Source organism: Papaver somniferum, chromosome 2, assembly GCF_003573695.1.
Source record: "Papaver somniferum cultivar HN1 chromosome 2, ASM357369v1, whole genome shotgun sequence".
Taxonomy (NCBI): Eukaryota; Viridiplantae; Streptophyta; class Magnoliopsida; order Ranunculales; family Papaveraceae; genus Papaver; species Papaver somniferum.
The window spans coordinates 17,707,844-17,779,932 of NC_039359.1; the positions used below are offsets into that span (position 1 = coordinate 17,707,844).

The 72,089-nt window shown below is 36.6% G+C and overlaps 5 protein-coding genes, 1 long non-coding RNA gene and 1 pseudogene across 12 annotated transcripts in view; 6 read left to right on the forward strand and 1 right to left on the reverse strand.

Annotated features, from left to right (window-relative positions):
- Positions 1 to 4,323: 4,323 nt before the first annotated feature.
- On the forward strand, positions 4,324 to 4,815 carry LOC113350697. Its single transcript, XM_026594828.1, has one exon. The coding sequence runs from the start codon at positions 4,324 to 4,326 to the stop codon at positions 4,813 to 4,815; it is 492 nt and encodes a 163-aa protein (XP_026450613.1).
- A 27-nt stretch (positions 4,816 to 4,842) lies between these two features.
- Positions 4,843 to 6,886, forward strand: LOC113350698 (ATP-dependent DNA helicase pif1-like). Its single transcript, XM_026594829.1, has 3 exons — positions 4,843 to 5,105; positions 5,444 to 6,344; positions 6,404 to 6,886. The coding sequence occupies exons 1-3, from the start codon at positions 4,843 to 4,845 to the stop codon at positions 6,884 to 6,886; spliced, it is 1,647 nt and encodes a 548-aa protein (XP_026450614.1).
- Positions 6,887 to 15,823: 8,937 nt separating this feature from the next.
- Positions 15,824 to 15,923, forward strand: LOC113354659 (annotated as a pseudogene).
- Positions 15,924 to 34,187: 18,264 nt separating this feature from the next.
- LOC113347046 (G patch domain-containing protein 8-like) lies at positions 34,188 to 36,801 on the forward strand. Of its 3 annotated transcripts, none has more exons than XM_026590627.1 (8): positions 34,188 to 34,300; positions 34,620 to 34,700; positions 34,865 to 35,051; positions 35,144 to 35,298; positions 35,550 to 35,693; positions 35,813 to 35,916; positions 36,012 to 36,183; positions 36,517 to 36,801. In XM_026590627.1, the coding sequence occupies exons 2-8, from the start codon at positions 34,629 to 34,631 to the stop codon at positions 36,595 to 36,597; spliced, it is 915 nt and encodes a 304-aa protein (XP_026446412.1). In that variant the 5' UTR covers positions 34,188 to 34,300; positions 34,620 to 34,628; the 3' UTR covers positions 36,598 to 36,801. The 3 variants fall into 3 exon arrangements, with proteins under 3 accessions (XP_026446412.1, XP_026446413.1, XP_026446414.1); XM_026590628.1 differs by having other exon boundaries at positions 34,238 to 34,300; positions 34,607 to 34,700; XM_026590629.1 differs by having other exon boundaries at positions 34,248 to 34,300; positions 34,628 to 34,700.
- Positions 36,802 to 36,943: 142 nt separating this feature from the next.
- Positions 36,944 to 39,483, reverse strand: LOC113347045 (probable transcription factor At3g04930). 2 transcript variants are annotated; one of them, XM_026590625.1, is made up of 2 exons: positions 37,995 to 39,483; positions 36,944 to 37,314 (listed from the first exon to the last, which is right to left on the reverse strand). In XM_026590625.1, exon 1 carries the CDS (start codon positions 39,259 to 39,261, stop codon positions 38,026 to 38,028), a length of 1,236 nt encoding a protein of 411 aa, XP_026446410.1. In that variant the 5' UTR covers positions 39,262 to 39,483; the 3' UTR covers positions 36,944 to 37,314; positions 37,995 to 38,025. The 2 variants fall into 2 exon arrangements, with proteins under 2 accessions (XP_026446410.1, XP_026446411.1); XM_026590626.1 differs by lacking the exon at positions 36,944 to 37,314 and adding an exon at positions 37,349 to 37,648.
- A 4,164-nt stretch (positions 39,484 to 43,647) lies between these two features.
- Positions 43,648 to 48,850, forward strand: LOC113353006. Of its 4 annotated transcripts, XR_003361031.1 has the most exons (13): positions 43,648 to 43,782; positions 43,888 to 44,035; positions 44,680 to 44,768; positions 45,145 to 45,290; positions 45,594 to 45,746; positions 46,023 to 46,124; positions 46,964 to 47,314; positions 47,406 to 47,576; positions 47,674 to 47,730; positions 47,926 to 47,984; positions 48,086 to 48,167; positions 48,496 to 48,550; positions 48,654 to 48,850. It is a non-coding gene; the product is annotated as an uncharacterized LOC113353006 (long non-coding RNA). The 4 variants fall into 4 exon arrangements; XR_003361030.1 differs by having other exon boundaries at positions 46,964 to 47,576; XR_003361033.1 differs by lacking the exon at positions 46,964 to 47,314.
- A 21,313-nt stretch (positions 48,851 to 70,163) lies between these two features.
- Positions 70,164 to 72,089, forward strand: part of LOC113350699 — a 2,256-nt gene continuing 330 nt past the window's right edge. Inside the window, exons 1-3 of the mRNA XM_026594830.1 lie at positions 70,164 to 70,479; positions 70,649 to 71,268; positions 71,667 to 72,089. The exon at positions 71,667 to 72,089 is cut by the window's right edge and continues 330 nt beyond it. Coding sequence (XP_026450615.1) covers positions 70,164 to 70,479; positions 70,649 to 71,268; positions 71,667 to 72,089 — 1,359 coding nt within the window. The remainder of the gene's footprint in view (positions 70,480 to 70,648; positions 71,269 to 71,666) is intronic.

The window sequence follows — 72,089 nt, forward strand, 5'->3', positions numbered from 1 at the left end:
TATTATATTGTTACATAAAAGAATAATGGTGTCGTGTTTTCTTATATTTCAATCTCGGATACTGGAAGGCATTGGCACAGACAGTGAAATAAGCAAGAAATGTCCACTTGAAGTGGATGAATTACTGGAGCATCATGCTAAAGACAGGGAGAAAAGAGTAAGAATTTGAAGCAAAAATGTACAAATGGTAAGAAGAAGTCCACTAACTGAAAAGGAAAGAGAGCAGATCCTTGAAAATGGACACTCACCTTATCAAATGAATAGAACAAAAGTGGGTTATGCAACTAATAATGAATGCAGAGAGGGAACAAGCAGTGGTAATTCTTCTCCCTACTACTATGTTTTTCTGATTGGTGGTGTTAGATATTTGGTTTACAATTTTTTTTAAATAATCATGAAATAGGTGAAAGTGCCTCTTTGTAGAGTGGTGTCTAATTTTGTAAATGCTCTTTGTGTTGTATAATATTTTTGTTGGTCCCAACTTTTGTAGCAATTGTGGGCACTCACGCTGCTGACTTTAACCTTCGTATAAGTCCTCAACTCAGGCACCACTTTCAAATACAACCTGAAATGTGTAAGTGGTTTATCACCATGTACTATTTTTTTTAATACTACCATACTACTCTGTTAATGGAAAATGTACTGAAAATCAACTCTTTCCAGCTATAGAGGGGTGGTTTGGCACCTCCTGTAACACTTCAGAGAACCCCTGCACTATTCGAACCAGATCAAGAACGAGCACATACACAAAATGCGATACGTAATAATTAATTTTTTAAATGCCATTTGTGCTTTCTAAATTTTTGTTTTCCATCTGTTGCAGCAACGGCGGGCACTCACGTTGGTGACTTAAACCTTCATAGAAGTACACAACTCGCGCAGCACTTTCAAAAACAACCTGAAATGTGTAAGTGGTTTATCACCATGTACCGATTTTTTTTAATACTACCATACTACTCTTTAAATGGAAAATGTGCCGAAAATCAACTTTTTCCATCCATGGAGGGTGGTCTGCCACCTCCTATAACACTTCAGAGAACCGCTGCACTATTCGAACAGAATCAAGAATGAGCACATACACAAATTGCGATACGTAAGATCTGTTTTCATAATCACGGGATGTTGAATTCCTCAATAGTTTTAATTTTGTTGCCTTCTATTGTTTTAGTTTTGACATTTACTTGGTTTTGGATTCGACATCATGAATCTATAGCGATGGAGAGTAATCAGGTCCCAGTTTTGAAGCCTACAACTCAAGTTTATAGGAAGACTAATCCAACTGTTAGAATCTATATTTTCAACTCTAAGGTCCACTTTTTCTCAGACTACGACAATCAAGATTCGAAAACAGAATGGTCGCATAGATTTCTTGGTAAGTCAACTTTAACTATACTAACTCAAATTTAAACTATACTGTAAAAGTAAATATTAAGTGTTAAATGCTCTCTTTGTTTTACTAAATAATGCATTTAAAATTTAGGTTGGACCTATTTGTGTCGTTCATGGAACTGGGAAAGAAATGGCAACACAAGTTACAACTAACACGGAGACCACCAATGAATCAAATACAGATTTTTGTGGAGGAGATTTCTCAGAAAGGGTATGTCTCATATATTGCATATACAGCTAGCATCTGCAAACACACCCTTACTGAGTTTGATTTTAACATGTAGTGTTGAAACTACACCTTGCATATATTGATGAAGTTTAGTGACTATAAATGAAAAACAGGGGATTCTTGAACCGGGCCGTAAATCAACTGAAATGGGAAAAACAAGAGTAGATAATGCTAACATAATCACCACACACCGAAGTCCCAGATTTATTGAGTAAGTTCAGCACCAAGATGAGGACATCGTCATGGCATCCCGAAAAAGAAAGGGGAAGTCGATTGCTCCGTACCAGGTATGTGTACAAATATGTTACATCATTTAGAGATTTTTAGAAAAAAATATCCTAGACATAAGTTGTCTTCATCAAAACAGAGGCATTCATGTGATCTAAGCATTATTTATTTCCTTCACCACCATTAGTTATGTGGATGCAACTTACTTTTTTAATGAGAAGTTTGTAGTAGTGTATTATAAGTTTATGTACAAATTCTTCTTTTGAGATACCAAATTAGGTTTTTTTTTCTTTCAGTTTTAGGATTAAGTAAAAATGGATGTAAATTTAGACTTATGTTCAAAAAAAAATTGTAAATAGAAGCGGCGCCGACCCAACAACTATTTTCCTGGAAGAGAAAAGGCAGGAGTCGTAGTTATTAGTGTCGCTGTAGAGATAACGAATCATGACTCAGCAGATGATAGCAGCTCCGATGATGGGGAAACTGCTGCAGAAACTGCCCTACATCAAGTAAGTGTACCACATCGCGGAGAAAGTAGTCATGATGCCCAATTACCATTGCGCAGAAGTCCAAGGTTCAGTCAACATCCTCAACATAGAGAACCACCACATATACAGGATAGAATCGGTATAGTCGTATCTTTCTTACATCGCTATCTACGTATATTTCGCCTTAGAATATATCCATCGACGCTCATAGTTTTTTTTTTGATGACCTAATGGTTATTTTCACCTACTCAATTTATGCAGCAACAGATGACAATCTTGTATTGAATCTATGTAGAAGCCCTCGAGTTATGGTGCATGCTAAATCTCAAGAATCTCAACATATACAAAATGCAGCATGTAAGATTTTTTTACTTCTCTGAAGTGGAATAGTTAAATTATTTGAAAGGTATTTGGTTTCTTTGGACGCTAAATACATATAGATGTTGATCTCTCTCGGTTTATTTACAACAAATCCACAAGGAAGTCGGATTGGAAGACAGGTAGGTCATCCACGTCGAAGTGTTATGGGAAGATCTTCTTTCCATAATTGTGCACGAGGACTTACTTATCAAGTTGGATTTGTAAAGTACCATTTTCCACCATCAGAAACATGTCCAAAATGTTATGCAGAGCTTTTCTATCGTGAATCAGAGTATTTTTGTTGTGGTAAGGGGAAAATATCTTTACCATTTGTTGAGCCACCCATATAACTTTTGGAGTTGTTTGATGACCAGGGACCAAGATGGAAAGAGTTGAGGATTAAAATCACATCTTATAACCATTGTTTTTCGCTTACTTCGATGGGGGTCTACTTTGATAGGGATCTTGTCGATGGTACTGGAGGAGTTTATACTTTCCGCATACAAGGCCAGCTTTACCATAGGATAGGTATCCTTTTACCTCCAGATAGAGCACCTCGACCGCGATATATACAAATATATTTCTATGACACAGATCAGGAGATTAAGTGGAGGATGAAAGAAGGTAACGATGTGTTGGATAGAGATGTGTTGAAGCTGTTAAGGGAAATCTTGAATAGGCACAATAGCTTTGTCCATGTTTTTCGTCAAGGTTCAGAACGAGAAGATCTTTTGGATTTCCAGTTGATTATTATAGAGCAACCTAAAGATCAGTTGCAGTACACTCTTCCAAGTGCTTCCCAGGTTGCGGCTATTGTGCCAATAGGTGATGAAAGTTACACATATACTGAACGTGAAATAGAAGTGCAGAAAACGAGTGGGAATCTCTTACAGGTCTTTGAGACAGGTGGTAATTACGATCCTATGCAGTATCCACTTTTACTCCCTTATAGAAGCTACGGGTGGGACATAAATAGCAAAGATGCAAATGGAAGAAAGATGTCATGCCGTGGATACTATTCGTACATTCTGCAGGTATTAATAAATTCTTTAATTAAGAAATCTTTTGAGTTCATGTTTTTCCTGAATTATTACAAATCGTTCAGTATACCATGCATCGTATCTATATATCCAAAGACCTGAACTCACATTTTTAACAATTTTTTGGGTGTTTTTATATCTTTTTAATTGTTGGACAGATCCGAAACAATCATGATTCAATTTTTCTTCGAGGTGGGCGATTGTTGCAACAGTACATTGTGGATAATTGGGTTAAAATTGACTCCGCCAGACTCAGATGGGTTACAGGTCATCATAAGGAAATAAGGGCGGAAATCTACGAAGGACTACAAGATGCACAAAGAGCTGGCAAAACCAGCGTAGGTAAGTTACAAATAGAATACATATGTGCATTATTTTTTTTCCTAACTCAAAGTTCTAGAATCCACTTTAGTTTTAAAAGAATGCAAAACACTTGGTATGGTTCTATTTTTATATCCTAAGTACATCAATCATGCATGAATTCTTGATACGTTTTTTTGTCTCAATAGACGAACTAGGCAAGAAGATAGTACTACCTTCTTCATACATTGGTGGGCCACGTAATATGTACCAGCGATAACAAGATGCGATGGCATTAGCACAGAAATATGGGAAGCATGATATATTTCCTACAATGACTTGCAATCCACTCTGGCTCGAGATTGTAGCTAATTTACGTTCCAGTCAATCTGCATCAGATAGACCTGATTTAACAACTAGAGTATTCCGTGCTAAATTCGAAGAGTTGAAAGAAGATATATTTAAAAATAATGTACTAGGAAGAGTAGCTGCTCATGTTCACGTTATTGAGTTTCATAAAATAGGTCTACCTCATGTCCATATGTTGATCATATTGGAAAAAGAAGAAAAGTTACAACGTCCTGATGATTATGATCGTATAGTTAGAGCAGAAATCCCTGATAAGAAGAAAGATCCTGAATTGTATAAGTGTGTGAAAAAATGGATGATTCATGGTCCGCGTGGAAGCAAGTGTATGAGGGAAGGGAAGTGCAAGAGAGGGTTTCCGAAACAATTTTCTGAATGTACCGTGCAAGGAAAAGATGCTTACCCAGTCTACTAGAGGAGAGATGATGGAAATACTATACAAATGAGTAAGAACTTCATAGCGGACAATAGATTTGTGGTGCCTTACAATCCTTGGCTTCTTCAGAAATACGATTGCCACATCAATGTAGAAGTTTGTTCCACTATCCAAAGTGTTAAGCATCTTTACAAGTACGTATACAAGGGCCCAGATTGTATTTCCTTTCGAGTGCAACTAGTGCAGCCAGAATCCGAGAATAACGAGGTAACACGTTACATCAATGCAAGATGGGTGTGTGCTCAAGAGGCAATGTGGAGGATATACAGGTTTGCAATGAATAAGATGTGTCCATCAGTTCAACGACTGCACTTGCATCTTCCCAAACAAAATATTGTCATGTTATATGAGCATCAGACAGCCGATGAGGTCTTATCAAATGAAAATAATTCCTAAACGATGTTGACGGAGTATTTTGTTACAAATACATGTGATTTTATGGCTAGGCGATGGTTGTGTCGGGAGTTTCCTAAACACTACAATGGGACAAAGCAATCAAGAAATGGCATAGAAGAAGAAAAAAACAGAGGGTGATTGGTAGGGTATATTTTGTGCCCCCTATTGCGGATGAAAGGTTTTTTCTGAGGCTCATACTTATGCATGTTAGGGGTGCTACTTCATACGAAAATTTGTTGACAGTTGACTGCAGAAGATATCAGACATTTAAAAGTGCAGCCGAGGCACGAGGATTATTGGAGAATGATAACAGTTTGAGGGCATGTATGGCCGAAGCAGCAACAAACAAGATGCCATCTGCTTTGAGAACTCTTTTTGGTAGCATATTGGTTTTCCGCAACTCGGTGGACACTAGAAAGTTATGGTACGTGTTCTTCAATGACATGGTTGAAGATTATGCAAGTTCAAGTGATACAAGCCCCGCATACTTATCAAACCGTCTTTTCAGGGAGCTGGGTCAAATGCTTCATCAACATGGAAAGCGTCTAAAAGATTATGATCTTCCGGCAATTGTCGGCATATTAGACGATAATTTACATGTGTCTGATTTGATGGAAGAGGAGGTATCCATTCTGGTTTTCGAAAAAGATATGATGAATGTGGACAAGTTGAATGAAGACCAGTCCAAGGCTTATGATGCAATTATGGGTGTCGTCCGAAGAAAAGAAAGCAGAGTCTTCTTTGTTGATGGTCCAGGAGGTACCGGGAAGACTTTTCTCTACCGTGCTATTTTGTCGACCGTTAGAAGAAGTGGTGGTATTGCCATAGCAACAGCTACGTATGGAGTTGCAGCTACTATGTTACCTGGTGGAAGAACTGCACACTCGAGATTCAAGCTCCCATTTACCCCAGCATCAACTTCTACATGTGACATCGCTAAAAATGACAAGTTGGCTGATCTTCTCCGTCAAGCTACTGTGATTATGTGGGATGAAGCTACCATGGTACATAAGTATTATGTCGAGGCATTCAATACGACTATGAGAGATATAACGGGTAACAAGAAACCGTTTGGTGGTAAGATTGTTATTATGGGAGGTGATTTCCGCCAGGTTCTTCCAGTCGTACCAAAATATTCAAGGGGGCAAATGGTTGATTCGTGTCTTACCAGGTCGCCTCTGTGGAGATATGTAGAGGTTCTTCGCCTGAAGAAGAATATGCGTGCAGTGGGCATACATCTTATTCTGAATTCTTGATACGAGTTGGTGACGAAAATGAACCTTCTGCGGCATATGACATGATAAAGATGCCAGATGATATGGTGATACCCTGGACTGGTGAAGATTCAGTGTCCCAGCCGATAGATGCTACCTTTCCCGACTTGGCAGATAATTCTGAGGATCAAGATTACTTGCTTAACCGGGCACTTATCACACCACTGAATGAACATGTCGATAAGTTAAATGATCAAGTGGTTAGCATGTTTCCCGGACAAGAGCATACGTATTATTCATTTGATTCCGTGGAAGATGATTTCCAAAACCTCTATCTTCAAGAACAGTTGAACGGAATGGCCCCTGGTAGTTTACCTCCTCATGAGTTGAAACTGAAGCTAGGAGCACCCATTATGTTACTGAGGAATGTTAGTGCCTAGAACGGCTTATGCAATGGTACTAGGCTTATCATAAAGAAGTTCTTTACAAATTGTATCGATGCAGTTATCCTCAGTGGGAATTCAACGGGTAAAAGAGTATTTCTCCATAGGATGCCAATGAGCCCGCCAGAGAATCTTGAGATGTCGTTCAAGATGATTCGCAAGCAATTCCAAGTACGTATGTGCTTTGCATTCACAATCGACAAAGCACAAGGACAAACAATTGAAAACACGGGTATTTATCTTCCCGAGCATGTCTTCAGTCATGGGAAATTGTATGTTGGGCTTTCAAGGGGTGTTTCCAGCAAAAACACTAAAAGTGTTGTTAGATGGTGGATTTTCGAAAAAAGCTAAAATCGTAAAACCATAATTGTACATACTCCTGATCCAGCAGTTAGATGAGTATTGAGGTTCATGTCTCTCATTGAAGCATGAAAGTTCATGCAGCAAGAACCTCTGACTGAGAATACTGTCTCTCAGAGCATATGCAGAAGTGCAATCTCTCAACTGAGACAACGACATATCTCATGAATACTGAGCAATTTCAGTAATCACTTTCATGTAGAATCGAACGATTGGACGGCTCCTAGACATCTTGCCTACTAGTATAGAGCGATAACGTCTTCAGGATGTAACAATGTTTTCCCTGACTATATAAAAGACATGTGTATATAATCATTATGATTGGACGGCTCCCAACAACTTTCCTGCTAGTATAGAGCAATAACGTCTTCAAGATGCAACAAGGTTTTCCCTAACTGTATAAAAGAGATATGACGTTTTAACAAGCTCATATTTCTAAATTCTCATATAATTAATGCTCCTAGACAGCATGCCTGCTAGTATAGAGCCATCAATTAATTATTTATAATCGTTAACTGAATATTCAGAAATATTCAACGATTCTTCGTAATATTTCGTCACTTCAATTCGTGGTTCTTCCTAGAAGAATTCCACGGGTTAGTGATAAATGTTCAAAGTACGGGCATCTGAGCCGCTATCGAGTAAGCCCCGACCAAAATGGTGCAAGTGTACTCAGCAATAATGCACAAACGAGCACCTGAATGCACGAACGAGCATTCCAAAACACGAAGGAACGATGAACCTATACAAAATAGGAAGAAAATAATAAATAATAAAATATTAATTGAGGCGCCAGGGGACTGGGCCCACCGGTCGTCCGTCGTGCCGTGGCCAGTCCCGCGCCCAATTTTATATTTTGTCATATTTTTATTATTTTCCTTGATCTCATGAAAATCTCTTCATTTGAGCAAATATCCTTCGTTTCATGAAAACTCCTTAAATTCATGAAATTTCCCTCGAGTCATGAAAAATAATATAAAATTAGGGAAACTCGTGGGACCGGATCCTAGCCGTCCGGTGATGTGATTTATAGATAATGGTAAAAAGAGTGTCGTTTCTCAGACTTGTGAAGGATTTTTTTAGACTTAAATTCAAAACTAAAAGAAAACACAATAAAAATTATAGCAAACTTAAATAAAGATGATATCAATATTAAAAGAACAGTGAGGCTAAGATTCCATTATATTCCAAATTCAAAGTGATTTAATCCAATATTTATATTCATGCAATTTTTTTCGTTCAATTTGATTCTAAACTATTGCAACAAGTAGATTCTCAAAATAACAAGTGTAAATCCGAAGCATAGAACATCAAAAACCTAGGTCCAAGCATTATGTATCAAAAGAAATAACAATTGCTTAACAAGAATCATTCAAACAATTTTCACTCAAGGCAAAACAATCATAAAAATAATTGCGATAAATAAATAAATAAGAATATACCACTTTTTGTTGGAAAAATAGCTTCCTCTATCGCCTCAGCAATGGGGTTTAGCTCCTCATATTAATCATGATCTAAAATATTTTTTTATGGCTCAAAAGATGATTAAAAAGATGAAAAGTGATAATACAGACGATTCGCAACAGTTTGTTGGTGTTGCAGAATCACTGTTACAGGGAGAAATAGTAGCTAAAGACCTAATGCAACTGCTGTGATGAACGACACATGGGTTCTGCTGTGAAACAACGATAGTTTTCTGCGACAGTTGCTTGTGCGTCAATGTTCTTCGTGTTCTTCCTCTTCAGCAGCAGCAGCAGCAGAAACAAAGTTTGATAAAACTCTGATTTCTTCTTCTCTGGCTCTCCTCAGGTCCCCAAACTCTCGACACCCCTTCTATATGACCTAAACAATCTATTTATATCAAAAATACCAATTAAATCTCTCCCAAATCTACCAAAATCTCTTCCCCTCTCTTCACGGCAAAGTTGCGGCAATTTCTTGTTTTAGAATTTCTACGCGTTTCTGAGCTTTCCTTTTTATTCTAAACTCTTCCTTAGATAGATAAAAATCTTTGGGAAGGTTTATAGCATTTTAATCTCTCTAAAATTCCCTAAAACAGGTCACACACGTGACTTTCCATATATTTTTGTTGTGATAAAAATCCGTCGATTGAGCTCAGTCTAATCGATTTCAACACCCATATCAGATTCCTAGACCCATAAGTAGTCTATCCTATGAAAATCAGAGGTTTAATCAACCTCAAACTCTTCCAAATCAAGAACCCTAAAATTTGTTCGGCTGCCAAGATATTTCCCGCCAAAACTTGGTTTTTGAAATGTTGAAGATGGTTGCCCCTTATCCAAGGCAGGAGTGCCATTAGACGTGGAGTGGAAATAGAATGCTTGGGGTGCAAATAGCGGTGGAGTGCCCCTTATCATCTGGTTGCCCCTTATCCACAACGGGGGTCCGTATAGTAATTTTCTCCCACGAGCGCAAATACCACTTTTCGAGCCAATTTTCCCGCTCAAGCTTATTTCTCCAAAAACACCTACAAAGACATAAAATAACCAAATAAGTACAAAATCGAGCACTAACAATATATACAATTGAGATCAAAATAGACACATAAATGCGTCTATCAAATACCCCCAAACTTATTATTTGCTCGTCCTCGAGTAAATCAAATCTAGAAAATAAAATCCTAACTCACTGTCGCAGGCATCGTCAATTTCATTTAGCGTGTGCAATAAGCCTTTAAACCCCTAGGTGGCCCTAGTGGCGGAGTGTTGTCTCCGGAGGGCTTACCAGAGGTATACCCACAAAACCTTTATACTCCAGACCCTAGCTATCTACACAGAATCTTGGAAGGCACTAAAGAATCTCCTTGGTTGGCATACTTATTTACTACAGGAGGAATTACCCTGATACGAAATTCCAATTGTTGTACACGAGTTCACACTCAAGCATACTAAAATTCATATGAAGTGACAGAGCTCTACTCAGATATTCGCACTATGGACATCAATATTCGGAGTCAAAACTAATCACATGGATAGATCAAGAAAATGGATATAGAAAAACATAGATGGTTTTGATGTTTACTAGGTGAACGGTGTTTCTCATATTTGTCTGAAGGCCTCCGCCAAAATGAACATATCCTAATGGACTGAGATACTAGTCTGACTAATATCAACACACTGGCATATACAAGGGAACCAGTGATTGATAATCCTAACTCTAGGTCAACACACTGGCATATACAAGGGTTCCAGTGGTCGACTTTATTGAATTTATTCTAGTTGGTCTGATGGTCAATTTCTTTTTTTTTTTTTTTGTATCTCAATCACTCTAATTCACCCTAGCATTGGTAACAACTTGAATCGTGAGCCCCACCTAATCACTTAGAGAAACATAGTTTAAAAAAAAACAAAAAAAAAACAGAAGTGAAAAGGACTCAACGAGATATGGTGAAACTATCATGTTATTTCTAACACCTGAGCTCTGTGCTTTTATGAATAGACTCTTTAGATGTTGCCATCTAGTCAGATTGGTTCCTCAACTCCTACAACCAAAATGCTTCCATCCACTTAGATTGGTTAGTGCCATCCTTAATAGGGATAAATTTCTAGGCTCTGGAGTTTATTTATTGCAACGAAAAGGTAACAAAAAGTTCTACCCCACCCCCAAACTTAAATCTAACATTGTCCTCAATGTTTCTAATAAAGAACAGTACCAAAAATATAAGTAACATGAGGAAATAGTAAAGAGAGAAGTCGGAAAGATAGTACCTGGGTGAAGTGTAACCAAAAACCTACAAAAATATTATACAACATACAAAATCGCCTCGATGGTCAATCAAGGTAAACAGGGTCCTCCAGAGGGACCTCCTCAACATCACCTGTAGGAAAAGGCTCTAAAAAGGGCTTCAATCGCTGACCGTTAACCTTCGAAGAACTACTACCATCTGGTGTCTCAATCTCAACAGCGCCATGAGGAAAAACAGTACGGACCACAAAAGGACCGGTCCACCGAGAGCGCAACTTCCCGGGGAATAGATGCAAACGAGTGTCATACAGAAGAACTTTTTGACCTGGAGAAAATGACTTTCGTAAAATATTCCTATCATGCACAAGTTTCATTTTGTTCTTATACTCCTTAGCACTATCGTATGCATCTCTACGAATCTCGTCCAACTCATTGAGCTGGAGCTTTCTTTGAGCTCCTGCCTTGTCAAGTGAAAAGTTTAAGTTCTTAATAGCCCAATAGGCTCGATGCTCTAACTCAACAGGCAGGTGACATGCCTTGCCAAACACTAAACGATAAGGTGACATTCCAATGGGTGTCTTAAACGCAGTACGGTAAGCCCATAAGGCATCAGTAAGCCTCGACGACCAGTCTTTCCTATTTGGATTAACTGTTTTCTCTAGAATACGTTTAATTTCCCTATTGGAAACCTCTACCTGACCACTAGTCTGAGGGTGATATGGGGTTGCTACTTTATGGGTAATACCGTATTGTTTCATTAAAAGAGCAAACGGTCTATTACAAAAGTGTGAACCTCCATCACTAATTATAGCTCGCGGCGTACCAAAACGTGTAAGTATATTCTCTTTCAAAAACTGGACTACGACCCTGTGGTCATTCGTTTTACACGGAACCGCCTCAACCCACTTAGACACATAGTCTACAGCGACAAGTATGTAAAGATAACCAAACGAAATAGGAAATGGACCCATAAAATCAATGCCCCACACATCAAAGACCTCAATCACTAAAATAGGGTTCAAAGGCATCATATTTCTACGGGAAATGGTTCCTAACTTCTGGCAACGCTCACAAGAAACACAATGACTATGGGAATCTTTAAACAACGAAGGCCAGTAAAATCCACACTGCAAAATCTTAGCAGCAGTCTTCTTAGCACTAAAATGACCCCCACATGCATGTTCATGACAAAAGGAGATAATACTAGACTGGTCACTCTCAGATACACATCTCCTAATAATCTGGTCCGGACAATACTTAAACAGATAAGGATCGTCCCAAAAGAAATGCTTAACCTCGGCTAAAAACCTAGAACGATCTTGCTTACCCCAATGTTGAGGGGTTCGACCAGTAACAAGATAATTCACTATATTTGCATACCAAGGTGATTGGGAAACAGAGAACAATTGTTCATCAGGAAAGTCCCTTATAGGAAGGGAATCACTAGGGGAACTAACAACTAGCCTAGACAAGGTCTGCTACTACATTTTCTGCACCCTTTTTGTCTCTAATGTCTGGGGAAAATTCCTGTAACAATAGGATCCATCTAATCAATCTAGGTTTGGTATCCTTCTTATAAAAGGTATTTCAAAGCAGCATGATCAGTATAGATTACGATCTTAGAACCTAATAAATAGGATCTAAACTTATCCAAGGCAAACACGATGGCTAGCAATTCCTTCTCGGTAGTGTATAGTTCATTTGGGCATCATTCAGAGTTTTGCTAGCATAGTAAATCACATGGAGTAATTTGTTTTCTCGCACCTAGCAAACGCCTATAGCATAATCTGAAGCATCACACATAATTTCAAAGGGTAGGTTCCAGTTAGGTGCCTGGACTATCGGGGCAGTAGTGAGTAAAGTTTTAAGCTTCTCAAAAGCCTCTAAACAAGCATCATCAAAGACAAACTTAACATCTTTGCAAGCAAATTGCAAAGAGGTCTAGAAATCAAGCTAAAATCCTTAATGAATCGACGGTAAAAACCTGCATGCCCTAGGAATGACCTAATATTTTACGGTTTTTGGGACCTGTAAAGTCTTAATAAGGTCAACTTTGGCTTTGTCTACCTCTATACCCTTTGAAGAGACGATGTGCCCTAACACAATTCCTGATTTAACCATGAAATGGCATTTTTCCCAATTAAGCACTAAATTTTTTTCCTTACACCTAGTCAACACTAATGTCAAATGATGCAAGCACTCATCGAAAGATGAACCAAACACTGAAAAATCATCCATAAAGACCTCTAAAACCGTTCTACCATATCAGAAAATATGCTCATCATACAACGCTGAAAAGTTGCAGGGGCATTACATAGCCCGAAAGGCATGCGTCTATACGCAAAGGTACCAAAGGGACAGGTAAAAGTGGTTTTCTCTTGGTCTTCTGGGGCAATAACGATCTGATTATAACCGGAGTAGCCATCTAAGAAGCAATAGTGACTATGTCCAGCTAATCGCTCTATTTGGTCGATAAAAGGAAGGGGAAAGTGATCCTTCCTTGTGACCTTGTTCAATTTCCTATAGTCAATACACACACGCCATCCCGTGGTCACTCGGGTTGGGATTAATTCATTATTATCATTCTGGACTACAGTGATACCTGATTTCTTGGGGACAACCTGAACAGGGCTGACCCACTTACTGTCTGAAATTGGGTAAATAATACCCGCATCTAACAACTTAAGCACCTCTTTTCGAACTACCTCTTTCATGTTAGGGTTCAGTCGACGTTGCATCTCCCTAGAAGGTTTGGAGTCTTCCTCTAAATGAATCTGATGCATACACACAGTAGGACTTATACCCTTAATGTCTGCTATAGTCCACCCTAAAGCTTCCTTATTGTCTTGAAGTACATTTACTAGCCTACTTTCCTGATCACTATCCAAATCGGAAGCTACAATCACAGGTAAAGTCTCAGATGGGCCTAAAAACACATACTTTAGAGTATCGGGTAGTGGTTTAAGGTCCAACTTTGGGGGCTCTTCTAAAGAAGGAATTAGGGTAGTCTCAGAAACTGGTAACGGTTCGAACCTAGCTTTCCATCTATCAGTGTCTAACACAGGGGTAGAATCTAATAGAGCATTCACCTGTTCAATAGTGCTATCGTCGTCAAAATCTAAACCAAAATGGGATAGACAACTTTCTAATGGGTCTTCAGACAAAATGTTTGGTAATGACTCCTGAACTAAGGCTTCTATCATGTTCACCTCTTCAACACATGTGTCATCTAGCTCATGAGGTTGCTTACTGACATTAAAAATGTTCATCTCCATAGTCATATTACCAAAAGATAAACTCATCACACCATTTCGACAGTTAATGATCGCATTAGACGTAGCTAAAAATGGGCGACCTAAAATCACAGGTATCTGGTTCTCTGGGTCAGGGACAGGTTGGGTATCTAGGACCACGAAATCCACTGGATAAATAAACTTGTCGACCTCAATAAGAACATCCTCGATAACACCTCGAGGGATTTTAACAGACCTATCAGCTAACTGCAGTGTCATCTGAGTAGGTTTCATTTCACCAAGTCCTAGCTGTAAGTATACATGGAATGGCAGTAAGTTCACACTGGCTCCTAAGTCAAGTAAATTTTTCTACCCGGAAGTTACCTATTGTGCAAGCAATGGTAGGAGAACCTGGGTCTTTGTACTTTGGAGTTGTGGTGTTCTGAATGATTGAACTTACGTGACTAGCTAAAAAGGCTTTCTTATGGACGCTAAGTTTTCGCTTTCGCGTACACATATCCTTAAGGAACTTGGCATAAGCAGGAATTTGCCTAATTGCATCTAATAAGGGAAGGTTTATGGTAACTTGCTTAAAAACCTCCACTATGTCATTAAAGTTCGATTCCTTCTTTGTTGGTACTAATAGCTGAGGAAATGGGGCTCTAGGCATAAAATCAGACCTTTCAGGAACCGAATTCACATCATCAGAAACTTTATCAGTCTCTCAGCTACTGGTCCTGAGAGGTGAGATCCTGAGGGGTGAACTACAGTATGTTCACTATCGGGCATGGTTACCTTATTGTCTACAACTCTACCACTTCTAAGGGTTCTAACATTCAATTGATTCGATGGTTTTGCACCTAATTCATGAACTCCTCTAGGGTTGGGTTGTGTTTGACTAGGAAACTTACCTTTTTCTCTCAAAGAATCACTTATCAGACCAACCTGGGTTTTTAACTCGGAAATAGCCTGACTATTTTCTTGTCCTATCCTGTTACTAGCTTGTAGACTCTGTTCTACGGATAACTGAAATTTTGCAGTTTGCTGAGTTAACAAGGCGAGAGATTCCTCTAAACTTAGGATTTTCTTATCTGACTGATTCTGAAACTGAGCTAGTCCTGAAGGATTCTTAGTATAGCCAAAACCTGGGGGAGCATTAGAATTACTAAACTGACCTTGACTTTGGCCCTTAGACCACGAAAGGTTCGGATGGTTTCTCCAACCAGGATTATAGGTTTCTGAATATGGGTCAATCTTTTGACGGTTATCAAATCTAGTGTTATTATAAAGAGCATTGGCTTGCTCTTCAATATTCTGGCCTTCCCAAAAAGGCTCCACTCTACCACTAGTCTGGCCCACTTCTAAGGCTTCTAACCTTTTTGCTATAGCAGCAATTTTGGCATCTGATTCATAGCCTCCTTCTACCCTATTAACGTTTCCTCTACTTAAAAGAATTGTTTTCTGGGGTGCCCTACTATTTTCCCATTGCTGGGTTTTTTCGGCGATTTCATTAAAAAATTCCATCGCCGCATCAACAGTTTGGTTTTCAAATCCACCAGTGCATAGAGACTCAACCATGGTCGTTGTGGAATAATCTAAACCCTCATAAAGGATATGAACTAGCCTAACCTTTTATAAACCATGATGAGGACACTGGGATAATAAATCATTGAACCTTTCCAAATACCTATATAAAGATTCTCCCTCTTGTTGTGAAAATGTGCATATTTGCGTCCTAATAGACGATGTTTACTGCCTAGGGAAAAACTTATTGAAAAAGGCAGATGTAAGTTGTTCATATGTCTCAATTGACTCGGAGTCCAAACTATATAGCCACGACTTGGCCTTATCTTTCAGGGAAAATGGGAATAACCTAAGTTTCAAAGTATCATCATCTAAGCCTCTAATTCTTAGAGTACTACAAATTTCCTCAAAATCCCTAACATGGTAATAAGGGTTTTCATTTTCTTTCCCTAAAAAGATTGGGAGCATCTGTAAGGTCCCAGGTTTCAGTTCATAGGGTGCCTCCGTTTCAGCTAACTTAATACACGAAGGACGAGTAGTCCTAGTTGGATTCAACAAAGCTTTCAAAGTTGTCATTTCTGGCGCTATCGGAGCAACATGGATTCTCTCCTCAGTCAAAGGACGTTCAAAAACATACTCTTCAAAATTCGGACTCTCTAGATTAAGGTAATCGAGACGCTTCGAACTACTAGGTTTCTCTTTAACAAATCTACCTAGTGCGTCTCTTTTACGTTCAGGCATACAATAGAATTTTCTAAATTTGAAGGGTAAGCAAACACAGATCAAGGCCGACTCAACCAAATCAAACCTATTGATTTCTAGCAAACAAAAAGCATGATGGCTCCACTTAGATTGTTTCTAGACCAGCTTCTAATCCTTCGAACGGGAATTCGTTACAATTTAAGCAAACCCTTCTGGAAGCAATCCGAGTTAACGTAAGTTGAATAGAGGCGAGGGAAACTCGGTGGAGCTTTGATACCTAAGGCCTCACCGGTATTACAAGGCGGCGCAGTCACGCATTCAACTTACAGAAACCGTCAAGAACTTCGAAGTATGCTTAAAATAGTAACCAATATTTTTCGAATGACTTTCCTGTTAAGCTCGTTACCCTATCGGTCTCGTTCTAGTCAAAATTTTAGGCTTAGGTTCGCGTAGGTTACGTGTTCCTAAAGCGGGCAAGAAGAGAACGGTGATGAAATCCGAACCCTTATCTTGTATGGACAGGCCTTGCCCTTTACTAGAAAAATAAATGTCCGTATTCAGTCCTTAAGATATATGCATACGAAGGAGTCCAGTAACTCGCTGACAGGGGATTCACGAGTGTTTAGAATCTTACCTCCCGTTCCAGACGGGGGATGAATCGGTTGTAGTCGACTCGGTCCACTGACTCCGATGTCTAGTGTACGAACCCAAGGTGCAGAGACAATATCATAATTGTCCTCCTTCTCTGCAAACAATTTATATTTAAAGTACCCTTTCATAGGGTAATAGAAAAAATAATGTCCCCAAAGTCCAAAAGTCCAAAAAGTAAAGAAAAATTACAAAAATAATAAACCCTAATACAGTTGTTTTTTTTTCTAAAAGAAAATAAACAAACCCTAAACTAAAATTGTCTAAAATAAAATTGTCTTCTTTTATGTTCTTTTTTCTTTAATCTTTAGCTCCAAGTCTTTATGAAATCACCAAACTCTTTGGCTCAAATTTCTTTATGATCCAGAACCTGTAGATACAAGATAAATACCCAAAAACATTAAAAAAATAAAAAAAATTAAAAAAAAAAATCTAAAACCCTAAAAACAAGTCCCCGGCAGCGGCGCCAAAAATTGATGTGATTTATAGATAGTGTAAAAAGAGTGTCGTTTCTCAGACTTGTGAAGGATTTTTTTAGACTTAAATTAAAAACTAAAATAGAAAACACAATAAAAATTATAGCAAACTCAAACAAAGATGATATCAATATTAAAAGAACACTGAGGCTAAGATTCCACTATTTTCCAAATTCAAAGTGATTTAATCCAATATTTATATTCATGCAATTTTTTTGTTCAATTTGATTCTAAACTATTGCAACAAGTAGATTCTCAAAATAACAAGTGTAAATCCGAAGCATAGAACATCAAAAACCTAGGTCCAAGCATGCTCTATCAAAAGAAATAACAATTGCTTAACAAGAATCATTCAAACAATTTTCGCTCAAGGCAAAACAATCATAAAAATAATTACGATAAATAAATAAATAAGAATATACCACTTTTTGTTGGAAAAATAGCTTCCTCTATCGCCTCAGCAATGGGGTTTAGCTCCTCATACTAATCATGATCTCAAAAAATTTGTTTATGGCTCAAAAGATGATTAAAAAGATGAAAAGTGATAATACAGACGATTCGCAACAGTTTGTTGGTGTTGCAGAATCACTGTTACAGGGAGAAATAGTATCTAAAGACCTAATGCAACTGCTGTGATGAACGACACATGTGTTCTGCTGTGAAACATCGATAGTTTTCTGCGACAGTTGCTTGTGCGTCAATGTTCTTCGTGTTCTTCCTCTTCAGCAACAGCAGCAGCAGAAACAGAGTTTGATAAAACTATGATTTCTTCTTCTCTGGCTCTCCTCAGGTCCCCAAACTCTCGACACCCCTTCTATATGACCTAAATAATCTATTTATATCAAAAATACCAATTAAATCTCTCCCAAATCTTCCAAAATCTCTTCCCCTCTCTTCACGGCAAAGTTGCGGCAATTTCTTGTTTTAGAATTTCTACGCGTTTCTGAGCTTTCCTTTTTATTCTAAACTCTTCGTTAGATAGATAAAAATCTTTGGGAAGGTTTATAGCATTTTAATCTCTCTAAAATTCCCTAAAACAGGTCACACACGTGACTTTCCATATATTTTTGTTGTGATAAAAATCCGTCGATTGAGCTCAGTCTAATCGATTTCAACACCCATATCAGATTCCTAGACCCATAAGGAGTCTATCCTATGAAAATCAGAGGTTTAATCAACCTCAAACTCCTCCAAATCAAGAACCCTAAAATCTGTTCGGCTGCCAAGATATTTCCCGCCAAAACTTGGTTTTTGAAATGTTGAAGATGGTTGCCCCTTATCCAGGGCAGGGGTGCCATTAGCCGTGGAGTGGAAATAGAATGTCTGGGGTGCAAACAGCGGTGGAGTTCCCCTTATCCACAACGGGGGTCCGTATAGTAATTTTCTCCCACGAGCGCAAATACCACTTTTCGAGCCAATTTTTCCGCACAAGCTTATTTCTCCAAAAACACTTACAAAGACATAAAATAACCAAATAAGTACAGAATCAAGCACTAACAATATATACAACTGAGATCAAAATAGACACATAAATGCATCTATCAGCCGGTCATGCCCTAGCCGGTCCCACACGCCCCTTATTTTATTATTATTATTATTTATGTTTCCCTCATATCATGGAAACTTCTTGATTTCAACAAATTCCTTGGTTTCAACAAACTCCTTGGTTTTATGATATTTCCCTAAAATCATGAAAAATATTATAAAATTAGGGAAAGTGCCTTGGGACCGGGCTCCTTGGCCGGCCGTCCATGCCTTGGCCATAGCCGGTCCCACACTTCATGAATCCCTATTTATATTATTATTATTATTTCCATAATCTTATGGAAATTCCCTAACCTCATGAAATTCCTCAGTTTCATGGTATTTCCTTCACATCAGGGAAAATACATAAAATTGGGAAAGGTGTTGCGGGACCGAGCTTGCTAGCTGGGCGGACATGCCCTAGACGTGGCTGGTGCCACACCTTGCGATCTCCTATTTTATTAATTATATTTCATCATCTCATGAAGATTCTCCGGTTTCAGCAAGACCTTGAATCCTTCATATTTTCTCAAAATGTTGCTCAAACGCGCATCAGAAAATATCGAAACTCTCAGGACTGAGATATGGACATTATGGTGACACGAGCATGTCTCCTTGAACGACCAAGGCAGGCCTAGGGCTTGCAAATATCCGGTCCCACATGTTTTGATAATTTTGACATAATTTGCTCAATTGCTCATATTAGGTCCAAACTCTTCTCAAACAACTGGGAGTTTGCTCAAACGACCATCAGCTGGTCCCACGACCACCAAGAGCCGGTCCCATGACTCCTTGGTCGGTCCCTCATCTCTCCATAAACAGGTTTTACTACCTAACGCTCACACGAGCATTATTTCAATAAATGATTAAACCAACATTTAATCATCCTTTCACCAAGTGGTCTTCAGGAGACTTTGGTATTTTGCTCATTTGAGCATCTGGGCGTTACATGGTCGACTCGTCATCCCATGTAGTCGGTCCCTCCTTCACTTTGTGGTTGATTTTCAATAAATCACCGATTGATCAAAAATTAGGGTTTCGAATCCAGAGCTCTGCAAAACATAATTCTGAGCAGATTCAAATACTAATAATTTTATGATGATCCCGTGATCAACACTTTTATTATTATGCTCGGTCTAGCTAGTGTCTTAAATTAATATTTTATCTTATCTGGTCCTGACACCAACAATTCATCATACGAGCAACACTTGCTCATACGAGCAATATTTGCTCAGAATAAGGAATATTGATTCAACTATCAATATTCAACAACTCAACAACATTTTCTCACCTTAAGTTATCAATATTTATTAAAAAATATACTTTTTTGTCAGCAGGCATGTTCAATTCACGAGTCTCAAAACATTTGCAAATCACGTTCAATCAGCAATACAAGGACTCATCGTCCCATAAAGTCAACAACTGATTCCACAATCACGAGATTTCAATCGTGTCACATGGGGGATATTAACTAGGGTTTTGGTATGGCGGTCTACGGCACGTGTGTTCATACATACGACGAGAATGTGAGCAAGTCGTGCAATCAGTTGGAGGAGTTAGCAAAGTAGTGGATGGGAAATCAACCAAGTCTCTGCACGATGAGCAACTGGTTTTGACACGACTTCCCACTTCCCCACTCTTTGACTTCAGCAACTGTGACACTCCATGGGATCAAGGGGTTTACAATTCCAACAATATAAAAGGTCTCTGAATCATGATTGAAACAGACAATAATTTCTCGGCAAGTTCATATAGAAAATCTTTCGTCTACACGAACTCATCGTCTGAGCAACTACTCTCAACTGAGTAAATTCAATCATTTAGAACTTTCTTACGCAGAATACACAACACACCTACTGTAAGGACCCTCAAGCTCGTCAACGCTATTAGACTAGTCAAGAGAGGTCTTAGATGCTAATAACTCGATTAGTTTAACACGGACGTTAATTGAAAGAAAATAAATTTATATATTAATAGGATAATTTACATTAATAGAAAAATCTAGATCGTATTAAATTACCAACGCAATAGAATACAAATTCAATTTTAATAAATAAGATCTATTATATCAATTTTTACGTAAATGTAGAGTTATATTTAGAAGATTAAGACTTAGTGTACCAACTGGAATAGCGATTTAAGAATAATGAGAATAATAACGCAATTGATAGTTGTATTTGAGTAATTAAGTAGCAAATTTATTGTAAATAATATTTGGGAAATTTATCTACGGCATTACAGTAAAGTAAAAATATCAGATATTATAAATTGATGTGAATCAAATTTGGATTACTTTTATTGATAAAATAAATAAATAATAATAATAATAATACAGTAAAATAAATTTTGATGATTAGATTGCTTAAAAGGATGTAAATTATTTATATGTTTTACGAAATAATTCATCAGATTTACACCAGTTACGATAAAAGTTTAGAGACTAATTTAATAAATTAATAATTAGTTAATCCAGCACTGGGGAATAGTGGAGGATGTGTTTTCTCTGTTCGTAGGAAGGCATTGTTGGGCTTGGCCAACCTTGACAGGGCAACTGCATGCAGAGATGACCGATCATAGAATTATGCTGTAAATTAATTTAGGAAAAAAAAATCCATAGATGTAAGTTCACTAGAAAGATTCGTAGGATTCTTCCTTGAAGTTAGAGACTTTTTTTTATATAAAAAAAAATTAGTGTAAGAAACTTAGAGTTCCCTATTTGATAGAAATTAAATCAGCGTAGTTGAACCTAGAACTACAAATTTTAATCTTAGTTGTAGAAAGCCATATAGGTTTGTGCTTTGTTTTATGTTGTTTTCACTTAGACAAGAGATGGGATTATTCTATAAGGTGAGAAGTTTTTGAAGACCAGAAGAATGGTTTGATTTTCGAGGATGAAAATGAATAAGGTGGGGAGAATGTAAGGACCCTCAAGTTCGTCAACGCTATTAGACTAGTCAAGAGAGGTCTTAGGTGCTAATAACTCGATTAGTTTAACACGGACGTTAATTGATAGAAATTAATCTAACAACGATATAGATACGAAACTAGTACCATCAGTTAGATCTCGAAAAGTTATGTGAGATGGACTACTCGAACGTGTCATTCGGATATCGGATGAAGAAGATATCATTGGATTAGTACGAAGGGTAAAATTGTCATTTCATGAATAAATGCTTTTATTGCAAGACAGACACGTTGTGTATGCCATTATTGAAACAAGTGGTGTCCTAGTAAACCCTTTGGTCTTATCATCTACACCAGATGGAGGAAATCATTCATTTTCCTCTCTTTTTCTTCTTTCTTTATTTCTTCCTCCTCCATTTTCTTCTTCTTTCTTCTTCACTGTCCGTAGCCTCTGGGGAATTGAGGGGTGAAATGGTTGTTCTGTGATCGTTAGAAGGTGGAGAAGATCGTGTATTAGTCAGTGATGATGGTGATGGTGTTCGTAATTGATTCAGAATCGAAGGAGGAAGTGAATTAGAAGTTAGGGTTTCTGGGTTTTGATTTTGATTGAAGATTAATGAGAAATTGAAGATGGTTTTGAGTTGTTGATGTATGAATAACTGAGGGGTTGTGGTTTAAATCACGAGGAGAAGAAGAGATGATGATTTGTTGATGAAGATCGAGAAAGTTAGGGTTTCTCAGAGAATTGAATTAGAGTTCGATTGAGCGATGATTAAGAAGAATTAGACGAAATCTTTAGTTGGGTGTATTTGAATTATTTGAATTGAAGTCTAGATTTGTATTATTCATGGAATTATAACATGAAATTGATGTTGTGAAAGAATGACTTGAGATGGGTATTGATCGTTAGAGTGAATTAGAGCCAAGGATGAAGAGTAATTCGGGATTGAGGAAAATTAGTTTGAGGTATTGTCCGAGTTAATTTAGTAAAACTATTATATTTCATTGATTAGTCTTATGTGTTTGTGAATGAACTGGAATTGAGATATTGCTTTGATTGAGAACTGGTAATACAAGTGGTGATAGTGTTAATATTAGTGGTTTGGTAATAGAGATTATGGTGTTGAGTTGGTGGTGGTGGATATGATTGTTGCAGGACAAGAATACTTCTCTGATTATAATTAGAATTGCAAGTGGTGGTGGTCTGGTAAGGTATAGATCTGGAGATGGCATCAAATAACTGTACAAGAACATAATAGTTTGAGTTGAGTGTTCGGTAGTATGTTAACTGAGTTTCAGTTGAAGTTGATTTTACTGATTGAGACTCAGTTTGGTTTTACAAGGTTGGTGTTGAAATGGGAAGTGAATTGGGTTTGGTGGTGCTGAAATGAATATTGCAAATTGAACCAGCGCATGTGTTGCAAATGAAGAAGATGTTTACACTAGAGTTGAACTGTTGGAACTAGCGTTAGTAGTAGTAAATGAATGAACTGTAAGTGGTAGAATGAATGTCTTTAGCGTGGTGGTTTCAGTGAAGGCTTGCTTAGAGCTGCAATTGCAGGTAATCTGTATTTGAATTTGAAGTGAGTTTGATCTCAAATGAAGTATAGATGGAGTCTTAATATTATGGAGTGAGAGATGTAATTTGCTGGTAGCAAAATAACTGAAGTTGTGGGTGGGGTTGAGCTATGTTGTGTGAGTTGCAGTGAAAGGGTTTATATGAGTGGATTGATATGAGATTGAGATTAGTTTGATAGTGATGATAGAATTGTAGCTAGTGTTCCTGTGAATGCTTGCAACTTCTACATTGCAGTTAGTCTATATTAACAACGATTGAATATAAGGATGAACCGGTGGATCGTGGATCTCGAGGTAGGCGTGGCTTGTCATCAAAAGAGGTGGGAATACATTTGACTCTTTGGTAACCATTATTGTTTTCCTTTACAAAAGTTTATGTTTAACAAACTCATGTATTTCTGTTTGTGCGTTCTATGCACTGCTTAACTTGTTTTATGATAATTCTGTTTATTCTGTTAATCTTTCCATGGTTTGGAAAGGACCTGTAATGTGTTGTGGTCAATATGAATTTTTATGGGAAATAAGAATTTCCACGTGTGGTATATAGGATACGCTCCTTCACATTTATACCTAGAGCTTTTATGATATATTGGTCGGCATTTTGCGAGTTCGGAATTCTCGACATCAATACTTATGATTTGGTGTGGGTTTGCGAGTTCGGAATTGCACAATCATAGTATACATTGTTTGAAGAAGGAGTTTGTCCATATACATGTTTGTTTGTTTCAGTGACTTGGTCACTGTTTAATGTTTCGGAAGAACATGTATTGTTTTCTAACTCTTGCTTATGATTACTTTAAAGTTAAATGTTATTCCTACTAGGCACCCATTTTAGGGATGATGTGCTCACCCATTCCCACTTATTGTTTCAGAGACAGATCAGAGTTGCGCAGCGAAATCTCCGAGAAGTTGACTTCGTTAGTTGGTTATATTCTGATATGTTTATTATATTGTATATTCTATTTGTAAACCAAATGACTATTGTATATGTATCATTTGAGAGCAGTTTTTATATATATATTTCTGAGCGGGATTAATTTTGGGTTAATTTTTTGTAGCATATTTCTTAATTGAAAGTTTAAGTATTTGATTTAGATTTGTAGTGCCTCTTTATTTAGTTAATCTCTTGGATTAGTCAGCTGCTAGCTTTGGGGGCGCTAAACCTACAATCTCAATCACCATTGAACTCACATATTTCTCAGATTCCCTCCTACAGATAAACCCATCCTCTCTTGTGACCGAATTGATTCTGGAACGACCATTGTCTTGGTTTAGGCCGGAGTCCTACAGATTGATCTCTAGAACTTAAAGCACTCCCTTCTTTTAGTGCATCTGTGTGAGGTTGAGCATTTGTTCGGTTCAAGGAGTCTCCTCCGCACGGTCATCTCCTCAATTCCGTGAAAACCAGCAAATCGTTTTTCCTCATCTACAAGTGTTAATCAAGAAAGGAAGCATTGCTGATAAAGTTGGAACATTCGCCAAGAACGTTGGGTACAAGGAAGTTCTTAAGTCCTCTTAGCTTTGGTAAACATCTTACGAATTAGTGTCGTCTGTAAAGTTTTTAGTCGTTGTATTTGTTTTTTACTTGATGTTTTTATCTTTTCCTTTATTATTTTAGTTTTGGTATCATCTTATATTTTGATGTCTATTGTGTATGAATTTTTCACTCGATGAAATGCAAGTCGCATCTAATTGATTACAAGAGATAAAATTGTGAAACAGTAATTTTTATTTTTAAGGCGGATTTTCCGCCTTAGTATTATAGTTTGTTAAACGGAACGATAGGTCGGCAGCGGCAGGTGCATCACACGTGCGTATTTACTAGTTTATCTTATGATAACTAGGTTAGACTTCATACAGATACCTCTATGGGTCACCCATCTTGCCTTAAAACCGTCCACGAACTTCCGTGTTTGGTTCAAGTATTATGTTATGTAACTCTCTTATTCCCTTGATTTCCTTATAAGGAAGTAATCGATACCTACTTATATCTCTTGGATATGAAAAAATATCTATATAGTTGATTTCCTTCCATCAACTATTTACATATTTACAAGAATGAACAATTCAAAGAGAACTCTTGAAATAATTATTTTTTATGGAGAATAGAGTGACAAGGAAGAATTTTTGCAAGGATATATCCTCCAGAATGGCTATAAGTATGAAAGAACAAAACTTGTGGTATGCAGAAACCATAAAGAATCTGGGTAAAACCTGCAATGATTTGAAGAATCAAATATCAAGGCTTCAACAATGGATAGGTAATACTTTTGATTCTCAAGAAAAAAAATTGAGCAGCAGAGTATTATGATTCGTAATCAAAAGAAGCTTATCTCTGAAACTCAGAAAAATTGAGAATTCGTTTGCATTGTCAGTAGAAAAGTATGTGTTTTGACTTATGAAAATGATCAAGCAGTCGTTAAGCCGATTTAAGACATTGGGGGAGACTTCTATGATGGCATGCAAGAAAGGTATGAAGATGTCTCTGCGGTATGATTCTCTGTTAGAGCATTTCTCGGTTGAACCCGCCAAGCATTAATATGTCAAGTTTGGTTGTCATATTTTAGTTACAAAACTCAAGGTCGCTTAATTAGATTATTAGATTCAACTTCGCTGGGTCAGTCTAGAAATGTTGATACAAACTCGTGGTATACTCTGAAGAACCTAGAGACGTATCGGCATCAACGAACACCATCCTTGAGGTTAGTAGTACAAGACTTAACTTGTTTTGTTTCCACTTCTATCTACGTTGCTTTCAAGTCGTTTATATTGACAACATAACATGCGAAGTTATATATATGAATCTCTAGTATTAGAAACTTGATCATTTCATTATGATCAAAGTGTTAAGGAAGATACAAGTTGTATCACAACTTTGGTTATTGAATTACGAAGTATAACGTCTATCTTTTGGACTTCGTAACTGCGAAATAAAAAATACTACTAGATTGTGTAATGAACTTTAGGTTGATTCGATTCATAAAAAACTATGTTTAACTACATGAGTTTAAGGAAGTAAATTTATGAAACTTATTTCGTAGTTGAAAGGAATCAATGGGATTTGGTGGTCCGATTCCTATTGGGGATTTATAGCAGGACTGATCCTTACCTTAGGGATCTATAATAAGACTAGTGAAATCTCTTGTAGGACCGGTTCCAATAAAAAAACATATTTCCGGTTTCATATACACTTTTACAGTTTGTGTTATAATATCGGAATACAAGTCGCTATTTAGAAAAATTCAAGATGTCGATATAGTGAATAATTTAAACACATGGTTCATTGGTAAGTCAATTTTTATGGATTACTGACTCAAATTCTATTTCAAAAATTGCATTTAAATTTGATTTAATTTGTGTAGATACAATTCCGCCCACTACTTCCATTACTAGCGAGACGACTTATACAAATTCTATGAAGGTATCTCTTGACATTACATTCAGTGAAGCTTGCACAAAAGGAGGTGGTTTCAAGTGTATAAACGCATCTACCTGTGATGTACGTATCGCCGTCTTTCTACAGGTTTTTCGATGTTTTTATGCTTTAGTATAGAATGTAATGAGAAAGAAATTGTTAAATTTGCAGGTCCTGATCAATGGCCCTGCTGAAGTAAATGCGTCAACACTAAAAATGGTTGAACATGATATCAAGTACAGAATTACGGTGGAATTTTCGGCGACCGTTGTATACGGACGTGTAGTAGTGAAGATGGAAGATATGTTTTATACTGATGAGGCAGGAAAGCAATTTAGAATCTCCTTTCCTTTGCACATGAGGAGCAATCTTAAGGACCAAATCGTCTACCTTGAATCTCCTTTCCTTTATATTCTGATTGTAATAATCTGTTGTTCGCTTCCTGTATGCCTCAACAAACCGTTATGTCCGTGCTCTTCTCTCTTCTATTGTGTCTAAATAGGTAGCTCTCGCTCGCGGTATGTGCATACAGAATCTCGAAACGAAGTTCCGTGGGGGCGTCACCGAATTCTCTGGTCTATGGGGAGTAGGCGATATTACCGGGAGAGATTGCAATTCCATCCGCAAGGTTAGCAATGGCTAGTCATACGACTCCGGACGAAGTAAGTCGCTTTGCTTATCTAGACACAATAGAAGAGAGAAGAGCCCGGACAGAATGGTTTGCTGAGGCATACAGGAAGCGAACAACAAATTATTACAATCAGAATGTAAAGGAAAGGAGATTCGAGGTAGACGATTTGGTTCTTAAGATTGCTCCTCATGTGCAAAGGAATGCTAGTGCAGAGAAATTTGCCACAAACTGGGAAGGACCTTTCAGAGTAAGAAAGGTAGCAGAGAGCGGGTATTACAAGCTCAGACGCATGAACGACGCGAAGATCAAGTCAGCGATCAATGGTAAATGGCTAAAGAAGTTTTATTCATGAACAAATCAATGTAAAACCATCACTTCGAATTAAGACCAACTTTTGATATACGATTCGTAATATTTACCTAGATCGCGGGAATGCCAATGGCACCCAAAATGACTGGAAAAAGGCTGCGGGAGTGCTAATGGCGCCCGATCAGCTGACAAATTTATTAAAGGTTGCAGGAGTGCTAATGGCGCCTGATCGACTGACAAAAGGATGAGGGAACGCTAATGGCGCCTGATCGACTGACAAAAGGATGCGGGAGTGCTAATGGCACCCGAACAACTGACAAATTTACTAAAGGTTGCAGGAGTGCCAATGGCGCCTGATCGACTGACAAAAGGTTACGGGAACGCTAATGGCGCCCGATCGACTGACAAAAGGCCGCGGGAGTGCCAATGGCGCCCAATCGGCTGACAAATTTACTAAAGGTTTCGGGAGTACCAATGGCGCCTGATCGACTGACAAAAGGTTGCGGGAATGCCAATGGCGCCCGATCGACTGATAAAAGGCCGCGGGAGTGCCAATAGCGCGATCAGCTGACAAATTTACTAAAGGCTACGGAAATGCTAATGGCACCTGATCAGCTGACAAAATATTACAGGAATTCCAATGGCTCCTAACCAATTTAACACACATCACGCCATCCCAACCCCCTGATTGAGCAAATGAAGGGAGGAGTAGGCGCGTTTAACATACATCCCACCCTCCCAATCCCTATTGAGAAAAATAAAAGGGGGGAGTAGGCGCGTTTAACATACTTCTCGCCCTCCCAATCCCCGTTGAGAAAAATGAAGGGGGGAGTAGGCGCGTTTAACATACATCTCGCGCATCCCAATCCATGTTGAGAAAAATGAGGGGAGTGGCGCGTTTAACATACATCCCGCCCTCCCAATCTCCATTGAGAAAAAAATGAAGGGGGGAGTAGGAAAGTTTAACATACATCTCGCTTTCCCAAACCCTAGTGAGAAAAATGAGGGGGGAATAGGCGCGTTTAACATACATCTTTCCCTCCCAATCCCTGTTGAGAAAAATGAAGGGGGAGTAGGCGTGTTTACCATACATCTCGCCCTCTCAAACCCTGTTGAGCAAAATGAAGGGGAGATATGCGCGTTTAACACACATCCCGCTAACAAAAACACAAAAAAAAACAAAAAAAAGAGAGAGGGGGATGGAATAGGAATAAGCATATCCTTAATTAAACCAAAAAAAAAAATCTAACCAACAACAAGTCGTCTGTCACTCATCGTCTGATAGTAACGCGCGACAATGAGCAATGTCTGCATCTATGGAATGCACCATTAAGAGCGCTTCCTCACGCTGATCCATAGCAGTAGCCAACGCATAATCGGCTTCATTAGACGATTTAGCGAGCCCCTTTATATCTCTAGGAACCTTTGATTTACGAGCAGAGGCCAGCATTTCCTCTCGATCATGATAAATCGTGCGCATCTTGTCCACATGCACTACTCGAGAAGCCAATAACATATATATCTTCCCCCTCAGAAGGAGCAAACGCCTCAATTCACCAGGAATATCAAAGGAGCGAACATGCGTGGAAACTGTTGCAAGGGTTAAAGTATACCCGTGCAAGTGAGGAGACGCATGTTCAGATATAGACAGACGACAATCAGCTATGGCTTGATCTATACTTGCCGTCATAACAACGGACTCTTCAAAGAGCTGATCTGCAGCTTTACGGATTTTAACTGTCTCGTCTAGTGCGCGTCGGATTTGGACATTCACGCGCCCCTTCGCCCGAACCCTTTCAGCCATCTGGAATGTTTCGTATTGATCAGAAAATTGGGCTCGTTTGGCATCCCTGTCAATCTCCCTCCGCGCTTTGACCGCTTCAATCTCCGCTTTTACTAACAAAAGCCTTGCGAGTTCCTCCTCCTTATATCGAAGATCAACCAGCGAGGGTATCGGAGCCAGCGAAAGTACGTAACCATGAAGAACATATGCCATTTAGAACAAAAGAAAGAAGCGGACAATTTGGAGCTCAAAGAAACTAAAATTGCATATTTATAGAGAATCAGGAAAGCATGAAAGATTACAACGACCGAAAAACCACGGCTGACACGTGGGCAACATCGAAAGGGGGCGTACTTCGAGAAATATTAAAAAGAAAATATATATAATAATAAATATATACTAAAAAAAATTAGTCTGCCAATAACGAACGGCAGCGAGCAATGTCTACGTCCAGAGACTCCACCATCAGGCGACTATCGCTGACTTGTATGTCAGCCAAGCGCAAATCTTGATCATCCTCGTGAACTCATTTAGTAATAGCCTGAATGATCTTGTCCTCGGCTCCAGCCCCCTGGGCAAGTGAAAGGGTGTCCTCGTGTTCATCATATTCTCTACGTGTTTTGTCTCGATGGAACGAACGAAGAGTCCACAACATTCCCGCTTCCTCCCTAAGAACAAGTAGACGCGCTAGTTCGTCCTCGATATAAGGATGAGGTACAAGTGAAGTGATCGCTGTTAAGACCAGAGTGTGACCAAGGAGTGGCCGCATCACCAGGTTGGAGATCCAGAGGCGACAATATGAAATAGCCCGGTCTATTGTATCCATCATCGCCAAGGAATATACATACAGCGGATTAGCCGCACCATGTGTCGTAGCGGCATCATTCAGGGGGCGTTTATTCTCTGACGATACTCGACCCGTTGGCTAACTCGATTTGATAAGCTTCAGACACCTCCATGAACTTAGTATTCATGCATGCCTGTTATCAATTCTTCGCTCCCGTAGCGCTTCAATTTCAGCCTTCACAAGTAGCAGACACTTCAGTTCGTCATGCTTTAACATCACAGAGGTTAATGCAGGGATAGGCGCCAAGACTAGCACGTACCCATGAAGAGAGTCAGCCATGCGAGTCGAGTAGCTCACACAAGGAAAAGGGAAGAAGAAAAATTCGAGAAATAAGATGAGAAGGTACCAGTTGTACATATATATAAGAGAGATACCATTCACGAGGCAGTAACCGGCGATCTTCTCCATGCGCATAGGAATGCATATGCTGACTCGACCATATAAGTATGACTATAAGGTTATCTTACGACTAACTTCATAGTTAGAGGACTAATGTTGATACATGAAAAATAACTCCCCTTAACCAGGTTAGGGTGCCCCAAAGAGGGGAAAGGCCACACATGGAACATGGGGACTAAGTCCCAAGTCCACCAAAGAAGTATCCATGAGGTAGAAGGGACAATGAAGGAATTAACAAGGAAAAAGGAGGTTATATTAGAGAAGGGATGGCATTAGTAGTAATTAAGGAGGTTTAGGACACATGGAAAAATGTCATAAAAAAAGGAGTTTTTGGAAAGTCTATATAAGAAAGGACAAGGTACAATGGAAAGACAACTCTCTCTCGTACTATTCTAAGAAAAGTAAGGTCATCTTGGTATACTAGGACGGGTAGAACCCAACGAGAATTCCGGTATTAACAGTCACTAAAATACTTTGTGTTTGTGATTCATGATTTCATTCTTAAGTTTTTTTTTTTTTGGTAACAATATTCTTAAGTGTTAAATGAGCATGATTATGCTTATATGTTCATATGACATACTTGCCATGAACTATCAGTATACACAGTTCCAGAACCCTGGACCATACTATATATTCTTCTATGTAATTTCAAGGCAAACTTCTCACATGTTTACATGAACTCCTAACAAGAGTTTCATCTAAACATAGAAAGTGTTTGCTTGATTCTCAAATTATCTTAACTTGAATTCAAAACAACCTATAGTCTTGAAAGTCTATAAATAGAGAGACTCAGATAACTGGGGAATTCAATCTCTATTACTTTTTTGTCCTAGTTTTTTACTAGAGTCATCCTCTAGGTTTCCTCTCAGAAACATAATTAGGTTTACGACTTAAATACTTCACTTAGGGATTCGTGAAGCCAGGTCTGATTATCTTTACCTTTATAATTCGTGTATCCTGATCTTGTTCTTATTGATTTTCGAGGTTCTTGAAATCTCATATCAAAAACGGGATAAATAGAAATCACAAAGTTCTCTTGGTCTCAGACTTTGTGATTCCTCAAGATAAATCTGAAACTCTTCTTTGTCGATCGATTTAAGATTGTTCTTGGGAGGTGGTTAGTAATCCAGGTTTCTCCGATAACTGAATGTAAGTATTCCAGATTCATGAGGTTTGCTAGATTTGTCTATTTCAAATAGATTTCCAGAAATCAATCTAAAAGATTCAAAGGGAAATCAAATAGGGTTATATGTTAGGGACATATTGGTATAAAAAGTCTTCACTGAGGTTGAAGCAACTCTTAGGTTGTAAAGGACGTCATCTAGTGAATCAATTGTGTAGAGCCTTGCGAGGTTCAAAATACGTAAGGAGCACGACTGCAGCTGAATTGCTTGGAGGGTTAATTAGGTCTCAAGTACATTCCAGTCCGAAGTATGATAGTAGGCTAGTGTCTGTAGCGGCTTAATACAACTCGACTTTCAAATCTGGATGAGGTCCCGAGATTTTTCTACAGGTGACAAAACTTCTGGAGTCGTGTGTTTTTCCTTTTCCGCATTATATTGTTTAATTTTTATAATAAAAACAACATAATATAAGTAGTACGTGTTCAATCTAGATAGTTTAAGTCCTTATTAATTGTGATTGATTACGGAAATTGTTCTTGTAGAATTCGTATCTTGAAAGATAGATAACAAGATTCATACTTGGATATTGATTTGTGAGATCGTCCATGAACTCTTTTACACAATCAGGTTCATGGTCTTTATTGTTTAGACTTTTTTTTTTCTGGTCAATCAATATATTTCGATTTATTCATATCAAAATCGTGATTACATGATCGCTTACAAGAATAACAAAAACATCAGAATACAAGATAATCAAAATCCTAATACAAATAAAGATATCGATTACAAGTAAATCACGAAGAGAAAGAGCCGTAAACCACAACGATATCCAATTTATGTATATATATAGTAGGGAACAATGATGGTATTATCCGTAATAATAAAATAAAAATCGTTGTATATATTGTTCAACGATCTTTAATTAGATATACTTGGACTTTTATTAGGTTTTGTCCATACAGGTTTCCGAACGAAACAAATGCTAGTGTACTTGGTATCCTTTCCTTTTCAGTAGTTTTATAATAATTTAACTTACTTAATAAAATCATAAGGTAACTCAATTATACATCTTTTCTATCCTATCTTATATATTTCACGCTTCAATTTTTCGTCAAGTAGCATGACAGCTTCAACTCCAAACCCTTACTTTATTTTCGTCTAATCTTCTTTACCCTTTCATCTCTTTTACCCATCTGGATCACTGCATCTCTTTGTCTATACTATGTTATCAATTATCCATTTATGTTTATTATTGGATAACTAATACTTTTAAAGAAACTAGTTGGAAGCCTAATAACAAGCTGAGCCCTAATAGCATACAACTACATAAGTTGAACTGATTGTCGTGTTAGCCTACCAGCAAGCCTCATGAGGAACCAACCAAGGGAGCCGAAGCGGATAGGGGGTTGGTTATGTCGCAAGGGGGTAAGCTAACTCTACCTTCCATGTTAAATCTTACAGTATTGCGTCATTTGAGATTCGAACCTGGGACCCTCTGAAACATATCAAATCTTTGAGAAACAGGGATGACTAGCTGAGCTAGCTACCCGTCGTTTAATATAAGAAAAAATGGTCAACCTTGTGTTTCCTCTCAAACTAATCTCGTCAATCTCTTATGTTTTCTTGGTCAATCTCCATCTTATTTCTTTCTAATACCTTTGTTAGTATTCATCATATTATATACCTTAAAAAAAGGTTTGGAAAATGACCGTTTTTTCCCGAGCAAACGACCGTTAAAATGGTCATACCTCTATAGCATTCCCGTGAGTGTCACCGATACCCGTGTCTAACTACTATAGTGTTCTCACAACCACGCTCGAAGGAACAGTGTGTTAACATATGATTCAACTTTCATAGTCCACTTGAGAATATAACGAATCCAGAAACAGGATATCAATGTGAAATTTCTCAGCTTTAGCCATTTAGACAGCAAGGAAGCTACAAACGGCTTCAACAAAGAACCACCATTTGCAATTGCGTCTCCAGACAGCCACGATGATATGAAAGAAGATATGGTCATCAGTTGCGGGAAAAAAAAAAAAGAAAAAACCTAAACAAAAGGGCAAATCGGTCTTCCCTTTTCCCTATACAGTACACCTACAACACTACATTAGGGTATTTTAGTCACTATGAATTGTCGTGGCAATGTTAAGGGGTGTGCAAACTCGATCCAACCCTTTTTGACATATACAGATACAGAAACAGAAAGACAGAACCAGGTTCTGTTCATCGGGCGATTGTTTAATCTGGTAAGTGTCTTCCGTCTTCTCTGTATTAGTTTATTCAGTAAGGTTAATGAAAGATCTTATTGTATATCATAGGGTTTGAATATGTCAAAAACGAATTTGAGACATGATTATGAATTTGAAATTCTAGCAGCTTGAAACCTAATAATATCGTTCTAGGGTTGGAAAATTTGAATTTTGGAATTTAGAAACGTTTTGATTTTTTAACTACTTTGGAGCCTTTATAAGAAAGGGGAGCTACTGAAAGTTTCATATTCGCTGGGGAGTGGATTAATTTTCATGGGTTTTGTTGAATTGATGCGATTTTAGACGTCTTTTTTAGGGATTCAGAATGGACGGTAGACGGTTTTATAACCGCGAGGAAGCAAGAGCTCAAGGTGAAGGGCAACGCAAAAGAGAAGAGGTAATTTTCAGTTGATTGATAAACTTGATGATTAAGAACGTGGTTTAGTTGTTCCTTTTGAATGTAAACATACCCCTTTGGTTGCTTATAGGGTAAACAGAAATGTGAACCACGCATTATTAATTTATTTGAGGTGTAATTTTGTGTTGGTGGTGCACCCACAGGATTCTCTGGCGGAGGATCTTGGAGATGACTTTCGTTTGTCCAGTAAACACAAACCTACAGAAAATCCTGATCTTGATAATGTGGAGCAAGCATCCTTGGACACACAATTAACATCTACTAATGTAGGATTTAGACTCCTTCAGAAAATGGGGTGGAAAGGGAAAGGCCTTGGCAAGAACGAACAAGGTGATTATATAGTCAATTGGCAGTTACTTCTTTGCATAATTGAGTATGCAATGGTGGGGGTATTTTCTGAGAATATTTTGAATAAATTGCAGGAATCGTTGAGCCAATAAAAGCTGGAATCAGAGATCCTAAATTAGGGATTGGAAAGCAAGAGCAGGATGATTTTTTTACTGCTGAAGAAAATATTCAAAGAAAGAAGCTTGAAATAGAGTTGGAGGAAACCGAGGAGCATGCAAAGAAGCGAGAGGTATACCTACCGAACCAATGCTTTTATGTGGGAATGTTTAGTTTACAGGGTTATTTTGTGGTTGATGCATATTATCTTTTCTCAAATGCACATTTAATAACAGAAGGCAGCATATATCATATATGTGTGTCTTTTGACGGGAATGATATATCTTAAGGGACCATCACCTTTGGAGGGTCTTGAGAATTTCCTACACTTTTTATTACCTGGTGGCTTCTACTGCCTGCTTCGTGCACATGATGAAAATCCAGGTGGTAGCAGAGCGTGAGCAGAAAATTCAAACTGAGGTTAAAGAAATCCAGAAGTCGTTCTATTGTGATCTCTGCAGCAAGCAATACAAGTTGGCCATAGAATTTGAAGTTCACCTGAGCTCATATGACCACAATCACAGAAAGGTAGAAGGCCTTTCTCAATGTCTTTTTCAGCTTAACTTCCAGACTAGGATGTTAAAGGTGATAAGTTGTTTATAGACCTTGGCTTAAATGGTTAATTTTCTTTTGTGTGAGTCTTGCAGCGGTTCAAAGAAATGAGAGAGATGCAGAGTGGTAGCAGTCGGGATGAGCGCCAAAAACGAGAGCAGCTACGTCAGGAAAAGGAGATGGCTAAGTTTGCTCAGATGTATTTATTCTTTACCTGCATCCTTTTGATCTTATATTATAATCATATGAGGGCCAGTGGGTGTGAGTTTGACTATGAATATTTTATGCTCACAGTGCAGATGCTCATAAGCAGCAGCAGCAGCAGCAGCAGCAACAACAACAGCAGCAGCAACAACAAGATCAGGGGGGAGTGGCTTCTAGTGTTGGAGGTGCTACTACACCATCGGATCAGGATCAACGGAAAGCATTGAAGTTTGGGTTTTCTTCGAAAGTTGGTTCATCCAAGGTATGCATGCATGCAGTCTAGAACGTATTCTTGTTGCAGTTTCTAGTCCTTGAATTTCATGTTTGATTAGACTACCCTAAGCTATATGTTCAAAATAGCTAAAGTTAATTTATAACAAATTTTATCTGGACTGAAATATAAGTGATAGCTTCTTAGAGTGCCTTATTGCCCTGATCAGGAAAGAAATAATTCATGCTATGACATTTGTATTTCTCGGGGTAATTTAGTGCTTAGCTAACCTGTGATAGTATTTGGTGATCCTTTAGGCTGTTACTATTTTATGCGTGTTCACTTTATTCGTTTTCTAACCTTCTGTTTACTTATATTTGTCAGAGTTCATTTGGTGCTGCTGCTAAGAAGAAGAAGGTAGTTCAAGTGTCCTCAATTTTTGGCAATGACAGTAATGAAGAGTAGCATATAAGTTTCTTTATCATCCTCTCTTTGTAATTGCCACAAGTGGATCCCGCGCAGTAGGAAACCCTTTCAATTTCAAAAACGTGGTAGTCAGTTTTATGTTTTTAGTATTATTTTTTATGGTGGTATATTCTTAAATAACACTATTTTCATGTCAACTTTAATATTTTTAATTTTAAATTTTCTGATTTTCCTGCGGTGTTATGACTTTATTGTAATATACTTTTCAGTACTCCATAGCTCATCCTTGCTGTAAACAGATTATAGTGACACCATGTGTTTAGTAAACAGATTATCTCAACGACACCATGTGTTTAGTAAACAGATTATCTCAACGACACCATGGAATGAAATGTAACAAATTTGCCATACACAAAGAAACCAACAGCATAATTTGCATTTCTTCAATACGTCTTTGGTTCTCAATTCTCGATTTTCTAATTTTCTGGGTTCAGGGAAGAACCAAACGTGGAGTTGCATATGGCTGAGACAGCCGTGTTATTGGGAGACGATAACATACGCGGTTGGAAACTTTGCGGGGTTGGTGCGGAGAACATAGATTGATCTGCCACTGCACAAGGTAATAAGGTGGGTAGCAGAGAATCACGTGATACGCAGAACCTTCTTCCCAGACAGCACTAAACAACATCCAACTTATGTGTGCAGTTGTAGTCCAACAACCCAACCAATGCAACACCCCCAGTCCAAACACAATTCCTTCAAAACCGATTTAAGTTGTCACATAGAGGGGTGTTCTCATGCAAAGGGAGGCAAATAACACACCATCACATAAGCAGCATCATAACAACCTTGAGACCCATCAACAAAAAATCTAAGAACCCTACTGTTTTGCAAATAGCTAAATATATGTATGTGAAGACACAAAATTGGTGTTTTCATTCGACAATACCACTCATCTGCACTGAACCATCAAGCTAACCAGACTCTACACATCAACTGCAGCATGTGGTAGGATTGACATCTTATTCAGAAGTCATTTCACTATGGGTAGAGATAGTCCTTAACACGATAAAGAAGAACTACAAAGACACTGCAACAGATTGATGCACAAAAATGAATATGTATAATGTAGAAAAGAACAACAAACGAGCCAGTAACTTCAAGGCAACCATAGCAAGTATATAATATTTTGCAGTGAGACTTAGCCCCTTCCAATTCACAATTCTCATCAAACTTCTTCATCCATATTCATATTTTTCAGAACATAAACATGGCTTGTAAGAAACTTAAACTGGAAAATCCATTATTTGAGCTGTTCTTCTATAAAACCTAATAAGAAAGACGAAAAAATAAAGAAACATAAACCTGACCCAGTTTTCCATTATCAACCAAACTATCAACTCCATCAACCAAACCTTAAAACATCAACTACTTACTCGTAATGGGGACCGCCATAAACACGACTTGTCAATCTCCGGTTGACCTCAGCTCCTCCAATGCCAATTTGATTTGGTCTTGCACCAAGTCCATCCGTTTCGCATAAACCTCCAATTCCAGTACCTGCTGTTTTTTCCACTTCTCATCCACCATTTCTCCGCTCAACAAATTCATCGAAGAAGAAGAATTAGCCCCAAAGTTGAATGGATTTAAACCCATCACTCCTAACCCTCTTACATTATTTGGTCCATTAATCGCAGACTGAAGCAATTCTTTAAACAACGGAGATAAACAACTCTTTACAGTCTCTTCAATCACACTTGAAACCGAAAAATTCACGGGAATATTTGAAGGATTAGAAACATTAGGCGGTACCTCAGTTCTCTTTCTAATCCGTTTTCTTGACCTCGGAATAGCCTGCTTCTCTGAACCATTAATATCCGCGGCAACACCCCCATTATTACCTAAAGTTACATTCTTTACCTCAACAATCTGGAGAGGATTAGGGTTTCCATCTTCCTCCTCAACACCACCACCAGATACTACTACATCACCACCAGCCTCAGCACCCCAGATTTTCTTAGAGATTTCAAAACAAGATTGATCATGAGGCGTCTTAAAAACTAAATCTTTACCAGAACTGACTCTACTCATAACATTTCTATACTTCTTTTTCAATCTTCTTAATTTCTCAACTAACTGATTCTTATTAAACTCAAGCTGTAGTTTTGTTTTGATCTGATCATAAAATGGACCTGTATCATGATGATAAGATGATGAGTTTTTAGTACCAGTACCTCTTTGTTTTGTATTGTATTCAAAAAACCCTTGTAAAAGCCCAATTTCATCTTCATCTGTCCACAGCCTCTGAAACAATTTTCTCTCTTCAGTTGAGGGGGGTTTTCTCTCTTCAGTTGTTGTCGTTATAGTCATTGGAGTGATGGGTTCTTCAATTTTTTGCCGCTTGATTTCAGGTTCACCACCAGTTTGGGTGGTGGTAATGGTGGTGGCGATTGCTGGAGTAGTGGTGGTGGTGGTGGAAACAGAAGTTGAAACAACGGGGGTGGTTGTTGCAATGTTAGGAATAGTGGGTTGTTGAGGAATAGGATCAGAAGAAGTTGTAGGAGAATCTAATTCAAGATCTTCATCTTCATCTTCATCATACTCCTCCATATCTTCATCTTCTTCAAGTTCTTCATCTTCATCATCAAAATCTTCTTCTTCTTCTTGATTAGTATTCATGTTTTGATCCTCTTCTTCAGGCATTCTCGAAGAGAAACAGAGAGGGAGATATAGATGAACAGAGGGATTAGTTGAATCTCGGCGATTAAAAGGAGAGAAAGGTATTATGGTTTTGGATTTTGGTGTTTGGCGTGAACTTGTGGGGTGGGGGTTTTAGGTTAGTTCTTTTGGCATCTAGGGTTCGCGATGGGGGTCTTAATTATAGGTCTAGGTTATTTAAGGCTGAGCTGACTAATTCACGATTTTCATGTTGGGATGGGATAACTAAAGAAAGGTTTTTCCTTTTCGAACCTAAAGATAATATTCGTGATGGTTTATCCTTTTTCTGCTCAAACCCTACACGAATAACAGAACAAAAAGTTTGGCAAACTTGCCAAATTCTGATGCTATACCAAACTACTTGTACTAGTCCACTAGACCCTTGGTTCGAAAGATGATGCACACTAATTGGCAGCCTCAAAGCTACTACTGTTTGCTTATCCGAACAGTTTTTATAAATGAAATATTAAATCTTTTGAAATAAATATCATGATCCAAGGTTATGCCACCCTAAGCCCTACTGTTTTGTGATATTCATGGCTCCGTTCCTTATTGGTGAACTTGGCGCGGCTAGTCAGCTTGCTAACCTTAGTTGTAATGAGTGCTGCTATAAATTATAGCTTTTTGTTTATTAGGATCCATGGTTTTCGACCATTTGAACCATTCATATACTTAAAGTATGCTTTTGTTTGACCATGAGAGATGTAAAAGGGGCAAACTTAGTTGCCTGCCACTAGTTTTTTTGGTTTCTGTTTGGAAAGTACACCATGTTTATTCCTCCACTGCCAACAAAACATTCATGTTTGGCCACATGAATGAAAAGTTCGTTTCATGCCATCGCTTAAAGATTGTGGGCATTTAGTCATGACTTTTGTTTACTGTGAAGATGATCATGTGGCATGATATATTCCAACTGAAACTTTCATGATGCGAGGAACTTTTTTTTTTAATCGTTCTATTTATTACTCACCGGGTTGCAGACCTGTGCGGTGTTGTATCATTATTGATTCGAATCTGGGACCTCCTGGAACGCATTAAATCTCTAAGGAACGGGGTGATCAGCCGAGCTAGCTACCGTTTTTTTATTATTTTTTATTATTATTATCTTTTTCTTTGCTCTTAGAGTAATAGGGTGTTCGTTTTTTGCTGACTCGGCGTTTGAATCTTACTCGTACCAGACTGTTTATTTTTTAGACTGAGTCAGACCCAACCCCTGGCTTGGACCCATTTGAATCAGGGAATAAAATATCCCTAGTTCAGTCAAATCTGATTCGAAAAACAAACATATTGAGTCACACCTAGACGAGTCAGACTCGGGAGAAAAAAACATGATGTAAGTCTTATTATGAAATTCAAGCTATCCCAAATGTGGAAAAAATGTGGAGTGTCAAGTGTGATGACTTCCAAATTAGGATCATCCACATTTTTCACAAGGTTTCATGTAAGATAGCTTGGAATCCTAATAATAGAGGTAATCCAATTCGAATTAAATACGATTTGAAATCGCGTTAAAACTATCAGAAAACGTTATTTGTATTGCCATAAAACGTTAATCGGATTAGCACTCAATATGAACCATTGATTTAAAAGTTTTCAGGACAGATCCTAATACTTGGAGTGAGTGGCAATCCGACTAGATTGATTGTCGTTTTACACCAGAATTAGGAATCTTCCACCACTAGACTTACAATTTTGTATCTATATCACGTGTTGATGTGTCATGAAACTTGAAAGTTGGATTTCTTCCGGCGTAAGGCTTGATCTTATATTACTTGCTACAAAATCTCCACCTCTTTAAAACCGCTATAAAGGAAAATCAAATCAACTAATAAAAATTGAACCATTGGATTGAAGATCGGTAATGTCAGAGGAAAAGACAAACTATTAAATTAATGAGAAAATCTGGAGTGATAATTGTTGCTTACATGGATTTAAGTAAAAATAGCTTGAAAAATCATTTATCTACGAGAAGATGATATTTTATAAAAATGAATTCTATATTTGAAATTTCATATCTTGCGAGTTAAGCATCGAGTTTATATGAATTTCATAAACTAAAATTGACATTCAATACTTCATATTCTTGGAGCTAAACATCGAGTTTATATCAATTTCTTATATTTAGAAAGCCTTTAAAATTATTTATACGAGGAGCAAATTTAATAATATTAAATTTTTACTTTCTAACATATAATCATCTCCGATTTTTATAAAATTTTTCAAAGGCTAAACATATATATTTTAAGGATAAAGTGAAACAACTTATTCATATACTCAGATGGTGTTTAAAAATTTAAATCCTTATCCATCATCTCATAATAAAATATATATTTAATTTTTGAATGAAAATTCATAACACACGTCGTGTTACACTCTTCCAAACTACTTAAAAGGTAAGTAGAAAAAATAGTGTTGTCGACATGCGACGTACATGCACACTACTTGTTCGTCAAACTAGAGTTAGTAGTAATTTAACCCAGTTACTAACAGCCATCATCAAAACCTGCTATGGTGGGGGAAAACACAACTTCGTCAGGTACTAACTGGTTATTCTCAAATTTAAATGCCAAATGACAGGGTGCAACCATAATTATGGAACAATAAACTCTTGAAACTATATCAACATTTTGGATGGTGAACTAGTTACTGATTAAAAGAAATGGACATAATCAATTTAATCATAGATCTACTAAGAATATAAGTTTTTGGATTCATATACCCTGAATAGAATTTTCATAAATTAATGAATGATAAATTAACAACTTCTCTAAAATAAAATGCTAGAGACTGCCTCAACACGTAATGAAGTTGACTTTAGTAGCCAGTTCAAGCGACCGACTTTTGGAACTAAACTTGAGAATCGAACTTGACATGCCAACGCTTGGTGGGTTCAACTGAGTAGTGCTCTAAAAGTGTATACGAGTAAGATAATAATAAAGGCAGAAGATAAACGGGAAAACAACCATAACAAAAAATGTATGTGGCTCACCTATACGGGATATATTCACGGTCAAACCCCACCATAAAATAATATTTGTAAATAAAGATCATGATATGCTCCCAGCACAATCCATGGGAGAAAACCCAAACTGAAAAGTGAGCAAGACATACCCGAGAACAATATTAGAAAACCTTAGAACTAATTTTCTGGATCATTCTTCAAACCAACCTCATATCATCTCTTCCATACCCTTTTCATGGTTGCTAGTAACATATGAAAAATATTGAAATACTATAGAAACTTGGTTTAGCCAAATCCTTTATCTTCAAAAACTTGAAAACCAAAATTCTCTTTCTAGAATTTTCTCTCACACTGACATTGGCCCCCAGGTAACACTCGATGCTCCTTAATAAAGAGACCAAAAACCTAAAACACAAGGTTTTAGCACTCTTCTAAGTTCAATTGATTCATACCTTCAATCTTATCCATTTTATATATGGTGGGTTAGTGGTGGGGAGGGGGTTTGCGGACAATCTTCACCATTTTTTTATAATCCAATTGACAATGTATTTCAAGCTAATATTTTGACAATACGTTCGTCTTATTAAACTATATTCCTACAGAAAATGAGTATATTTCGAAATACCAAACTTCACCATCTACCAATTTTAATTTCGACCTTTCATTCTCAACTGCTGATTTTCAAAGTGGTAGATTGTGGTGTTACACATCTCCAATTGTGCTTATTTTTTGTAAGATTGTCAGGTTTCATAAAAAAATGTATCACCAAAATATTGGCTTCAAATTCATTATCGTTAGGGTTGTAAAAAAAATTGGTACAAACCGTGTAAGATAGTTGTTAGAGCACTGCTCGGTCGAACTTGCAAGCGTTGCTATCTCAAGCTTGTTTGACAAGTTTAGTTGACCAAAACTATATACTTGAGTTCTAGTCTACTTATAGCTATGTCTCGGATTAGAATAGAAGTGTAGTTGAGCTTTAGACTTTACGACATTCATTAATTGAAGAACAAGATCTATTAAAGATCTTGGAGGAACTTCATCAACAAAAGCTATGTGACACTACACCAAATTCTGGATTTAACAACCTAGATTAGCAACAGCGCTAGAGTTGTTGCTAACTCGCAACCAAAAATAGCAGTTGCGAACTTTTAGCAACAATTAATTTCTTCTGCGAAACTCGCAACTGCTCCTTTTCTGTTGCTACTAGCAACTGCGGAAAATTCACGCATGCCGCTCGTCTGTGTGCCAAGTAACACTTATTGTTATTTTTATACCCAGTCAACTTAAACCATTTTGATCAGATAGATGATTCCACCCTAAGACCCATAATTTCTCCAACCCAAGACTTTTAGAAAACTTATCCCTTCCTTATCCCTTCTCTATTTTCTCATTCGTTCTCTCATTTTCTAATTCATTCTCTCTATTCGTCCGTAAGAAGAAGAAAAACAAGAGGAAGAAGAGATGGGAGCAGTAGCTGGTGGTGAAGAAAAAGATATTGGTGCACAGATCGCACCTATCATTAAACTTGAAAAAGTTTACAACTGGTGAAGAAGCTCTTATCTAAATCTCGGTGATTTAGTTTTCTAATTCAAATTTGATTTGATTTTTTTTGTTTATTGGTTTGATTTTTTGTTGTTGATTTTCTGTAGAAAAGAGAAATTGTACCGATTTGATAAAAATAAAAATCAATAGAAAGAGGAGTTAGAACTTTGAAGCTTCTTAAACATAAACAGAATGGGAAAGTTGGGTCGGTTATGAGACAATCTAAGCCATTCAAGATCTATGCTAATCATCTAGGTTTGTTTTTCTTTTTTGTTTCTGAATTGATTTTGGTTCTTCTTTGAGGTGTTGATTTGATTTGTGAGATTTGATTTCAAGTTCAGAAGAAGAAGAAGGAAAGGATTGTGTGAAATCTGAACCCTAAATTCCCAATTTTAGGGTTCTTTTTCTATATGAAGCCCCGAATGATTAGATCTTGATATCTTCATCTGAAGGTGTCTGAGTTTCAATTTTGATTCATTCACGAGTATTGGAATGGGTTTTTGGGGCCAAATTTAATTATTGAAGAAGTTGAAACTTAAGTTTATATCAGGGTTTGTTTTATTTATGGATGAAATGAAGGTTTTGAGATAGATAGATTTTAAAATTCATTGATTTTGATGATTCATTTTGTGCACTGAGAAAGATTTTGGAAAGATGCTTTTGAGCTTTTTTTTTTTTTAACTTAAGAGCGAAGTTAAAATCAGATTTGTGATTGATTGGTTGGTATTTTGAGATTTTGGGGGTTTTCAAAATGCCGCTGCTTAGTAGAAGTGGCTGTGTATAATTGATCTTTGAAGTGTAATAGCGTAGAATCTTTCCTCTTACTTTCGCAGTTTCTTTTTCTTCTTTAAGCAAGTTGACCACATTCACAATCTACAGCCATTTTTTTGTCTTTGCAGCCTAATTTGGTCTTCCATAATGTATTTACTCCACTTCAGGCATCTCCATTCCGAGTATTGGAAATGTGCAGAGCATTTAATTACTGAAGGTAAAAAGATTTCTTTGCATTCTATTCGACTTTATTAACTTCTGTTTGGACTAGTTTGAATTATCCACTGTCACTTTTCAATACACTTTATCTAAACTTTCTCCTTTTCCCTATTTAAGTAATGTTTCTTTTCCTTGATTTCCAATCTATATTAGGAAACTTTCCATGTTTCTTTTGGTTCCATTTCTTCTGAGTGTCTCATAAAGGACTTTGTACAACAGTACAAGTGGCGATGGTGTTCTCATCATATACATGGATATCGAGGGATCGTTTTGAGTCTGCTTGTCGTTGTGGCATGGGGTGCCTCAATCGATTGTTAAGTTTATATATATACCCTACATAACTTTTACTTTTATATCTTTTGATATCTCTGTAGGCAGGTGCTGACCAAAATTTTGGACCATAGGGAGTTAAAGCTTTGCTACTTGCAGCACCTGAAGGGATAACACAAATCGTCAAGCTACTGGTTGAAGCTGGTGGAGATCCAAATGTGACAAATATCGTAAGCTAATTATAGTTTGGGTATGCTAATTTAATGGATATGATCTCTTATAACTAACCTAAATGTTTCTTGAAAGTTTAGTGTGGTACTAAATGAGCATTCATTCTACCTTATAACGCTCCATTGGTTATTCTCAAAAGAATGATCAAAGGGGTTGTCTTGTTGACTGCGTCCTTGAACTAGAGAGGCGCAACTATCTTTAACCTGTGTTTAGATTTTTATCGACTTCTCTTAATAATAAAATAGGCAATGGTATACCGTGAAATGATTCGTTCTGTAATATGGTTTTCTGGCTTATGAATTTCAACTTTTTCATGTCGCAGCACGGACTAAAACCAATAGAGGCTGCAGCTGTTCACAATCATCGCCGTACTATTGAGATTCTTTTACCCGTGACTTCTCCTATTCCATCATATGTGGACTGGAGCATAAATGGAATAATAAAGCATGTAAATTCTAAGGAGTTCGAAAAAAAGGTATATACAATTTGTCTTTCTTTGAGGTTTTTGATAGTGACTCGACATTTTAAACCAAATGACTTTACTACCTTCTCATTGGCATGCTGTTAATCAAATGTTACTAGCTCGTACGCTCTAGATTAATATTAGGTTTGCAGTATGTATGGCATACAAGTGTCGTTCCTATCTTGTTGGTATTCAGAAGTTTCATACTCAGAAATGGAAGCTCATACTTGTAGAGTTCATAATAATTTTTCAAGCAAATATATTGTATTAAATCTTTTTTGTTGACAGATAACTCGAAAAGCAAATGAGACTTTTCTTGAGGAAAAATCAAGAGGCGCCAGCGCATTACAGAGAAAGGAGTACTGGCTGGAAGTATATTGGTACTCAGAGGTACATTTTCTTTAACCCGAAACGCTAAGATTAAGCGCGTAAATGAATTTTAATTCAAACAACACATTAATTGATAGGTAAAATACAATTCCGTGTTGAGATATCAACACGGACTTCATTAGTGATGCCCAAGACCAGTTTGGTAATTCTCTACAATTATCTAGAGTATATCGTCAGTAGATAAATAGCTAGAATTATCTAGACTATGTAAACAAATAAAGTTAGTACCTAGAATTATCTAGGCTGAGCTAGTGGGTTCCTAGAGAACTATTCTAGATAGTGTTGTTGGATGTGTTGTTGCAATACTTCATGGAGAGAACTTGAATGACCAATGTAGCTGGTGCCATTATGTTAACTGCATTCCTTCCAGAAGGTGTGGCTGTAATGTGAAAGCTTTGCTGTCGTGCAAGTTAAGCATTTAGGACTTTTAACTTTCAATTGTTGACAATGCGGTGCAGTATGCCCATACTGTGCAATTAAGACAATAACAGAACTTGTGCACCTCGGATCTTGTTTAGTGACACTAGAAACTGCTGCTGTAAGATTTATACTTATAAAGCATTGCTGAGAAAGTAAATTTATTATAAATTCATATCAACACCAAGCACCAGCATTAAGAAATTTGGTACGCATTAGCTACTTCTTGTCCCTCTGCACCAAAATATATGATTAGTTTGCGAAGTGTCACATTGTGGGAAGTTGTACCATACTTTACCTTGAGACAGACTTTATTGGGTTATAAATGACGAAATACACGTATGTTGTTATTTCTCATATAACTTCTGTTGATTCAATCTCATTTTCTATAGCCCATACTAATTCTGGTCGTACTTGTGCAGGTCAGTAAAACTGCGAACCAATTGATTCTGACATGTAAAAGTAACGGGAAGTCTAGGGTGCACACTTTCACAAACTTATCAAAAACGGGGATAAGGAACCTGTGCAACGAGATATGCTACTAAGCCTGTTGAACATTTTATGATATTTGTAGTCATGACAATGTTGTGCTTTAGAAATTAAAAAAACGGGTGGGATTTCTTTCTTTCTTTTTTGAAGGGAAAGTGTCACAGTATGCACTATCATTTGTCATAAAACAATATAGGCAATCCATGCAGGGATATTCAGCCTGATTATAAACCTTTCAGGTGTTATCTTCATAGGCATACAATTAGAACAAGAGTTTGGATCCTGTAAGATCATTTCTGCATTCTCTTTATCTCATAGTGACAAGTTTGATATTGTCTAAGCGTAACATAACCTGCTTTTGTTTTTCTCTTCTAGTTTGCAGTGAGGATCGGGATAATCTACTTATGAGAAGGTTGTACTGGTAGTTTGATGTCTCCGCTTTTCGTTCAAGATATCCCGGAAGTTGGGTCTTCTGATGCTTTATTCGGTTTACTTGGTGAGATGCTCTCAGGACTTATCAGGAATTGGAATATTTATAGCGACAAGGTCTTTTCTTTATTCTTAAACTTTTTTTTTTTGTGTAATCTCTTTCCTCACTGTCTTCTCACTTTCACTCTTTCATTCCTTGTATGCGAAAATGCAGTTCACATCATTGGTAGTACTATGTGGTGTGATTGGAATGTTAATGGTGGAGATAAAGGTGAGCACAAGATCACTTTTTCTTTTGAATAGTTTGCTTGCTAATAAACAAGCCGCCATAAGTCTCCCTGTAAGAAAGTAGCAATTGCGTTGTTAACTTACTAAGCAAATAAACATGCAATTTTCTATTTTATTTTGTTTAATTCTCTTAAACATATTTTTTTCATATCTTCTATTCCCGTCGTTATATTTGCAGGAAACTATATAGCCGTAAGCATATTAGATCCAGCTATCGAAATATGGGATCTCAACCTTGTAAGTAGAAATCTTATTTCTTCATGATTGTTTTTAGTGGAATTCAATGTTTGAGTTCGCAAGTGGTGTCATGTTAGTAAATTGAACAAGAGCTTTTGCAGGGCCCATTGAGCGTGCCAGAAGTGTACATCATCATCAAAGGTACCATTGGATCTAATGCAGAATGGGTACATCATATGCCTAGTAAGTTCTCTTTTCAACCAGTGGTTCTCCATCTTCTACATTTTATCCTATTCCACGTTGTAGATTGTAACTGTAGTGATTAAAATGCAAACACTTAAGTTGTTCCAAGGGTTTATACTCGGTTTCCTTACAAATATCACCATTAGCCACAAGTTTGACAATTGTAGTGAATCATAGTCATCGTTAGCAAACAATACCAGAGTGATCTGTAAGCGAGCACTGATTTGGTGGGATCTAGTGAATATTTAATGTTAGCTCTCTTTATGATTCTCCAGTGATATGGGTTAAAAGACTTATTCAAGGGTTTCAATGTGTTATCATTATGCAGGCTCTAACTGAAGGTGAGCAAAAAACCTGACCAAATGTGCATCATCAATCTGAAGGTTGATTCTCTTTTAGCTCTTATTTGTCTCTAAATTCTTATTATCATGTCCATGGTATTACCATTGTCTTAGGCTAATGTCATTACAAACCAAACTACCTCAGAAACCCAATCCAAAAATCGTCGCAAAGGAAGAGATGGGATGGAAGAAAGTAAATTTCATTGGAGCAGCATGGGCAGGTACTTCCTGTATTTGTATTTCAGTGACTTTTTTTCGCCTTAGAGGCCTCCAGCAATGTAGAGTTCATTTTCCTTTAAAACATTTTGTAAGACTTTTTTTTTTTTTTGAAAGCATTGTAAGATTCTCAGGATGTGATTTTAATATATATACTCAAATGACAATTCTTGTTCTGTCATGAATTTTGTGTTGTGTTTCATAGTTCAATTATGATTTCATGTTGAATGTGAGGGTTATTTGATTGAACTATCAGAATAGATATAATCAGGGTAATGGGAACTGGGTGTTCCAGGATAAATTGGTGGGGGTGGGGGTATTGATTCTGACTAGGTCAACGAAGACTTGACCTTTTTTTTCTGCTTGTTACGAAAATTTAGCAACGGAGAAAATATGTTGCTAAATCTGAACCAGAACAACTATATCCTGTTCTAATAAAATATATCCCGGAATAACTCTATAATTAGCAACAGAGTAGCAACAGTTTGTTTCTGTTTCTATATTTTAATTTCGCAACAGGTTGTTTCTGTTGCTACTGCAGTTTTTGACCGAAATTAGCAATAGAGCTAAGGCTGTTGCGAAAAACTGCGACAGGGTGTTTAGAACGGCAGAAATCTGTTACAAGCCCAGTCAGCAACAGATTTAAGCTGTTGCTAAACGTTAAATTTGGTGTAGTGTGAAGACAAAAACTTATCTATCACTCAGAAGTTTATCCTATTATATCTTCTAAAGATTTTAAGTCATGTAGCTATATAGACTTTTACATTATACGCATTTAAAATTTCGAGCCGAGTTTATCTCGTTTATATATTTCTCGAAATACGTGTTGGAAGCTTTTTAGCTTTAGCTAAACTTCATCATCTACTTGACGAGTTTAGTTATATACAATTTACTTCTTGAAAACTAAATATTAAGTCAAGATGATCATGTGAAAATTACCTTGAACATCTTACATGATTTGTGTGAGACAATCATTTGATGTTACCTTGGGAAGTTTCATATTGATCGATTAATCACTTGAAAATTACTTTAAGCTAGTGGTATGTGTAAGATTACCATTGTTGTCTTCTAAAGATGTTCCAATGAATAAACGAGAGTTTTAGAACTAGTACCAATGTCTGGATATAACACAGTATGCGTACATGGTATGCGAACTGTGAATGCTGATTCAGGTCCGGAACTCTTGTTTGCGAATTGTGTTTGCGAACGGGTTTAACTGCCAAAGGTCCGGAGCTATGGTTCGCGTACTATGTTTGTGAACACAGTGTTTAGGTTCTAAAATCAGTAAGTATGACATTCATACTCATACACTCAGGTTTGTTTGCGAACTCAGTTTGCGAACTAAAATCCCTAGAACTTTAATGAAATAAGGTACGTGAACTTGTTTTGCAAACCGTGGCATTATGTTCATGAATTGATTCTTGTATAACTACTTTGTACAATTACAAACCAAAACGAATATGTTTCAAATGATTCATATGTATTTCTATGAGATGATGAACATTTCAACAACTCTCTTGAAACACATTTAGATTCATTTGATTATCTATCATGATTGATTTATCATCATATTTGATCAAGAAGTGTTAGATGAATATGGATAAACTATAAGTGTTCATGTAGCTAACTTCGGTTAACTATTATTAAGCCAATGGTTATACACGTTTAGGTATGGTTCATCCATATCTAAATATAAGTATATTTCACTTATGTGTATCAAGCTAATACCATCTAATGGTGGAGATTGATTGCTTATTTTCTAAGCAGACTTAGCTTGAATCTTAAATCAGAAGTTCATCTAACGATGAATATCAATTGCTTTGTTAGTAAGCTATCTTAGCTTTAATTGTAAGCAACCCTGATTTGAAAGACTATATATGGGAGAACTCTAGCATATGGGAAACCTAATCCTGACACTCTCATGTGTCCTAGTTGTGAACTAGAGTTGACTCTCCATTAACCTAGGTTTTCCAAAATCATTATTGTGGTTAACGACTTGAAGAATTCATTTGGGTTTCGTAAAGCCATATCCAACTATTTCTTTTGTAGTTGCGTATTCTGATCTTACTTTTTATATGGTGTTGAGTTTAATCTTCTCTAAGATTTTCTCGAGATTTATTTACGATAGGTAAGATATAAAAAGTAATCACAACAGTTCTTCATCTCAGACTCGTGTGATTCCGTGATAACTTCTTCTGTTAATGAGTTAGGTTATTGTGAGGTGACTAATATTTATAGGCTGCTCTCCGGGAGTATAAGACCGGATTATTAGTTGAGTTTCCTGTACAGCTTGATATTTATCGTAAGACGGAAACAACAACCAGAATAGACTTATCTGTGAGAGATAGATTTGTTTATAAGTCTTCGACTTTGGTTCATAGCAACTCTTAGTTGTGGGTGAAATCAGCTAAGGGAATCAAGTGCGCGGAGTCTTGCTGGGATTCAAGAGGCGCAAGGAACACGACTGTACCTTAATCGGTGTGAGACTTGGTAAGGGATCAACTACATTCCAGTATGAAGTTAAGTTGTAGTAGGCTAGAGTCTGTAGAGGCTTAATACAGTGTGATGTTCAAATCTGGATTAGGTCCCGGGGCTTTTCTGCATTTGCGGATTCCCCGTTAACAAAATTTCTGGTGTCTGTGTTATTTCTTTTCCGCATTATATTTGTTTATATAATTGAAATATCATAGGTTGTGCGTATTTAAATCATAGTTGATAAATCCGACCTTGTTTGTTTGATAGGACTTGATTAACACTCGGCCATTGGTCTTTGGTACCATCCGAGTTATTCTCATAAAATCATTCTCACGGATTTCTATCTAGTTGATTTACTGATTGTATTGAGAAAGAGATAAAGCTCTTTGATATGTTTCTTGATTGAGTCTTACTTTTATGTTGACGCTCTTAGAATTATATTGGATTTTAGTCCATACAGATTGCCGAACGAAATATTGGGTGTGGTTGTTATACCCCCCGCGTTTTCAATTGGTATCAGAGCAGGCAAAATATATGCAATATAAACAGGACTTTCTTAAACAGGAAAAACAATTAACTAACAAATAAAGTCGTTACCTCAATTCCGCAGCTACATTTCCCAGAAAGATATATCATTAAGCGCAAGTTCAAATCAGAACTCTCCCCCTGTGTGTTGTCATCCTCTCGCAAGAACAAAAGAACAACAAAAGCAACCTTTATCAGAGAAATGTTGAATCGGTTTTAAATAATGTGTGCCAATAGAAAAAGTTGAAAACCCGAAACACACATGTTATGCTAAACATAACTTATATAAACATAAGTTGATTATATATGGGAAAATACCAAGATTAAGAGTGACATCATTTGAGTGATCCGATAATCATGATTAGCTAAAATTTGTTTGTCATATATATATTTGGACCTTTTTTATGTTTCATCGATTCAAGTGCTTGTATGCATTCGATAGCTTAATAATAATATAAACAAAGAAAAAATATCACTAGAATTTAGAAAGGACCGCGATGGTCAAAGTCTTTTCGAGGTACATGCTCAAGAAATTAAAACAGCAAACCACACTCTCCCGTTGACCTTTTGTCTCATCTACGTCTTCGGTCTTTTAGGCTACTCTTTCATTGTAGTTTTATGAGTGAGACTAGTTTCTTACTTTCTCCCCATTTTATCCCTCACCCAAAAAAAAGTCATGTATTTGAATAAATAAGTGAAATTAATATTATTCCTATCTCAGTAATTCACTCCAACTCTTTTGTAACTTCCTAACCTTCCCCCACGCACCCCTTAGTTTTTCAGTTTCTTTCATACTTCTAAATACGCAATTTCCATCCATCTTAAATACTTCCCTTGTTTTCTTCCCATCCCTTCTTTCTTCTCTTCTTGTGTCTACAAACCCTAGCAAGTAAGCCTTAACCACATTTTCTTTCTCTTTATAGGTCCATTTTTTTTATAAAATTCTAATTTCTAAATATCTATACCACCAATTAATTTGACCCTAATTTATTTATAATTTTGTTTTCATTTCTCTCAATAGGAGGAGAGACAAAAGAGAATAAATTGAGAATTAGACAAAGTCATATGGGCTAGCTTGAGCTGCTAGATTAGCCAAAAAGTGTTGCAGTTCAAAAAAAATGTGTTGTCTATTTGTCAACTCTAGTTCTCTCTCCTAGCATTTGCTTGCAGTTGAACTAGCAGCGAGATAGTAGCGTTGAATAGTTTAACGCAACAAAAATGATCTTTTCGCTGAATGGTTCGGCGCTAGAAGAATATTCCAGGGTATCTGCAATGAACCATTCAGCGCTGAACTGAAGCGCTTGACCATTTTTTTTCCTACACCCACTTTAGCCAACGGCTATTTTTTTCAAATTTCAAATTTTGAAATATTCCCTTGTTTTCCTATAGCTAGTTTACACCACCAACGACTATGTTTTCAAATTTTGAATTGTTTAATGTTTGACAATTTGTTCTGATAGTTGTTTGTTTCAAAATTTGAAAAACAAGGTTACAATGTTTTTTGAAGAAATTAAAAAAGTACATTAAAATTCTACTTCTAAAAATTAAAAAAGTACTTTGAAATTGAAATTCTACTTCTAAAAATTAAAAAAGTACATTGAAATTAAAATTCTACTTTTAAAAATTAAAAAAATACATTGAAATTAAAATTCTACTTCTAAATTAACTTCTAATAAAACTTAAAAATGAACTTCTAAATTACTTAATTTAGGGGATAGGTGGCAATCCATTACGGACCAAAATCTCATTTTTCCATAGTTTGTAGAGGGGTTTCTCCCAATCCTCTACTCCATTCATGTTTTGGCATAGGATCTTCAAGTCAGCTTCTCTTTGTTGTGTTTGTGCCAAGATTGTAGAGTTTTCCATGTGCTTCTTAAGGTATTCTTCCTCAGTTTCATACTTGGCAACCCTTTATGCTTGCGATTTTTCAAGAAGTTCGATGATCTTATCCATTCTGCTCTCTGCGCTGCTTTAGCCTCACGAGCCCTTTTATTTGAATTATCTCTCCCCCCAGCTCTAACATTATCTGTTTGTTCGAAATAACGTCTTCTAAGAGATATGCCTGAGGTTTCAAAACCATGAGTAGATGATGAGCTACCAAACATTGCGATATCCTTCAAATCTTCATCCATAGTTACTGGAGCGGAAGTACCAGCTTCATTGTCTCGAGTAGGTTAAGTGTGTTGAGTAGGTCCATCATCATTATCCATCTGTGGATTGTAGTCCGATTGATAGGTCTTCAGGAGCTTGAAAACCGATTCATGTTTCAAGGTCTCTTAACTTCTGCTTCATAATTCAGTTTTCCATAATAGTACTAGAGAAAATGTGTTAGAGAATGAAAGAAAGAAAAAAATTAGAGAAAGAAATAAAGAGACCAAAATGGGGAAGAAAAAAAAACATATAAAAATTTTCAGGTACTTACATAATCTTGGACTGTCAATCACGTAGGTATGTCTCGAAAGTAGGGTCTAACGTGTGAAACATATCTTCTCACTTCGAATCTCAGCGTGTTACACCTTGATTGCAATGACTTTTTGTCCCTCTCTCCACCATTAGGAGATCTTTTAATGAACTTTTCGATAATCTTCGCCTAAAACTGTGAAACTTTTTTTATCTTTTCCAATCGGATCGTTGCTTGCTATAGTCCAACCTAAAATTAGTGCCTCATCCTATTTTGTACTAAAGTGTGCCATAATTTTGTATGAATATTGTATTTTGTGAAGAAGAAGAATATAAAATCAATGAAGAAAAGAATCAATTGATTATGGTGTGAGGGATGAAGGAGATGTAGTTCTCTATTTATAGGGTTGCCTGAAAATATAAATGTTGATATTCCAAACGTCCAGTAAATCAGATCCATTGAGATCTAACGGTCATTTTCGATCTGACGGCTGAAAATAGTCAGCGTCGGATGGTACAGCGCGGAGCCTTTTAGACCACCAAATTATTTATGTACGATTTGTTATAATAACGACATGGTTTTAATATAATGCAATTACCTTTTAAACCACCAAATGCACGTTCTATGTCCTTGGATTCTTGGTATTGATTGAAAAGAGATTATGAAAAGACGAGGGTACCCAAATATACCTCAATCTAAATTTTTTCCAATTATAAGTCCTTTATCCCAAAGTGATTGTCTATGGACTGAGTCGAGTCAATACAACGAATCGGTTCACACTTCGTGTGATCGTCTATGGATACAAGATCGAGACAATACGACAATAAGATAACTTGCGTGATTGACTATGGATACAAGTTCGAGACAATACAACAAAGAAGTATGATTACTTGATAATAGGTTCAGACTTAACCAAACACTACAAGATTGCTATCAAGTAATTAGGAATTAACGTTTGTGTATTTTACTTCTAATTATAATAAAAACAATTATAATTGCAGAAATAAAAAAAGTAAAAGACACAGCAAGATTTTGTTAACGAGGAAACTGCAAATGCAGAAAAACCCCGGTACCTCGTCCAAAATTGAATACTCTCATACTTAAGGCGCTATACAAAATCTAAACCAACTTCGTATAGTTGAGACCAAGCAACTAAACCTATAGTTCACCTAGTTCCCTCAGTATCCCTGCGCCTCCAACTTGCAATAAGTCATGCACTTGGAACAATTCCTTTGGTTCTTATTCCAAACAGTAAAGGAACAACAAATCTGTTCGGTAACAACTCTTTTCAAACAACGTGATATGAGTTTGACAAAAGGCTCTTCTGTTAATCCCAATAAACTCCTGTGTCGGGTTCTTAGATCAATCTATTTAACAACTACCAGAGTAATTGTTTAGAATATGCAATAAATACTTATGAATCACAAAGAAATGTATTGATGCCGATCTATACAACTAATCAATCCAATTTATCAAAAGATAAACCGATTATAGTTAGATCCCCAGCCGATCAAGTTTTGCGTACACCAAAGATTATGAACTCAAATAAGAAATCTTCTTTGTCTTCAAATCTTCTTAGATCGTCAATAAACACCTGCACACAAACAAATTGAATCTCTTGTGATCAATCACACACAGAACGGAGTCTGTTAACGATGAATTATCACAAGACGTCTTTAGATCTAAAAACAGTCTAAAGATCCCCGTCGATACTTCGATCTAGTTTGAGTGAATATTATATCAGAAGAGAATTTCTCAAGCATAAACAAACTAGGTGCAATCAAAGTTCAACAACCGTTAGTCAATCAAATCAATTGAAAACTAATAATAAACTGCAATTATCTAGTTTCCCACCAACGGTGCTCGTAGAGCTTCTCAATCCCAGAGAAGTCTTTAAAACGAGCCGTCGTAAGAGATTTCGCCTAATTAGGGTACTTTCCTCTCCGAATGGACGGCTCCACCGGTAAAAACACAACTAGGTAGTTTTGCTAGCTCTGAGGATTAGTTTGCTCGATATGCAAACTTCAATATTTATAGACCAAGGAAGTTTGGACACCAAGGAATTTCCAAAACCGAATATTCTCAAAGATATGCAAGAAATGCCCAAATCGGTTTTCATAATTCCTGGAAATGCTCTGTCCAAGTATTGACCGAAATATCAGTAGAAAATCTCCAATTAGTAAATGCACATTACCAATTTTTATTTTCTAAAGATATGCATTTAATTGCTGGAAATTAAAAGCATATAAAACTAAAAACCTTAATTAAAAGATTCTCAATTTATTTCGACCCGGGATTCTCCTTTAGTTATTAAGGAATATCTTTGAACAATAATATATAAGAATTACTACACATGTTCAAATTATGTCGACATATTTACTTCGTAAATCCTTTTTCATATTTAAAATCTTGGAACCGATTTGCAACACTTCCAAACTAGTTTAAAATTGGTTCATCTGATTTCCAAGAACTATGTGATTGATCAAAAAACATTGAATCACCATTAATGGGTTTTACGGTTCTACCAAACACAACTTCGGTTCTGCCTCCAAGTGGCTACTAGGATCGGTCACAATAGTTTCCAAAACTTTGTTAACTAAGTAGCAGGATCGGTTACTGTTAGAGCACTGCTCGGTCGAACTCGCAAGCATTTCTATCTCAAGCTTGTTTGTCAAGTTTAGTTTCCAAAACTATAAGTCTTGATTTCTAGTATACTTATAGCTAAGTCTCGGACTAAGACAGAAAGTGAACTTGAGCTCTAGACTCCACGACGTTCATCGTACAAAGACGAGGAACTACTCAAGTAACTGGTAGAACTTCATCGACTAAAAGGTATGTGGAGACTTGAACTTATCTATCACTCAAAAGTCTATCTACTCTATCTCTTATCTTGAGACAAAAGTCGTATTGCTGTATAGACTTTGATTATACACATTTGCTATTTCGAGCCGAGTTTATGTCGCTTATCTATTTCTCGGATTATGTGTTGGTAAGCTTTCGCTTTAGCCAGGTTCATCTTTACAAGTGACGAAAGTCATGTTGATTGTTTCAATCTTTTTAAAATCGCTTTAATGAAAAATAGTGTGTGTATAACCGCTATATAACATCCTCTAAGAATGTTTCAATGATTGAAATATAAAGTTTAGAATATGTAACCATCTTTGGATATAATCATATGGTGTGTTCGCACATTAGTGTATAAGTCCAAAACTGGGAACTAAATGTATGCATACTTGTGTGTGTACTAAATGGTTGATGGAGACTGGGTAAGTATGCGTACACGTACGCATACTGGCGGAAGTTCACGACCGTGAATTTATGATGAGTTTGGAAATAAAAACCAACTCAATCCGGTTTGGTAAGTATGCGTACCCGTACGCATACTAGCGGAAAGTTCATGTCCGTGAATTTCTGCTGAGTTTGAAAACCAAAACAAACTCAAATCTGGTTACTTAAGTACGCATACCCGTACGCATACTTAAGTGTGTTACTTTTTAAAATTGGTTTGTTCATGAACTAAAACATTTATATAATAAGGAATGCAATTTGCAAACGGTGGCTATAATGTTCATGAATCGATTTGAGTGAATCAAAACTAATTTTGCTTCAATTATGTCTTGTATACTTCTATAAGATCTAAGCAATTGAACAACTCTCGAACTAGTTCATTTGAGTCATTTGGACTAGTTATGGTGAAGATGAATATGGTTGATATGAAAGTGCTCATATGGCTAACCATTTGGTTAACTACTGTTGAACCAACTAGGTGTACACGTTTAGGTACGGTTACACAAACCTAAATGAACATGCATTTTATTTGTGTATACCAAGCTAAGATTCGATCTAACGGTTGAAATACATTATCTTGAATCTAATCAAGTTTTCATCTAACGGTGAATATTGAATGCTTTGTTACCAAGTTAGCATTGATTGCAAACCCGGATTTAAAGACTATATAAAGGAGAACTCTAGCAATTGGGAAACCTAATCCCCACACCTCCTGCGTGATACTAGTTGTATAAGCTAGAGTCGATTCTCCTTTAACCTTAGGTTTCTATCGAGACCCTATCGGTTAACGACTTGAAGACTTCATTGGGATTGTGAAGCTAGACCCAACTATTTTCTCTGTAGTTGCGTGATCCGATCTTGCTGTTTCCATCATATTGAGTACAATTGTAAAATTGGATCGAGATTAATTTCCCCGATAGGCAAGATAGAAAAGTAGTCACATACATCTTCGTCTCATCGTTTGTGATTCCCCAATATCTTGTTTCGCTAGTCGATTAAGATTATTGTGAGGTGATTGATAATTCTAGGTTGTTCTTCGGGAATATAAGTCCGGGTTATCGATTATATCTAGTTCACCTTGATTTATCAAAAGACGGAACAAAACTCGTAGGTATTTCTGTGGGAGACAAATTTATCTATTCGTGTAGACTTTTCTGTGTGATACAGATTTGTTTATTAAAGTTTTCGACTTTGGGTCGTAGCAACTCTTAGTTGTGGGTGAGATCATCTAAGGGAATCAAGTGCGTAGTATCCTGTTGGGATCAAAGACGTAAGGAGCGCAACTATACCTTAGATCAGTGTGAGATTGATTGGGGTTCAACTACAGTCCAGACCGAAGTCAGTTTGTAGTTGGCTAGTGTCTGGAGCGGATTAATACAATGTGTGTTCAATCTGGACTAGGTCCCGAGGTTTTTCTGCATTTGCGGTTTCCTCGTTAACAAAACTTCTGGTGTCTGTTTTATTTCTTTTCCACATTATATTTTGTTATATAATTGAAATATCACAGGTTGTGCGTTGAATCAATCAATTGGTAAATCCAACCTTTGGTTGTTGATTGAAATTGATTGATACTTTAACATTGGTCTTTGGTACCGTTCAAGTTAATATCTCTTGTATTCAATTAGACTCGCAGATTGTTATTTGCTTGAGTAAGAATTGAATTGAGAAATTGAGATATAACTCCTTGATATACTTTTCTTAAGATTGAGTCTGATTGTGTAGTTGATTCTCATGAAAGTATATTGGAGTTAGTCCATACAGATTTCTAAGCGAATTATTAGGTGAGGTTGTTAGACCCCCACTTTTTCAATTGGTATCAGAAACGAAAAACACGTTTAAGACCTCATAAGTCTGTGTTTGTAGCGATCTGACTCTATGGACAGTAAAGTCTCTATAATCACTTCACCAGGGATAAATTCTGATCGTAGAGAAAGTTCTGAAAGACTAGTTATTCTCCAAAAAAAGTTGGATGAACAAATCTGGATTAACTCTGATCTAGTTGCAGAAATTTTCCTGTATAAGGATTTGAAATTCGTCAAAACTCCTTCAATAGATTTGAATAACTCTGTTTATTTTTCTTCTCTGAAGAATGGTCATAAGTCAGATGATAAACAAGGTCTAGGCTTTGTGAAACCTGATAGGACTCAGAACTACTCAAACGAGATTAAAGATGTTGGTCCATGTATGTTCTGTGACTCTTACAATCACTTTCAACATACTTGTATATCCTTCCGGAAAATCCTAAACGTTGCAAGTAATCTTCATAAGAAAGCTGAACAACTGTTTGCTTTCCTAAAAGGATATACAAAACTAACAAGAAATCCTAAACATGATAATAGTGTTAGTATGGGAGCTTTTACCTTAAAATCAACATCGCCATTTCGATGGTTTCTTGATAGTGGATGTAGCCGATATATGACAAGTGATATCACGTGGTTTTCTCTTCTAACGACTATGAAGGAGGTCCCGTGACATTTAGAGATGGGAGTTGCTGTTATATAAGCAAGAAGGGGACGATCAAACTTCCCGGCGTTCCTGAAATCCATGATGTAGTATATATAAAAGGTATGACTGCAAATATTCTTTCTATTAGTCAAATTTGTGACAAAGGCCATAGAATTTTCTTCAATGCGAATGGATGTGACATTGTAGACAAAACTGGGAAAGTAATTTTTCAGGGAACTCGTGGTAAATACAACTGTTATCTTCTGGATACTCAGTTCAGTAACTGTTGCAATTTGACTAAGGTGGAATCTACACATCTTTGGCATGAGCGTTTTGGTCACATCAATTATCGTCTTCTAACTAAGATCATTAATAAAGAACTTGTTAGAGGCTTTCCCAAAATCAATGCAAAGATTGGTGGTGTATGTGGTGCCTGTCAAAAGGGTAAACAAACGAAAGCTCACCATAAATCATCTCGAGATATCCTCACTAAAGCTCCACTTGATTTAATTCATATGGACCTCTTCGGACCAATTCAACAACCCACGGTTGCTGGTAAGAAGTATACTTTAGTTATGGTAGATGATTACACCAGATTCACTTGGGTTGCATTTATATCTCATAAGAATGAAACCCTTGATGAATTCAAGATTATTGTTAAGAGAATCCAGAACGAACAAGGTGGAAAACTAATAAAAATTAGAAGCGACCGTGGAACTGAATTCAAGGACACTAAGGTGTTTGAATTTTGTGATGAACTGGGGATTCAACAATATTCACCACCTATTACTCCTCAAGATAATGGATTTGCAGAAAGAAAAAACAGTAATGCTCCATAACAGAAACTTACTGTTAAGGTTTTGGGGAGAAGCTGTATTCACAGCATGTTATTTGATCAACCGTGTCTACCTATGGTCTAAAACCCTAAACACTCCTTATGAGTTGTGGTACGATAGAAAACCCAACTTGCACTATCTGAGAGTGTTCGGAAGTAAGTGCTACATTTTAAAAGATCGAGAACAGAGAGAGAAATTTGATTCTAAAAGTGATGAAAGTATCTTCCTTGGCTATGCCTCTGATAGTCATGGTTTTCGAGTGTTTAATCTCAGAATCCAAGTTATGATGGAATCTGCTAATGTTATTATCGATGATATTAATAATTTATATCATCATAATCCTCCTGCTGAATTGCCTCCAACTGAGACAATTGAGAAAGTCAAAGAAATTCCAGAATCAGTTGAAGTCATCCCAACTGTTACTGATCCTGATATTTCTAGTGACGAGGAGAAGAGCACTGATCAAGCTACTCTTGTTGAACAAGAGTGTGTCCCTCCTAGACATCTCTGGGTTCAAAGGAATCATGATACCAACAGTGTTATTGGAGGTAGAGATTCTACTGCTAAGACAAGATGACAACTTCAAATTATTTGCAATTTTGGTTCTTATCTTTCACAAGTAGAACCGAGAAATATTGATGAAGCTCTTAGGGATCCCTTTTGGGTGAATGCAATGCGTGAAGAGTTAAATCAATTTCAAAGACAAGACGTATGGGAACTAGTACCTTGTCGCTCCAATATCAATATTGTTGGTACCAAATGGATATTCAAGAATAAGTTTGATGAATTTGGCACAATTATCAGAAATAAATCCAGACTTGTTGCTCAGGGATATTCACAGATTGAAGGTATCGACTTTGACGAAACCTTTGCTCCTGTGGCACGCCTTGAGTCCATTCGGTTGTTATTAGCTGATGCTTGTTTTCTTAAGGTTAAGTTGTTTCAAATAGACATAAAATCCGCGTTCCTAAACAGAAATTTAAAGGAAGAGGTCTATGTCGCTCAACCTAAGGGTTTTGAAAACCCTGATTTCCTAGATCATTTTATTTAGCTTAAAAGGGCATTATATGGGTTAAAACAAGCGCCTCATGCCTGGTTTGAAAACTTACTACCTCTCTTCTTATGAAAGGTTTTTCGAGAGGCGAAGCTGATAAAACCTTGTTTACCAAATGGAGTGTGAAATATGTTGTCATTGATCAAGTTAATGTAGATGATATCATTTATGGTTCAACTTCTGAGAAACTTGCAAAAGATTTCCAAGTCTCTCTTGGCAAAGAATTTGAAATGAGCAGTGTTGGTGAATTAAAGTTCTTCTTAGGATTACAAATTCAGCAACATAAGGATGGAATTTACTTATCTCAAGAAAAATATGCTAAGGATCTTGTCTCAAGGTTCGGTCTGGATAAGTCAAATCCAAAACTGACACCTATCCACCACTGATAAACTACACAGAGATGAGAAAGGAGTAAATGTGGATCAAAAACTGTATCGATCTATTATTGGTAGCCTTTTATATCTTACAGCTACCAGACCTGATATTGCTTTTAGTGTTGGTTGCTGTGCTAGATTTTAGGCTAAACCAAAGGAATCTCATACTGCAGCTGCAAAAAGGATCATACGATATGTGAACCACACGGTCGGGTATGGTCTATCTTACACTTTTGATACTAACACTGATCTTTCTGCTTATTCAGATGTTGATTGGGCATGATGTGTAGAAGACAGAAAAAGTACATCAGGGGGTTTCTACTACGTAAGACTGAATCTTGTGGCTTGGCATAGCAAGAAACAAAATTCACAATCCATGTCCACATGTGAAACAAAATATATTGCTGCCGGCTCATGTTGTACTCAACTTCTCTGTATGAAACAAATGTTGGTTGATTATGAAACTGATACTGGAATAATGAAGATCTTTTGTGATAACTCCAGCGCGATTCGAATCACCGAGAATCCCGTTGAGCACTCAAGAACAAAGCACATTGATATATGGTACCATTTTATTCGAGATCTATATGAAAATGCTATCATAAATATGGAATTTGTGCCTTCCGAACAATAATTGACTGATATTCTTACCAAACCATTAGACACTGCTACATTTCAACACTTACGGCAGTCTATTGGTGTTGTTTTGGTACAATAGTTATTCTTAAAACGCTTGCCCCTGTGCTTATCTCGATCTTTTGGGCAATTGAGTTTTGAACTCCAGTAAGTGTTTACTTCAAGTCTGCATTTGTTTCAGTAATTTGATTTTCTGTCAGGTTTCTTAGTGTAATTTCCAAAGAAATCCTTCTTTTCTTGTGAAAGTAAGGTCGCTCTTGTTGTTCTTTCGGGAATGACATTATATGGGGGGGGGGGGGGGGGGGGGGGAGTTCTTAATTGAACTTGTGCTTAATTGCCAAATCTTTTTGTGGAGTGCGGTTGTGGAATATTGTAGGGGTTATCTTGTATCTTTATAAACTCCTTGATGAATGCATTTAGTTTCGGCTATATGATTGCATCTAAAAAGTTAATATGTGTTTTCTTTTAGTCATGAAATGTCTCTATGGAAATTTCATTAGGATGCCACTAGTTTTCGTACCTTTGTCAATTTTATTGACAAAAAGGGGGAGAATTAATGTGTAGTCACACTACAAATACATATGGTTTTCGGATCATTATGTAAGGGGGAGTGGTTTCCATGTGAGATGGAGTATTGACTAAGGGGGAGTGATACATATCACCATAGTATGTTTTCGAAGTTGTGACACAATTGAACTTTGATGATGTGTAATGATACTATGACACTGTGTAACAATGATTGAGAGCTTTTGTTTTCTCATTGTTATGGCTACGGATCTTCAACAACGATGATGATGCATTGAATATCTTTGGAATCATTGGAGTACTTGGAAGTGACGAAGATTTCGAGTAAATTTGAAGAACCAAGGAGATCATGCATGTAGAAGAAAAGCTGCAAAGTTTACTTATTTTGTATTCCATATGTATTGATAGTTTTGTCACTAAAATTGACAAAGGGGGAGATTATTAGAGCACTGCTCGGTCGAACTCGCAAGCGTTGTTATCTCAAGCTTGTTTGTCAAATTTAGTTACCAAAACTATAAGTCTTGATTTCTAGTCTACTTATAGATAAGTCTCGGACTAGAATAAAAAGTATAGTTGAGCTCTAGAATCCACGACGTTCATCATACAAAGACGAAGAACTACTCAAGGAACTGGTGGAACTTCATCGACGAAAAGGTATGTGGAGACTTGAACTTATCTATCACTCAAAAGTCTATCTATTCTATCTCTTATCTTGAGACAAAAGTCATAGTGCTATATAGACTTCGATTATACACATTTTCTATTTCGAGCCGAGTTTATCTCTCTTATCTATTTCTTGAAATATGTTTTGGTAATATTTCGCTTTGGCCAAGTTCATCTTTGCAAGTGACGAAAGTCATGTTGATTGTTTCAATCTTTTGAAAATCGCTTTGATGAAAAATACTGTGTGAATAACCGTTATATAACATCCTCTAAGAGTGTTTCAATGATTGAAATAGAGAGTTTAGAATATGTAACCATATTTGGATATAAACATATAGTGTGTTCACTGATTAGTGTATAAGTCCAAAACCGGGAATCAAGTGTATGCATACTTGTCTGTGTACTAAATGGTTGATGGAGACTGGGTAAGTATGTGTACCCGTATGCATACTGGCGGAATTTCACGATCGTGAATTTCTGCTGAGTTTTGAAATCAAAACCAACTCAATCCGGTTACCTAAGTATGCGTACCCGTACGCATACTAGCGGAAAGTTCATGTTCGTGAATTTCTGAGTTTGAAAACCAAAACAAACTCAAATCCGGTTACTTAAGTATGCATACCCGTACACATACTTAAGTGTGTTACTTTCGAAAATTTGTTTGTTCATGAACTAAAACATTTACATAATAAGGAATGCAATTTGCAAACCGTGGCTATAATGTTCATGAATTGATTCGAGTGAATCAAAACCAATTTTGCTTCGATTGTGTCTTGTATACTTCTATAAGATCTAATCAATTGAACAACTCTCGAACTAGTTCATTTGAGTCATTTGGACTAGTTATGGTGAAGATGAATATGGTTGATATGAATGTGCTCATATGGCTAACCATTTGGTTAACTACTGTTGAACCAACTAGGTCTACACGTTTAGGTACGGTTACACAAACCTAAATGAACGTGCATTTTATTTGTGTATAACAAGCTAAGATTCGAACTAATGGTTGAAAGATATTAGCTTGAATCTAATCAGGTTTTCATCTAACAGTGAATATTGAATGCTTTGTTACCAAGGTATCATTGATTTCAAATCCTGATTTGAAGACTATATAAAAGAGAACTCTAGCAACTGGGAAACCTATTCCCCACACCTCTTGTGTGATACTAGTTGTATAAGCTAGAGTCAATTATCCTTTAACCTTAGGTTTCTATCGAGACCCTGTAGGTTAACGACTTGAAGACTTTATTGAGATTGTGAAGCCATACCCAACTATTTTCTCCGTAGTTGTGTGATCTGATCTTGTTGTTTCTATCTTATTGAGTGTAATTGTAAAATTGGCTCGAGATTAATTCTCTGATAGGCAAGATAGAAAAGTAGTCACAAATATCTTCATCTCATCGTTTGTGATTCCGAAATATCTTGTTTCGTTAGTCAATTAAGATTATTGTGAGGTTATTGATAATTCTAGGCTGTTCTTCGGGAATATAAGTTCGGGTTATCGATTGGTTTATGTTCACCTTGATTTATTAAAAGACGGAACAAAACTCGTAGGTATTTATATGGGAAACAAATTTACCTATTCCTATAGACTTTTCTGTGTGATACAGATTTGTTTATTAAAGTCTTCGACTTTGGGTCGTAGCAACTCTTAGTTGTGGGTGAGATCAGCTAAGGGATTCAAGTGCGTAGTACCCTGCTAGGATCAGGGATGTAAGGAGCGCAACTGTACCTTGGATCAGTGTGAGATTGATTGGGGTTCAAATACAATCCAGACCGAAGTTAGTTTGTAGTAGGATAGTGTCTGTAACGGCTTAATACAGTGTGTGTTTAATCTGGACTAGGTCCCGGGGTTTTTCTGCATTTGCAGTTTCCTCGATAACAAAACTTCTGGTGTCTGTGTTATTTCTTTTCCGCATTATATTTTTTTATATAATTGAAATATCACAGGTTGTGCTTTGAATCGATCAATTGGTAAATCCAACCTTTGGTTGTTGATTGAAATTGATTGATACTTGAACATTGGTCTTGGTACCATTCAAGTTAATTTCTCTTGTACTCAATTAGACTCGCAGATTTCTAGTTTCTTGAGTAAGAATTGAATTGAGAAATTGAGATATAACTCCTTGATATACTTTTCTTAAGATTGAGTCTGACCGTCTAGTTGATTCTCTTGAAAGTATATTGGAGTTAGTCCATACAGATTGCTAAGCAAATTATTGGGTGAGGTTGTTAGACCCCCACTTTTCCAGTTACCACTATTTATGGTACATACTTGTGATCGGTTGCACAATTTATAGGATCGGTTACACCAATTACTAAAACTTGTTAACCTACTGTAAGGATCGATTACACATCTTGTAATTAGTCCCACCAAGTTATAGGATCGGTTACCCAATGACTAGGAATGGTCACACCAATTACAAATATCGATCATACCATCTTAGGTGATTACTTAAGATTGGTTTCACTAATAAAAGTCATACCGATACATAAGTTCGGCATTGTGAATAGTTTTACCAAGATACATAAACAAGTTATGAGCGGTTATACTAAACACACATGCTGGTAATCCAAAGATTTGCAATGAGTAACAATACCAATAAGCCTAGCGATTTCTCTTTCGATTCATAAAACAAGTTTATGAATTGTAATTCTTTTAAAAGAATGTAAAACATTGGACGAAATATTCACCCATACCCATATACATAATCACAATAGCATTCATACGATTATGTCGATGTCTTATATACGAAGTTCAAAAGATAGGCGTTATACTTAGAATTATAATTCCTTAATATTACGTCTAACTTGAGTATAATCATTCACAGCTTCGCAGTTATGTTTTCAATATAGCACGACTTAAAAGATACGTTAGGAATGAAACAGTTCAAGTCAAAATATTACTAACCTCAAGAGGAAGGATGATGTCGTCGATGTAGCTCTTTAATTCTTCACATTCTTCAAGTCTTCGAGTAATACTTCTAATAACTTTCTAGCTAACCTATATGAAGTTGACACTAGTAAATAATCAAGCGACTCTTTAAATAAGTTTTGGTTCACTAAAATATGACAACCAAACTTGACATACCAACGCTTGGTGGGTTCAACCGAACTATGCTCTAACAATGTCCCCCTTTGTCAATTTTAGTGACAAAACTCTTATATCATATGGATAAACAAATTACAAGAATTCATTATACATACGATTGATTCCAAGTTTCAAAAGCACAATAACTTGTATGCATTCAATCCACAAATGCCGATGTTGACATTATAATAACAAAGCTAATACTCATGTTAAAGGTAAGATAGGTATATTTTCAATCCGCACGTCTTTGTTATTCCCTTTGTAGTTTAGATAACCACAAGTATCAATATGATATGTTACTCCCCCTTAGTCTGTACTTTACCCTTTCATTAGATATAACGTTTAAGTACCATTGTCCTTTCTTTAGTGATACCAAATCACTTGTTTACTCCATATATTTCTCCCCCTTTTGTCACAAAATGACAAAGGTACGAGCAAATAAAGTACAAACCGAAAGGATCTTACAAATCTTAAAAGACTTGCAACCTATAAGAGTTAAGCACAAGGGTTCCACACACCATTTTAGATAACCAATATCAAAACCGAAACTACAAAAGTAATTTTGTTTTGATATGTTACCAAGGAAACAATTTCCCGAAGCAATCTTCCCTAATAGTTTAGCAAATCATAAATTGACTAAGCACCTTAGTTCTTTTGCTAAACTGATTGTACAAATACAATCGCTTGTTTGATAAGACCAAAATAAAGATCAGAATTAACTTTATTTTTCTCATCAGGTTCTAATTATTCAAACAATAACTTAGACCTTTAACTTTAAAAAAGACAAGTACTAGGTTAGTTAACTAGTATTTCTTTTTAAGGCATACGATTAGACTTGAATAACTGAATCCTCCACTTTGATAAGTCTAACTAAGATCAGAATTAACTTAGTTTCTCTTATCCGGAATCGAATTGGACTAAACAATTGATCCCGATTTTTTTTTGTTAAGCCATAAAAAATTCATGCAAACCAAATAAATCAACTTGCATAATTATTTACCTCAACCGGAAGCAATTGAAACAAGCATAGACATTAAAGTACCACCATTGCACCGAAATTTCATTAAGCCTAAACAATAGATACCAAACAATAAAGCAAGATAACAATAGTTTTTCTCAACCGGAAATAATTGAATCACACACACATCCATACACAAATAATGGAATAAACATCAATTGTACCAAAATTTTGCTAAGCAAAAGCAAAATATATACAATAAAATCAGGCTTTTCTTAAACAGGAAAACGATTAACTAACAAATTCGTTACCTCAAGTTCCACATCCTCTTCTCCTTTTCTTCACATCTTTCCAGGGAGAAATATTAATGTGTTGTCATCCTCTTGTAAGACAAAAGAACAACAACAACCACCAACCTTTACCAGAGAAAGGTTGAAAATCGATTTTAACTAATGCGATGCAGAAGTTGAACACCCCGAAACACATATGCTTTTATGCTAAACCAAACGATTCAACATATTGTGACTTTTTCACACATGAGTTTCAATCGGAACCCCTTATGATCCTTTGATAAAGCCTACCAATATGGGCTAGAATTTAATCCCGCTAAATCAAAAAGCCACCCAAACCAAAAGGGTTCACCGCTTCACGCCATATGAGATCGAATATTAAGGTTATGAAAACCGAAATCAAGCATCCCATAAACACATAGCAATAATATAAAGAATTCAAGCATAGGATATGTAATCGAAAAAACTATCACAAGAAAAAATATAAAATAATAATTTTATTCATTAATAATAGATAGTTTTATTCAAAATAGACCTTATACAATTATTGAAAGAAATCAATAAATGATGTCTATTTTTCTTTGAAGACAATTATTAATTTTCATTTGTTTGCTCTTCAGAAATTTCTTCAGAGTCTTGGTCTTTTTCACCTCTTAGAAATTCATTATTGATCTCTAGGATTCCTTTAAGAGTTTCCGGATCATTACGAGAGGCAAAGACCAGTTGTTTCTGAATATAGTCTAACTGTCTTTAAAGACGTAAAATATGGAACATGAATCTCCATTGCTATAAATTTGATTTTAAAATTATTCGTCATTGTGTGTTCACACAGGCTGGTGATGAGACAGGGATATCCAAGATTTCTATGGAATGATGTGGTATTGATAGATTCGATGATCTTAATCATTTGATTGATAATTATTTCACATATGTCAATTTGCTTTTTTTTTTTTCCAGAAGAAAGTATACAAGCTCAACAAATTCCTTATCCCATTGTGATGAATCTTTTGTACTAGCAAAAAGAGTTGCTGTAGCAAGTTTACCGAAAACCCTTAAGAAGAAGGGTACTTCTTTGGTTATCATCTTTCCCTTTTTCCATTCAACAGTTTTTCCAGTGATAAGTTTTGAAATGTTATCGTGCTCAATTTCAGAACCGGTAATCATATGATTTCCCTTCACTTTGTAATTGATGATCTTTGATATCATTTTTCTGTCGACATGATGAAAAGTGCTTCCAACCAAAGTGCTAAAAGTAAGTTTTCATGATCAATATTATGAATATTAACATAAAAAATTCTTACTATATCATGTGAATATTTTTCAAATCCGAACATATTGCCCCAGATTCGGTCTTGAAAAAACTTCGCATACTTGGTTTATGAAACATCTGGATCGAATCTCTTTTCTTCAGTGAAGCTTACTCCCTTCAAGGCTTGATATCTTTCAAAACATGTGTTATCTACAAAATTTGAAAGATCATGCTTCCCTTTGATCAAGTGAGGATACTTGATTTTCTCAATATCTCCAGCAGGAATAAATGGATTTAAATCCAGTTTGTTTGTTTCAGAGTTTTCTTCCCTTGATTTCCTCTTTCTCATATTTGCGAAAATATGAAAAACCCTAGTTACAGTTTTGATCAATCTTCCCCAATATGTTTGTGAACATAGCAAGAGGTTATCTTTTATATGAGAGAGATAGACTCGTCGACTGAATCGGGCGAGTTACACTCTGCAACTCGGGCGATCAACTCGGTGATTTTTTTCTTCTCTTTATTCGTTTTCAGTGTTCAGATTCATTAAATTTCAGGTGGAAAATTCAATCAGTTGTATTGAGTAATCAATTATTTCATGTTTCTTAGGGTTTAATTCAGGTGGTTTCATGGATTCTTGTCCTAAAACCACTGAAATTGAAAAAAATAAGGTCAATATCGCTATATCTAGTAATGAAAACAATTATCAAAAAATTCCGTCCAAAGAATTGCCAGATGATTTATTTGAAGAAAGCTTAAATCCTTGGATATTTTCTCTGATTGGGATATTAAATTTACAACAACTTAAGTTTGTCGACGCTGCTATCATTCTTAGACGACAATGGAATCTTGAAGGTGACTGTAAACTTATTCCACTGGGAAGGGGTTTTTTCACAATCAAATTAGATAACGCAATAGATCGTCAGTATATCGAGGAAGGAACATGTGAGGTTACAAATCAAATACTTCAAATAAGAAATTGGATCTATAATTTTCGGCCACAAAGTCAAAGAACTTCTAGAGCTATGGTTTGGGTAAGAAAATACTGTTTAAAATTTGTAAGGAATTTGGTAATCCTGTGAAACTTGATGCTGCAACAGAAAAATGTGAGTAGGTTATTATGCTAATGTCTTGGTTGAAGTAGATTTTGCTAAATCTATACCAAAAAAAATATGGATTGGCACAAAATATGGAGGTTTCTTTCAAGACATTTCAATTCCAGATTTTCCAAAGTTCTATTCAAACTGTAAAATTTTAGCACATTTGGTCACTGAATGCAGAGTGGAAAAAAGCAGAAATCAATCCACGGGTGAAGGTCATAATCATATCACTAGCAAGACAAGTAATACTTCTAATCATCAGCAATCTCCTAAAAATGGTAATGCTTCTATTCAGCAGCAAGGTCCTAAAACTCCACATATTCCTTTTGATATATGCAATAATAATGAAGATGTTGCTAATTGTAACAATAAGGAGGTGGTGCAAGTGAGTACTTCTAATTCTGTTCTAAATCCATTAGTGGAAGATTCAGTAGTTTCAAATATAATAACTCCTCCGATTCAAACTACTTCTGTAGTAGTTCACTTGAATAGTGGTAGATTTAATACTCTCAGCCAAATTGAGAATAGAGAAGAAGATGAAGTGAGTATTAATGAAGAAATTATGGCTGACATAGAACCTCATAAGCTTATTCAAATAGCAGATGTAACTGAGCTAAAAAAGAGTGAATTTAAAGTTTGTGGATGATGGATCAGGAAAGGTCACTACAGAACCAATACAATTTACTTCATGGACTTTAGTGGTAAATGCTCTGGGACAAAGAAGACAACACCTTCAGTAAATGTAGCAAATAATAACAATCCAAATATTAAGAATATTTCCATTGATACTTCTTCAATACAAGCACCAGTTAAATATAATTTTAGAAGAAATATTGGAAAAGGAGGTACAAACCTCCAACAAAAACCATGAAAGTACTTTATTGGAATTTAAGGGGTCTTAGAAGAGCTAGGTCCCATCAACAATTGTATAATTTAGTTAAGCAATTCAACCCAACATTAATATGGGTTGCAGAACCAAAAATAAAATGTTCTTCTTCTTTTTGTAGTAAACTAAATCTGCCTGGTATGCAGAGTATGGTAATTCATAATGCTTCAGTTAATCACAAAAGTAATATATGGTTGTTTTGGAGTAATTCTGTAGTAACTCCTTCAGTTGTCTCAGTAACAAGTCAAATGATTACAGTTGAAGTGGGTAATGTGCTTGTATCTGGAGTTCATACTCATGTTAAAGTAGTGCAGAGAAGATTTTTGTGGTATGAGATGCGATTGATTAGTGATTTAAACAAACCTTGGTTAATCATTGGTGACTTTAATGTTGTTCTTACAATGGAAGAAAAAGTTGGTGGCAATTCTCCTTCAAGAAGATCAATGTTGGACTTCAATGAGTGTATAAATGCTTGTGAACTCATACAAGATCCTAAAGTTGGATTAGATTTTTCATGGTCAAATTGCCAGCATGGTAGTAAAAGAATTTTATGCAATCTGGATAGAACT

Coding starts and splice junctions, on each gene's coding strand:
- LOC113350697 (XM_026594828.1), top strand. CDS start 4,324: ATGGCATTAGCACAGAAATATGGGAAGCATGATATATTTCCTACAATG.
- LOC113350698 (XM_026594829.1), top strand. CDS start 4,843: ATGAGTAAGAACTTCATAGCGGACAATAGATTTGTGGTGCCTTACAAT. Junction 5,106..5,443: donor GCAATGTGGAGGATATACAG/GTTTGCAATGAA, acceptor TATGCATGTTAG/GGGTGCTACTTCATACGAAA. Junction 6,345..6,403: donor TGGGAGGTGATTTCCGCCAG/GTTCTTCCAGTC, acceptor GTGTCTTACCAG/GTCGCCTCTGTGGAGATATG.
- LOC113347046 (XM_026590627.1), top strand. CDS start 34,629: ATGGACGGTAGACGGTTTTATAACCGCGAGGAAGCAAGAGCTCAAGGT. Junction 35,694..35,812: donor ATGACCACAATCACAGAAAG/GTAGAAGGCCTT, acceptor TGAGTCTTGCAG/CGGTTCAAAGAAATGAGAGA. Junction 36,184..36,516: donor CGAAAGTTGGTTCATCCAAG/GTATGCATGCAT, acceptor TATATTTGTCAG/AGTTCATTTGGTGCTGCTGC.
- LOC113347045 (XM_026590625.1), bottom strand. CDS start 39,261: ATGCCTGAAGAAGAGGATCAAAACATGAATACTAATCAAGAAGAAGAA.